Here is a 63,775-nt window from a genome sequence, read left to right on the forward strand (position 1 = left end):
TCCGACCAGTAATTTCTTTTTTCTTCATTGTGATTTTTTTTTTCTAGCTAGTGGTTTTTGGATCGCATCTCTCACATTTTTCAGCCACCAAGAGGTCTCTTGGTGATGTTTTGGCAAAGGGTTGTCAAAGGAAAAACTTTCTTCATATTTTTTCACTCGTGTCCTGTTCATGAATGTCATGATCATTGCCTTTTGACAAGCATGACTTTATGAACGCTGCAGCCTCTTTAGCAATTGGTTTTGGCTGGATTTGTACTCTTCTCTATAGAACATTCTCTATAGAAATGTGTCGCTCAATCGCACCCCCCTCCCCAATCACTACAAGTGCACTCCTGGAAAATTATGGGGAACGGGAAGAGGGGATCAGTTTTTTCATCCTCTTATTTTTGGAACAAATCTGGAAAAAATGAGTCATGTGACCATACTTTATATGATTTCTTATTTTCTATCGCTCCCCCTTCTTTTTTTTTTCTTTTTTTACAGACCACTATCTGCATGGGATCTGACATTTTGAAAGTACTTGTGTAAAGTACAAACTTGATGGGACGACTGTTGTTGTATCTTTTACAACATACAAAGTATTGGATTGTTTTTTAATTGTCAAATGTTTTGCTTTGGAACTATACTAACCAGAAACTTGTACTTTAAGCGTGCTATTTCCCCATGCTCTATGTTAGAGTGTATTCCCAGCACTGGAACAGTGCTTCGTTGGGGGTCAGGAGAGAAAAGTACGAACGACTAAAGTGTATTAACCAATGGTCACTAATTGGTTTTCGGTGGGACGTCTGTGGATTGGTGCCGCAGAGCAAGGCACTACAAACATGTCTCCGCTGTACAGGGGCGTGATTCACAAGAAGGACATCCACTCTGGCCCCACCTGTAGCAGGGGTGAAAGGGAACGAAGGCATTTCCCCACATCGTATGAATATAGTGTCATACTTTGGAACATAACTTGAATTTGTTATTTCATACATAAAGCTCGGGTAGGCCACCTTTTTTCAAACCAGCCAGAGTCGATTCGATTTCTAAAGTATCCAACCAAAAACATCCCAATTCCTCCTTTCAGGCCTCAAGCCAAAGCCAGAACACATGAAGGTGTACTACCTACGATGACCAGCGGTCAGGCCTCTGACGGCCACACTTTTTCCATTTCTTTGTCAGAATTTGATTCATTGATTGAAAAATAATGAAAGAAAAAACAAAGAAATGCTTCTAAAATACATGGCCTACCCTAGCATTAAAGGTCCCCTTGTTTACCACTAGGTGTGATGTTGATTGGCTGATTAGTACGTCCACCCTTTTGTGACATCACTGGTTGGAGGGTCCACCAAGACGTATGGAGAGATCCACCTACCGGCCTGCATGGTGGACTGAACCAATCGGTAGGCTGGTCTATCCATCATACAACTGGGTGGACCCGCCCATGTGTGATGTCACTAGAGGAGATGTAAGAAATTGCTTCTAACAGATAATCCATGCCATACCTGGTTGTAAACTATGGGTCATTTAAAGGCGCAGTGTGTTGAATTAAGTGGGATCTTACAGGATGGCCTTGGCAGAAATAGAATATAATGTTCATAAGTATGTCTTAATTAGTGTTTGATCTCTGAAATTATGAACCATTTTGTCCTGACCTTAAAACAAGCTCTTGATGTCTACATAGGGAGCGGGTACTGTTCCAATTCCATGGGACACCGGCATGTTTCTAAAGTGGCACACAACGGACAAACATTGCTAACCTTATCGCTAAAGCCGTACAACAATGCGGACGGTTAACAATAATAATCGTACTTGTAAGGTTTGACCTAGTTTCACGGATCAAATAACTAGGGGTGCAATTTACAATTCTATCGAGGAATCTTATCACCTGACACTGCTACTGGATGCTATCGTAGATTACACCAAGTCTCGACTGGCCTCTTTAAGACCAGTAATCCACGTCAGCCCCGCCCATGTCGTTATAAAGGGAGGGGTGGCGGGGGGGATTCAGTTGCTTGTACTCTGCTACCTCACCGCTGGGTGCCACTAAGTCATTCACACTGCACCTTTAAGAGAAGAAAAGAAATGCAACGTGACCAACAATAATATGATTGGTTGATTTAATTGTTGCCTTTTTCGGGGACTTTTTGTGGCATGGTTGGTGGAAGACGGCAGCTTGATTGAAAATGCTATTTGGTCTGAATCATGTATCGTCTCGGAGAGAACCACTGAGTATTACGAGGCCTCTAATTCAGAATAGATGGCCTACTTGAAATTGAAAAAGATAATGTGTTCAATACTGTTGCAAAGGTATTCATGATGGTTTATTTAAACATCAGCCAACGGGCTTCACTAAATTCTGATTCAAATTCAAACCGATTGCCAAGTTGAAGGTGAATTACAGATGGCAAACACAAAGATAACACTAATCACACACACACACACACTTAAATTCTTCACTAGACGGCTCATGGACAACCACTCATGAGCTCATGTGTATGTTTGTAAATAATCTGCATTGCTTGTTCAATTAAAACAAAGAGTCTTACGAAATATCTGTTCAGTGTCTGTATGAATGCACAAGCGCCACTATTATCTGCCACTGCCACCCACCAAGTGACCTAACCTCGCAGGCTGCTGCAGCGGTCGGTACAGTGCACACGCTGCTCAGTAAGGCTCTTTCCCCTCCATCAGCTGGAGCCCTCCAGGCCTGGCCCTGATGTCAATGAGCTCAGTGCATGTGGCTCTGATGCAATCCGATACGGGTTGTTTCTCTCTGTGAGAGAGCGAGAGGGACCTCTGCCTGACACGTAGCCAATGTAAACAAGGCCCACAGTCAGGCCGGTCCCGTGCTGCCATCAAAACAAACCGGGCCGGTATTAGCGCGGGGTTTCTACAGGCATACGTGGATGCTGAGCCCCCCTTCCATTGACCGCCTAATTCCCCCCCCTCAACCCTTCATAAAGGGGCTTATTGATAGCGGCACGCCAATCAATTGGAGCCCTCATTGTGAAGGTATTCGTGGCCTACCGTCCTATCATGCATTTAAAACAACATTCAGCTGAGATGGCAGTTTGCCTCCTACACACACACACACACATTCCCTTGCCCGCATGATACAGTGACTAAGGGCTGTTCACGTGGTCTGACCCAGCCCTCTCTCTCCCGCTGTCTCCAGTCTCTCCTTCCATGGGGGTGTGTAAACAAACTCCAGTTGTATAAGGTGGCTTGTGTGGCATTTGAACGGCCAGGGCCGAAGGTTCTCCACCAGTGCGTTTAGCGCCAACGAACACTGCACTAATGAGACATAATAAAAGGGAGTGGACCGGGCTCGTGGTTTAATATCACCAGGAATACAGAGGGAAGGTCTATTAGAAACAGGAGTGAGTCGGAATCTGATAGGCACTTTAGAGTTCAGCCATTAGCTCACACTGTGTGTGTGTGTGTGTGTGTGTGTGTGTGTGTGTGTGTGTGTGTGTGTGTGTGTGTGTGTGTGTCTATGTGAATGTGAATGTGTGTGTATGTGCGTTTCCATGGAAACCTCAATCCGGTGAGTGTTACATGTAACACCAGTGTTGCTAGTGAGGAGTTGACCCTGCAGGTGAACTCCAAAAATCGGATCCGGGCGCCATGTTTTGAGATGGTTATCCAATCCCTTTGTTCCATGCTAAGAGGCGATTTTGGAAGACAACCGACCCCGATGTAACAGAAAGCCAGTGACGCAGGACCTGACATTAAATGCCCTGTTAGCTTATTCATTGAAGGATCCTGTTGAATGGAAAAACGATTCAACAGCTAAAGGAGTTTAGCTGTGTTTGCCAGTACAGCCTTTGGGGAAATGGTCCTCAGTCAAGCAAACAGAGTATACAGTCATACATCTATAACCCTGACCCTGGACCGTTTGGCTAGTGCGACAACATGCTTCTCACTTGATCAGTTTTTTTTTGCAATTTCTGTCAGATTTATCCAATCTCTGTTATACAAAACAGTGAAATCCCCTTTATCTATTGATTTTCGTCGCTTTTGTCTGGGTTATCGTAACTCTTCCAAACTTGCAACCCCATCTTTGGCCCACCTGAACTAATACATGTTGGATATATATCTATATTTGTTTCACTATTTTTGTCAAGTTTCTCTCATATCTCCTGTCAAATTTATCCGATCTCTCCCTAACTTGTAACCTAGAGCTTCAGCACACTTGAACCAGGACAGGGTGAACATAATTTCGTTTTTTAATTTTTTCTTATTTATATTTCTTTGGTTTCTCCCATCTCTCCTGCATGTTCAACTGAGCACAACTTTAAATCCAGTGATGGACCACTTTAAGAAAGAGTGAAAGTTTGGAAGAATTTTTTGGAGACACAAAATAAAAACCCAAGGAAACCCCCTTATCCGTTTTTTCGCAACTACAGTCCATTTGAGGGTTTGGTTTCGACGTTGCGTGTTAGGGTTAGGGTTCTATCTCCAGGACCGCAGTGCGAGGCCGAGCCCCAGGGATGGCGAAACAACCCCAGTAGGACTTCAGACGGGAAGTGATCCCAAGACAGGCCCCACAGCCCCAGGTTCAGGCCTCCAGGGGCCATCAATGCCCCTGGGGTCTGGGGTTTCAGAGAGAAACCCCATGAGGACCTTGGACTGGGTGTGGTTCCAGGACGGGCCCCCAAGGACTCTGGGTCTAAGAAACCCACCCCAAGAGGACTGTGGATGGGCAACGGGGCATAACGGGCCATCGGGGCCCCCAGTGCCAGGACGGGCCACCGGGGCCAAGAGTGTCAACGCTCCTGAAACTTTTAATTATGGGGTTGGGGTCATGATAAAGTTAGACCTAAAAATTAAAAAAAAACATTTTACGAGTATCATCTATGATGACCATGACAGGTCATCATATGACCATGTGTTTGTAGTTTAAAGCTAATGTTTCAGAAAAGTATGATGAATATGATATTGAAATGCGGAAACGGAGAACCTAGTTAAACATCAATGCAGGGACGCGGGAGGTCAGTCCGAGGGGGGGGTGCTGAGAGAGAATCTATATAATGACGTCATAATAAATGCTGCGCAACATCCGTTGTTTACAGAGACGAGATGACGGGTGACGTCACATTCAGGGCTCCGCTCTGATAAACACTCTACTGGTGTGTAAAAAGAGTTCTGCCAACTAGCCACTGTTATTCACAAACGTCAGCAAGTAAACAATGGGGAAATTAGAGTCAACTCGGCTGATACTGTGCTGAATTTCACACACTAACAACATGCCGACAAGCTGTTGCGGTCCGGGATTATACACAGCGTTATAACAAGGATTCAGGAGGTTATTTATTTCTAAAGGTTTACAAAGGAAAGTGACAATAATAGAAAGCCTTAATTTTCATCCAGAGTTACGAGTTGTCTGAAATGAGGAAAGTGACGGTTTCTCCGTCAAGTGAACCGCCCGTCTTTGCTCTTTTTTTGCCAACCAGTTTACGTGCGGGATTCAAGAATCAAAACGATAACATTCAACGTGTCTATTAATACGGCAGCAACATTTTACACCAGTTTTAGAATGTTCACTACAACAGATGTTGAACACCAACATACTTATGTAAAATCAGCAAAGTACCAATAATATGATAAATATCATAAAAAGGGTGGATGTCAATAATTGAAATCATGTTGTATGATAAAATTATACAACAAAAAAAAAGTATTGATTTGTTCAGAAAACGTTCTCACTTGCAGTTACAGCCAGGGGCCGCTGCAGCACCCTAAGCACCCCCACTTCCCGCGTCCCAGGGTAACACTGTTGTTTTTTATTGGTCGTCATGAAAAAAAACATAAGGGGTAACACTGTTGTTTTTTTTGGTCGTCATGAAAAAAAACATAAGGGGTAACACTGTTGTTTATTATTTGTCGTCTTGAAAAAAAACATAAGGGAAATAATAGAAATACACACATACATTTTAATGTCATGTATATCCTCTTTATTGATGATTGATTATTGTGTATTGTCATCGCCTCAGTGGTGCAGTGGGGTGCACTCTGCCTAACCCCCTGGAGACCGGGGTTCAAGTCCGGTTGATGACCTCTGTTGGAAGTTTCTTTTCTCTATTTCATGCAAATTATAAAGTCAAGTATAACCTTTGTGATGACTTTAACCGGTGTCTTGATGGTGCATTGTTAAGTTCGGAGGTAAACACTCCAAACAGCTCATGTTCCGATCCCTGCAAAAACATCGACAGGGGTGCCACTGTCATTTTTTATTGGTCAACATGGAAAAAACATGAGGGGTAACTCTGTCGTTTTTTATCGGCCGTCATGAAATAAATATAAGGGGAAAACACTGTTGATATTTATCAAATTAAACATAGGGGGTGACACTGTTGTTTTTCTTTGGTCGTCATGAAAAAAAACACAAGGGGTAACAATGTCGTTTTTATCAAATGAAACATAAGGGGAAAACACTGTCGATATTTATCAAATTAAACATAGGGGGTGACACTGTCGTTTTTCTTTGGTCGTCATGAAAAAAACCATAAGGGGTAACACTGTTGTTTTTTATTGGTCGTCATGAAAGAAAACATAAGGGGTAACACTGTTGTTTTTTATTGGTTGTCATGAAAAAAAACATAAGGGATAACACTGTTGTCTTTGTCAAATAAAATATAAGGGTTATGTCGTTTTTTATCGGGGTTCAAGTCCGTCGTATCACTGTCGTTTTTTATCAGTCATCATGAAAAAAACAAGGGGTAACACTGTCGTTTTTTTTCATGACGACCAATAAAAAACGACAGTGTTACCCCTTGTGGTTTTTTTCATGACGACCAAAGAAAAACAACAGTGTTACCCCCTATGTTTTATTTGATAAATATCGACAGTGTTACCCCTTATGTTTATTTCATGACGACCAATAAAAAACAGCAGTCTTACCCCTTATGTTTTTTTTCATGACGACCAATAAAAACGACAGTGTTACCCCTTATGTTTTTTTTCATGACGGCCAATAAAAAACGACGGTGTAACACTGTCGTTTTTATCAAATGAAACATGAGGGGTGACACTGTCGTTTTTCTTTGGTAGTCACGAAAAAAATCATAAGGGGTAACACTGTCGATATTTATCAAATAAAACATAAGGGGTAACACTGTTGTTTTTTATTGGTCGTCATGAAAAAAAACATAAGGGGTAACACTGTTGTTTTTTATTGGTCGTCATGAAAAAAAACATAAAGGGGGTAACACTGTTGTTTTTTTTGGTCGTCATGAAAAAAAACATAAGGGGTAACACTGTTGTTTATTATTTGTCGTCTTGAAAAAAAACATAAGGGAAATAATAGAAATACACACATACATTTTAATGTCATGTATATCGTCTTTATTGATGATTGATTGTTGTGTATTGTCATCGCCTCCGTGGTGCAGTGGGGTGCACTCTGCCTAACCCCCTGGAGACCGGGGTTCAAGTCCGGTTGATGACCTCTGTTGGAAGTATCTTATCTCTATTTCATGCGAATTATAAAGTCAAGTATAACCTTTGTGATGACTTTAACCGGTGTCTTGATGGTGCATTGTTAAGTTCGGAGGTTAACAATCTAAACAGCTTATGTTCAGATCACTGCAAAAATGTCGACAAGTGTGCCACTGTCGTTTTTTATCGGCCGTCATGAAATAAATATAAGGGGAAAACACTGTCGTTTTTATCAAATGAAACATAAGGGGTAACACTGTCGTTTTTCTTTGGTCGTCATGAAAAAAACCATAAGGGGTAACACTGTTGTCGTCATGAAAGAAAACATAAGGGGTAACACTGTTGTCTTTGTCAAATAAAATATAAGGGGTAACACTGTCGTTTTTTATCAGTCATCATGAAAAAAACAAGGGGTAACACTGTCGTTTTTTTTCATGACGCCCAATAAATAACGACAGTGTTACCCCTTGTGGTTTTTTTCATGACGACCAAAGAAAAACAACAGTGTTACCCCCCATGTTTTATTTGATAAATATCGACAGTGTTACCCCTTATGTTTATTTCATGACGACCAATAAAAAATAGCAGTCTTACCCCTGATGTTTTTTTTCATGACGACCAATAAAAACGACAGTGTTACCCCTTATGTTTTTTTTCATGACGGCCAATAAAAAACGACGGTGTAACACTGTCGTTTTTATCAAATGAAACATGAAGGGTGACACTGTCGTTTTTCTTTGGTAGTCACGAAAAAAACCATAAGGGGTAACACTGTTCCTTTTTTTATTGGTCGTCATGAAAAAAAACATGAGGGGTAACACTGTTGTTTTTTATTGGTCGTCATGAAAAAAAACATAAGGGGTAACACTGTTGTTTTTTTTGGTCGTCATGAAAAAAAACATAAGGGGTAACACTGTTGTTTTTTATTGGTCGTCATGAAAAAAAACATAAGGGGTAACACTGTTGTTTTTTATTGGTCGTCATGAAAAAAAACATAAGGGGTAACACTGTTGTTTTTTATTGGTCGTCATGAAAAAAAACATAAGGGGTAACACTGTTGTTTTTTATTGGTCGTCATGAAAAAAAACATAAAGGGGGTAACACTGTTGTTTTTTTTGGTCGTCATGAAAAAAAACATAAGGGGTAACACTGTTGTTTATTATTTGTCGTCTTGAAAAAAAACATAAGGGAAATAATAGAAATACACACATACATTTTAAGGTCATGTATATCCTCTTTATTGATGATTGATTTTTGTGTTTTGTCATCGCCTCCGTGGTGCAGTGGGGTGCACTCTGCCTAACCCCCTGGAGACCGGGGTTCAAGTCCGGTTGATGAGCTCTGTTGGAAGTTTCTTATCTCTATTTCATGCGAATTATAAAGTCAAGTATAACCTTTGTGATGACTTTAACCGGTGTCTTGATGGTGCATTGTTAAGTTCGGAGGTTAACACTCTAAACAGCTCATGTTCTGGTCCCTGCTAAAACTTCGACAGGGGTGTCACTGTCATTTTTTATTGGTCAACATGGAAAAAACATGAGGGGTAACTCTGTCGTTTTTTATCGGCCGTCATGAAATAAATATAAGGGGAAAACACTGTCGTTTTTATCAAATGAAACATAAGGGGTAACACTGTCGTTTTTCTTTGGTCGTCATGAAAAAAAACATAAGGGGTAACACTGTCGTTTTTATCAAATGAAACATGAGGGGTAACACTGTCGTTTTTATCAAATGAAACATAAGGGGTAACACTGTCGTTTTTCTTTGGTCGTCATGAAAAAAACCATAAGGGGTAACACTGTTGTTTTTTATTGGTCGTCATGAAAGAAAACATAAGGGGTAACACTGTCGTTTTTTATCAGTCATCATGAAAAAAACAAGGGGTAACTCTGTCGTTTTTTTATCGGCCGTCATGAAATAAATATAAGGGGAAAACACTGTTGATATTTATCAAATAAAACATAGGGGGTGACACTGTTGTTTTTCTTTGGTCGTCATGAAAAAAAACACAAGGGGTAACACTGTCGTTTTTATCAAATGAAACATGAGGGGTAACACTGTCGTTTTTATCAAATGAAACATAAGGGGTAACACTGTCGTTTTTCTTTGGTCGTCATGAAAAAAACACTGTTGTTTTTTATTGGTCGTCATGAAAGAAAACATAAGGGGTAGCACTGTTGTTTTTTATTGGTCGTCATGAAAAAAAACATAAGGGGTAACACTGTTGTCTTTGTCAAATAAAATATAAGGGGTAACACTGTCGTTTTTTATCAGTCATCATGAAAAAAACAAGGGGTAACACTGTCGTTTTTTTTCATGACGACCAATAAATAACGACAGTGTTACCCCTTGTGTTTTTTTTCATGACGACCAAAGAAAAACAACAGTGTTACCCCCTATGTTTTATTTGATAAATATCGACAGTGTTACCCCTTATGTTTATTTCATGACGACCAATAAAAAACAGCAGTCTTACCCCTTATGTTTTTTTTCATGAAGGCCAATAAAAAACGACTGTCGTTTTTATCAAATGAAACATGAGGGGTGACACTGTCGTTTTTCTTTGGTAGTCACGAAAAAAACCATAAGGGGTAACACTGTTCCTTTTTTTATTGGTCGTCATGAAAAAAAACATAAGGGGTAACACTGTTGTTTTTTATTGGTCGTCATGAAAAAAAACATAAGGGGTAACACTGTTGTTTTTTATTGGTCGTCATGAAAAAAAACATAAAGGGGGTAACACTGTTGTTTTTTTTGGTCGTCATGAAAAAAAACATAAGGGGTAACACTGTTGTTTATTATTTGTCGTCTTGAAAAAAACCATATGGGAAATAATAGAAATACACATATACATTTTAATGTCGTGTATATCCTCTTTATTGATGATTGATTGCTGTGCATTGTCATTGCCTCAGTGGTGCAGTGGGGTGCACTCTGCCTAACCCCCTGGAGACCGGGGTTCAAGTCCGGTTGATGACCTCTGTTGGAAGTTTCTTTTCTCTATTTCATGCGAATTATAAAGTCAAGTATATCCTTTGTGATGACTGTAATCGGTGTCTTGATGGTGCATTGTTAAGTTCGGAGGTTAACACTCTAAACAGCTCATGTTCCGATCCCTGCAAAAACGTCGACAGGGGTGCCACTGTCGTTTTTTATTGGTCAACATGGAAAAAACATGAGGGGTAACTCTGTCGTTTTTTTTCGGCCGTCATGAAATAAATATAAGGGGAAAACACTGTTGATATTTATCAAATAATACATAGGGGGTGACACTGTTGTTTTTCTTTGGTCGTCATGAAAAAAAACACAAGGGGTAACACTGTCGTTTTTATCAAATGAAACATGAGGGACACTGTCGTTTTTATCAAATGAAACATAAGGGGTAACACTGTCGTTTTTCTTTGGTTGTCATGAAAAAAACCATAAGGGGTAACACTGTTGTTTTTTATTGGTCGTCATGAAAGAAAACATAAGGGGTAACACTGTTGTTTTTTATTGGTCGTCATGAAAAAAAACATAAGGGGTAACACTGTTGTCTTTGTCAAATAAAATATAAGGGGTAACACTGTCGTTTTTTATCAGTCATCATGAAAAAAACAAGGGGTAACACTGTCGTTTTTTTTCATGACGACCAATAAAAACGACAGTGTTACCCCCTATGTTTTATTTGATAAATATCGACAGTGTTACCCCTTATGTTTATTTCATGACGACCAATAAAAAACAGCAGTCTTACCCCTTATGTTTTTTTTCATGACGACCAATAAAAACGACAGTGTTACCCCTTATGTTTTTTTTCATGACGGCCAATAAAAAACGACGGTGTAACACTGTCGTTTTTATCAAGTGAAACATGAGGGGTGACACTTTCGTTTTTCTTTGGTAGTCACGAAAAAAACCATAAGGGGTAACACTGTTCCTTTTTTTATTGGTCGTCATGATAAAAAACATAAGGGGTAACACTGTTGTTTATTATTTGTCGTCTTGAAAAATAACATAAGGGAAATAATAGAAATACACACATACATTTTAATGTCATGTATATCGTCTTTATTGATGATTGATTATTATGTATTGTCATCGCCTCAGTGGTGCAGTGGGGTGCACTCTGCCTAACCCCCTGGAGACCGGGGTTCAAGTCCGGTTGATGACCTCTGTTGGAAGTTTCTTTTCTCTATTTCATGCGAATTATAAAGTCAAGTATAACCTTTGTGATGACTTTAACCGGTGTCTTGATGGTGCATTGTTAAAGGGGACATATTCTACCACCAGGTGTGAGTGTGATTAGCCTTACAAGTCGTTAAGAAAATCTGCCACATATGACATCATTAGTGGGTGTGTCCACCTAGATCTGTGCTGGATAGATGAGCAACGTTTACTTCAGTCCACTTGGTTGGCTGGTAGACTGATCTATCCAGCACAGATCTAGGTGGACACGCCCACTAATGATGTCATATGGGGCAGATTTTCGAAACAGCTTGTAAGGACTAATCACACTCACACCTGGGGGTATAATATGTCCCCTTTAAGTTCGGAGGTTAACACACTAAACAGCTCATGTACCGATCCCTGCAAAAACGTCGACAGGGGTGCCACTGTCGTTTTTTATTGGTCAACATGGAAAAAACATGAGGGGTAACTCTTTCATTTTTTATCGGCCGTCATGAAATAAATATGAGGGGAAAACACTGTTGATATTTATCAAATAAAACATAGGGGGTGACACTGCTGTTTTTTTTTGGTCGTCATGAAAAAAAACACAAGGGGTAACACTGTCGTTTTTATCAAATGAAACATGTGGGGTAACACTGTCGTTTTTATCAAATGAAACATAAGGGGTAACACTGTCGTTTTTCTTTGGTCGTCATGAAAAAAACCATAAGGGGTAACACTGTTGTTTTTGTCAAATAAAATATAAGGGGTAACACTGGTCGTTTTTTTTCATGACAACCAATAAAAAACAACAGTGTTACCCCTTGTGGTTTTTTCATGACGACCAAAGAAAAACAAAAGTGGTACCCCCTATGTTTTATTTGATAAATATCGACAGTGTTACCCCTTATGTTTATTTCATGACGACCAATAAAAAACAGCAGTCTTACCCCTTATGTTTTTTTTCATGACGACCAATAAAAACGACAGTGTTACCCCTTATGTTTTTTTTCATGATGACCAATAAAAAACGACAGTGTAACACTGTCGTTTTTATCAAATGAAACATATGGGGTAACACTGTCGTTTTTCTTTGGTAGTCACGAAAAAAAACATAAGGGGTAACACTGTTCCTTTTTTTATTGGTCGTCATGAATAAAAACATAAGGGGTAACACTGTTGTCTTTGTCATATAAAATATAAGGGGTAACACTCTTGTTTTTCATCAGTCATCATGGGAAAAAAACACTGTCGTTTTTATCAAATGAAACGTAAAAAAAACGGTCGTTTTTTATCTGTGGTCATGAAAAACCCATAAGGGGTAACACTGTTGAAAAGTATCGAATAAAACGTAGGGGGTAAAGATCAATGTCACTCAGAATGTCACACTTGTCTTTCCGAATTGTAAAACATACAGAAAGAAAAGTATTTACAGACAAATAATGACTATTTTATAAAACACACGCTGTCCATTCTGGCTGTTGCAGATCAGATTATGCGAGTGATTGACGATTTGGCAGCCCTTTCGTAGGATTACAGGAGGAAGTCATTAATTTGATCACTGCCTATAAATAGCCTCCACTTTCTTTGTCGTAAAAAACTAGCCCTCCGCCTGAAGCTCCGGTACTCACATAAGGTAGAGGATCGCGACTGAATCATTGATGAGCTGAACTGTGTGACAGGATGAGCAGATGGTGAGCCGAGGGCACACGCTGTGGGGAAATATTGAACAAATGCAAAGTGACGAGACCTAACATTTGGACTGGTAAATGAACCAAGGTGAGGAGTTAGATCACAATGTTTGGAGGGAACACAAAGCTTTGCGTCTGAAGATACGAATAAAATACATTTCATTTCCTATAGGTTCTATGCATGGGCCGTTGCGCTCATGAAAAGCGAGTTGAAGTCCTATAAACGGGATCTGGTGCCACCCACCGGTCTGAAAGGACCATTACAACCCTTTTTAGCAATTTTATGCATCGGGCCCGAAGACTTCTTTATGGCATTACACTAGAGTAGTTTATTTTTTCAATTTGTTTCACAGCGAACTTTTTCATAAGTTATTTCATAATTTCTCTTAAGAAAATTATTTCATAAACAGTTTTGGATTTTTCTGTCCATAATTTGTTAAGTTTTGACAGTACAGTCTAATTTCTAGTTTAATTATGTAGCAAATAAATTAACACCCTCGCCATACAATTAACTCCATACATTTGTTTTAGGTTATGTTAATTGCATCACTAAGCAGAAACAAGAAGTGTTTTTAAAAGGTTTTTAAATTGGGTTTACACTTAAGATATGACAAAAACAGAATCACATGTGTAACACCAGGTTTCAATGACACACTTTTAGAACACATTTATTTCAAGTTAAAATGGTTAAAACTCCCAAACCAGACTTGGTAACGCGCAGCATTGTTAACAAGCAAATCTCAATCATTGTATGCTTTTAAGGTTGCTAGCATGTAAACATTGCATTCTTTATAAAAATATATATAATAAACTGAAACCACCACCGCAATAACAGAAGAAATCCACGATGGACATTGTGCAACACAGGGAACAAGAGGACACCCAGTGGGACACTACTGCACTGTCAGACAGGGCAGGGCAGACTCCTTTACCATCCTTAGCTAACACTAACTGTAAGGGGCTCCACGATGACATACATAACATTATTAAGACCTAGGTTAAAAAATATTAATAACCGAAAGAGCAGTGATTATAGTAAGAATGCAAGTACAGCTAATGCGTTGGTGTGGACTACAACTGTGATCCAAGACAATCACAGGTGTGATAAAAGACAGTTAAAAAATAATTAATCACAATAATGCATGTTAAGTGAGGGGGGAAGGCTCATAAACGGTCCTTATTCTCGAATGCAAGTTTACAAATTAATCAGTAACTCTAAAATAATTTACATATGTCGATCACATTTTCATGTTCCGTACCGCCATCATTCATAGCTAAATTAACAAAAGTGTGAACAGAGTGGTCGGATCGAGAAACGATCATGTCAAACGGTTTTACAAAACGTCCCATGAGCAAACCCTTTGAGTCGCCTCTACTTAACCAGGTCCCAGCGTGGTAAAAAAACGAACATGGTTGCCCTTTTAAGTCTTCTGAAGTGTCTGCTGGGCTGAATGATCAGAAGTGTCGATTGGGGGGGGGAGGGAGGGGGGGGGGACCCATGTCCAGTTCATCCAATAGTCTTTTCCCTGCTTTGTTGCCGTGTGCCAGGTCGCATTATAATAATAAAAACAGACGGGAGAAGTTAAAACTGAGGTTAGCGGTTTAAAAAAAAAAACACGACCACCGCTTTCTTCCACTCTTCCACGTTCCTGAGTTAGCGTCCGTGCATAGCGGCGTTGAGGCCGAGTGTGTGTGTGCCGGTGTGTCCCGCAGGAGGCCGCCCTGCGCCCCCCCCCCTCACCCCGTCTCTGCGGCGGCGCGGGGGGTCGTGGTCAGTCGGGCGCGTCGCCGGTGGGCCCGGCTAGTAGTTGAGGAGGGGCTCCCTCTCGGTGTCGGCGTAGCGCTGTTTGGCCGCAAACACTTTGGCCTTGTTCACGGACGGACCTGGGAGGCGGGGAGAGGGGAGGTCACGTGACACGGGGAGCGCGTTGACGACACAGTGCTCCGAGCGAATGGGACAGTAAAGTGCGCTTTTGATCTGAAGGGATTTCAATGTCCCACAAATTCCAGAAAGAATTCTTAATATATTTTCGCATTCACTTTTCGTTTTTTTTTGGACACACACACACACTCTCTCACACACACACACACACACACACACACACACACACACACACACACACACACACACACACACACACACACACACACACACACACACACACACACACACACACACACACACACACACACACACACACTTATATCAGCCTTCATCGTTAATTTTCACTGTTTATTCAATAAAAGCGGAGTAATATTTGAACAACCTTGGAGCGTCCAGATTGACCCTCAACGTCGTGCATCTGTTTCCCCTAATCCCCAGTGTGTGGGTGTGCATGTGCGTGTGTCTGCTGACCTATGTAGCTGAGCAGCACGGGCAGGAAGATGAGTCCGTGCGTGGCCCCCAGCAGCACCATGGCCAGGTACATGCGGAAGTAGAAGATCTGGAAGATCTGAGACTTGGACAGTGCCAGGATGAGGATGCCTCCGAACTTAGTCAGCGTGATCCCGCTGAACACCTGCCACCGCGTCACATCAGGGAGAGATACGCAGAAAGAACACAACACTAAATCAACTCTCACTTTATTCATGAAGTGCATTTTGTGCAAAACGGCAATACAATGTGCTCAGTGCTAAAAAGGCCAGAAGGTGTGATCAGCTTACTTGATTTTTTTTGACAAGCATGTTTCATGATGGCAAGAGCTTCATGGAAACATGCTCACGCTTTTTCATATCCAAAATGTCAAAGTTATGATATCACCCCTTTAAACACTTTATTTTCTATCTTCTAAAACAGTCGAATGTGTTCTATATTGTATTATTGTCTTGCGTGTTTCATAACACCCGAGTACAGTAACACACGCTGCCACAGTGCAGCGCTACAACCTGCGTTTCCTGCTGCGTGTCAAACCAGTAGGCCTGGTTCTGGGCGGGGGGGGGGGGGGGGGGGGTTGGGAGGAGGCGGCGGGGCGCTACTCACCGAGCTGCCCATGTGGGCGAGGGCCTCCTCGGCCCTCTCCACCCGGCTGCCCTTCATGCTGACGGAGAAGGCGCGCACGATGTGGCTGCAGAACTCCACCGAGATGCCGCAGCTCTGAGGAAGGAGACACCATTCGTTCATTTAGCTTTCACAACTCAGCCCACTTTTTATTATCCGATTGACTTGCGGCGAGTTCAGCTGCATGTCTTTAAAGGTGTGGTTATAGGGCGGAGGCATCTTGCTCATAGTTGCCCGAGGCCCTCAATCCAGTGAACTCTCAGCCATGGCTGATGTGAGAGACTGAGAGGGTTCCAGCGTCTGGGTTGGCTTAGCAAACTGAAGGAAGTGGCTGTATCCTCTCTCTATCACAAGGGCGCCTTCACAGACGTCAACCTCTGTTCAAGATACCACCACTTCCTGTAACCTTTGGCTATTCTAAAAAAATTTGTGTATGGAACTGTCTGACACCAATATGTTGGCGTTTATTTAGTATAATAATTCAGTATCACCAATGACTACCATCATTCTCAGCCAAACCTCCAGAGTAATGCATGTGGACAGCGGGACTGAGAAGAAGGAGGAGGCCAGCTGGGTGGGGGTGTCGGTCCTCCAGCTCAATAGTTATATAAATCAACACTCAAACTGATAAAGGAGTTGCTCTGCATTTAAAAACACAATTTTCTCCCCTTCCCTTCATCCGTGTACCATTTACCCACCCCTCTGCTCGCCAATCTAGGGAACTAACCCTCCATTAGTTCATAACAGCTCAACAGCTCCCTGCACTGCAACCATGACCTTTGCCCTTATTCTCCCCCACTTGTGGTGGCAGCCGTTTCATGATCCAACAGGGGGAACAGCCACAAGGGGGAGTGTGTGCACGCGTGTGTGTGCACGTGTGCGTGCGTGCGTGCGTGCGTGCGTGCGTGTGTGTGCTGCAGCCTCACCATGACCAGGTTGACCAGGGACACTGCGTTGAGGCTGATGCCCCACAGCCACATGACGCCGAACATGTTGACCAGGATCATGGCGATGGTGAGGCTGACGAGGGCCGCGGCCCACACCTCGAAGCCCAGCAGCACCGTGGACACCACGAAGATGGCCCCCAGAGACACGCCCAGGTTGAGCGCCGTGTCGTAGGCGATGGTGAGGTACTGCTCGTAGAACACGTAGAAGATGCTGCGCAGGGGGCACGAGACAGACAGACAGACAGACAGACGGACGGACGGACGGACGGAGAGAGGGAGACAGATGCAGGCAGACAAACACATTGTTAGGATGTGTACGTATATTTCAAACCTTAACCCTATGTGAAAACCAGGAGCAGATATTGACAGGATAACCTTCAATAATGTTAAAGAAAAGGAAGAAACTATAATGAAATTAGCTAAATGATTAACTTTATATGTTGATCAGGATGTCTGCGAATGAAGACAATTATGACTAGGGGTTTAAATGCAATGTACTTGTCTTGAAAAAGGACATCTGAACAGTGTTCAGTCTTACTGAGAAAAAGGACCAATATGGGAGAAAAAAACACCCTTTGATGAAGTGCACACACACTCACATATCATTCCGGAGGGAAATTAAGACTATCCCATAGAAACTACCTTTTGATTGGATTACAGTTTAGAAGGAAGATAAAGATATCCCAATCCTGCACTACACTTTTCTATCGCAGCTATTTACTCCATTATAAAATATCTAAACTAAAAAGTTTCCATGAGTTAATCCATTAAGTGAACCATTCTCCATAAATCTGTAGCTACCACCGAAACCACTAGTGGCTGCTACTGGGAAACACTTATTGTATGTCCTGGCACTTGGCAATAGTCTTTAGCATTGTGTAGCATCTTATCCAAGCTATCATATTTGTTGGATACAGGGATTTGGTTTACCTAGCAACTATTGGTGCATGGCGCTTTCTTCGATGAACATCCTGCTGTACCGACAGCGATATACTTTTGTTTCTCTTTCTTTTGACAAATGTACCAACTGTTAGTCGCTTTGGCTAAAAGCAGCTGCTAAATACCCTAAATAAACTGTCAACACATGGTGCAGGTTCTATATTTTCTCAGTTGACCATGATCAGATGTGGTTGCGTTAAATGCGGATGAAGCGCACCTGTAGGGGAAGACCTTGTGGCCTAGGGCCAGCGTGATGTTGTCCGCCAGCCCGCGGGCCATCTTCAGGGCGTCGATGTAGTCGGGCGAGTCCTTCAGGATGGTGTGGTAGGTCATGAAGTAGCTGGAGCCCACGCCCTTGTCACCCAGGACCACCGCGCTGCTGTAAGCGGCGTGACCGCTGGGGGGGGGGGGGGGGCAGGACACGGTTAGGCATGCAGCCCCTTGGGTAGGCTAACACAACGGATCTCTTACTTACGTTATAATAGTTAGCAGGTGAACAGATAGTGAGGGCCGGCCAGGTCAGCCTTTTTAACGCCATTGTTTCATTGCCTTTAAAGTCTATAATTTATGCTATTTCATATTATTATAAAAGAGAACTGAATTATGTTATTTTCTTCTTAGAATAGGCTGACAAAACCAACTTCCCTCAATCACTCCTTGATAGACAAATATAGTTGCATTGTCTTTTTATGGAGTTAAAAATAAATAAATCCAAGAGGCAACATAGTGCGAGTCCCTGAACAGACCCTGATCATGTGATGCAGAAGTGAAAGTGGAATGAGGACGCACGGCGCACGCTTTCACGCGCCCTTCAATGACCGCTGCGCTGTCTTCTAATAAACTCAAAAGCAAAACAGAAAGAAAGTGGGAATTACCCTTTCCCACACTTGGTGTTGGGGTTGTCGGACAGGAACATGGGCAAGTAGTGCATGAAGTCCTCCCCAGTGGGTCTCTGCTTCCCAGCGGGGGTCATGGCCCGGCAGTGCAAACAGGAAGGATCCACCACTGAGGACAAAACCAGGGGGTCACTCCATTTATGGACGTAATGGACAGCTGCTCACTCATGAGTCGACTCACTAATGACACTCGGATTAAGAACACAAAATTCATCCAATTTCCCCAAGTTCGATTCTATCCTTTTCTAAGAGGACAGAGTAGTGAGTGAAAAAGACCGATCAGGTATTTTGATTAGGATTACAAATACACATCGAGTGGGGGGTTGAGGCTCGAGTTGAGATTCGGTAGCTGGTTAAAAACAGGAACCGAGGCACCACGACTCAAAGGGCGGCGGGGCCGCAGACGCAGGTGTACCTGAGGCGTTGCAGAAGGCCCCCGTGGTGTTGTAGTAGCGGCAGCAGCTGGAGCGGGGCTTGATCCAGTCAAAGTAGTCATCCAGCCACGAGGACGGCGTGTAGGCGATGGTGGTGCTGGGAGCCGCGTCGAGAGGGGAGGGTTAGGAGGCGGCTTCACTGGTGCCAAAGGGACAACATGCTGTGCGACTATGGTTCGACGCTGTAGAACGTAGCCACAGAATCTGGAGAACCTCGCAGAGACTCTGTAGAATCTACCGTATAGTCCTTCTTAAAACATCGTCAATTCAATGGATTAATCTGCCTCCATGTCGTACAAAAAACAATGAATCGACTTTTATTATAACATAAATGTTATGACTTTGCATTTTGTCGTTATTTAGCCTGTAAGCCATGGTGAACATGGTGAACATGGAAGCCCTGTACACCAAACAGTTACAGAGGTTATCGAAATCCGTTCAAAATGATAGCACCCACCCCTTAAACAGTGCATTTCAGCTGCTTCCCTCCAGACAGAGGCTCAAAGTTCCCAAAAGCAGAACAAACCGCTCCAGGAACGGTTTTGTTCCTGCAGCCATTATCTATACGAATATTTTTATAAGTGTGTGAACGCCTTTTCTTGCCCTGCAAACCAAATTTACCCACGGGTATGAATAAAGCAACCTTGACCTTGACCTTGAGCCAAGCACTTGTCTGATGACCATCTTGTCTGATGACTTATTATATATATTTTAAACTCAAACTCATGGTCAATGCCATTATTATTAACATGAGTGACTAACTAACTGTGTGCATGTGTGCATCATGCATGAAGTCGGATCCGGAAGCAGCCCTTACTACTGGCTGATGAGCGACGCCGAGTAGACCTGCTGGACCAGGGAGTCGTTTCTGCAGCCCACCCCTCCGCACACGGCGTTCTGCCCCTCGGGGCTGCTGTAGTTCAGCCCGTCCTCCACCACGAAGTACACCGGGGGGCCCGTGTGCAGGTACGTGCTCAGGTTCTTGAAGTACTGCAGCACGTAGGAGTCCTGGACACAGGCAGACACCACGAGGGGTTTTGCTATTGAGTGTTTCGGTTTAACACATACAGTCGTGGGTAAAGTGGATCAGGTGGAGGAGGTGAAACAAAAGAACACAAAGCAAGTTACACATCAGTGACATTAGCAGCGACTGCAGAGTTCACTGTGAGGGGTGTGTATGTGATGATGAGCAGCACCACCTCTGGGTGAATGAGCTGGATAGTCAATGTAGGAGGTAGAGCGTGCTGCAGAATCCCAGTGAGAGGACATTGACTGTAGGGTCGAACCACTGCACAGCATTTCTTCATGCAAGTCGAGCCTCATCAAAACCTATTGCGTGACTTCAATATGGTCCCGACCCCAGAGATCAACCAGGGACCTAGCCTTGTCTGGTGGTCTGAGCAAGGGGGGTTAGAGGGACTTACATCAGGCATGGAGAGTTTCTGGTCCAGTCCCACGTCCACCTTATCCACCACGGCAACGCTGAAGGAGAGCATGCCCACAAACACAGCCACCTGGAGAGGCAAGAGAGTGCAGGTTAACAGAGAACAGAACCCAAACCATCACTGTCATTCTGGTTCTGAGCACCGCGTCTTGGTATTCATGCGGATCGATAAAGACGGCTGCAGCGCGGCCACAGGTGGAGCAAGCAGCAGGGGTACCGACCACGATGGGGCGCACCCACTCCTGGAGGATGAAGGGAGCGTAGAGCTTCTTGAAGAAGCGGAAGAGGAGGCTGTCCGTCTTCGCCTCCTGGCCGTCGGCCAGCTTCACGCAGCAGAGGATGTCCAGCCGGTTGTTCTGGAGGGTGAACAGGACAGGAAGACGTCATATCGCAGCACAGAGAGCCCAGTCAAGCGCCGGGCACAGAGGTGCACTTCTGAGAGTGGACGCGTCTGTGTGGCTCTATGCTACTCTGACCTGATTCAATTGTTTAGCGGACTCATTCAAAAAGAGGCCCCCACAGATTAGACGTACACCAGAAAGCATTGAATTATTGTTTGCTCCCCTTAATATTACTTATTCATTCTAACGGGCCTCTTCTGGTGACAGACACCTCTTTAGTTTGGAAGGTTTAGGCCATCAGAAGATGCCCAGTGGATATCGGCAGTGGGGTCAATGGGTAGAGACGCTCATCTGACCAGTATATCGGCAAAAAAATAAACCTGTAGATAGGATATGCACCTTGGCCTAGATTCACCGAAGAGGTTAATTCTAAAGGTTAAGAACGTGGTGTGATGCTCCTGATTGGTGATCAGTGAATCCTAATCCCCCCCTCTGACACCCACCTCCTGCCTCTTGGCGTCCAGGCCCAGCAGGCTGACGAAGCAGCTGATCTGCAGCAGGAAGTCGATGAGGACGGCGAGGCCGGCGAACAGCGAGAAGGTCCTCACGGCAGGCATGTTGGACAGAGCACCTGGAGGACACACACACACACACACACACACACACACACACACACACACACACACACACACACACACACACACACACACACACACACACACACACACACACACACACAGGGAATCAGAGAAGTCTCTTGCATCACGGCCACTTTCGCTCGGCTCACCCAACTTCACTTCCACTGGATAGGTCAACGACCTACAGTGCGAGCTACATGGGAGGGGGGGGGGGGGGGGGGATTGATCCAGATGTGCTCACCCAGGAAGAAGGCCACGGTCTCGGAGACGGACGAGAGGAGCATGCTGGGAGCCACGTCGCCAAGGATACGCCCAATCTGCTGGTGGAGCTCCTCCTGGGGCATGCGCTCGTCCCTCTGGGGGGAGGGGGGGGGGGTCAGTAAGAGAGTTCCAATGGAGGCGTTGTGGTCCACCAGATGAGTGTTTCCATGGAAACGAGAGTGCCCCTGAATAAAACTACTTAGTGCTGTACTAAAAAGGGAATGTATATGCAAAAGATGTGAAAGTCCGCTGCGTGTGTAAGCAACACCTGCAACGTAAGAATAGGGATGCATAAAAGAAGATGTGTGTATTTGTCTAGGTGTAGATGCATGTGCGTGTGTGTGTATGTGGGTCAGGTGTGCGTTTGTGCGTGCATCAGGCACGTGTGTATGTGTCAGCCGCGCATGTGTGTGTGTGTGCGTGCGTGCACGTGTGAATGTGTCAGGCGCGCGTGCGTGTGTGTGTGTGTGTGCGTGCGTCAGGCGAGTGCGTCTGTGTGTCAGGCGGGCATGTGTGTGTGCGTGCGTGCGTGTGTGTGCACGTGTATACCTGCAGCGTCTGCACGATGATGAAGATGTTGTCCACGCCCACGGCCAGCACCAGGAAGGGGATGACCTCGATGACGATGAGCGTGAGCGGCACGCCGGCGTAGCTGAAGATGCCCAGGGAGCAGGCCACCGAGCTCAGCACGATCAGGATGCCCGCGATGCCCAGAGACACCTTGGAGTCCACCTGGAGAGGGCAGGGCGCAGGGGGGGAAGCCGTTACGACTGGGGCGTGAGGTATGCTGATCGCTGACAATGCTAGGGCGGCGGCGCGCTACGGTGAGCTACGGTGCGCTACGGTGCGCTACGGTGCGCTACGGTGAGCTACGGTGAGCTACGGTGAGCTACGTTGAGCTACGGTGCGCTACGTTGCGCTACGGTGAGCTACGGGGGGCCGACGCTATCGCCGGAGGTCTCATTGGGCCTCGTGATAGGGAAGATTACGCCTCACACCCCGGTGAGTCACCGCCGTGGGTGGGCGAGTGGGAACCGTCGTAGGAGAACGCGTTAATCATTAATCCCGGAAGGGAAATTCTGTTAAAGTGTAACGAATGAACAGTTAACAAATACTGATCAAATAAAACACGACCAATAAATCAAATGGAACAGTTCAAAACGGTCACCAACTCATAGTGGGAACCCGCTGTCCGACAGACGCTATCTCATCGCGTATATTGCAGGGCGTGTTTCCCCGCCTTTTGACATGCAACACCCTCGTCTCTGAGGCCAAGGAAAACAAGAAGCGTGGCGACCGATGCGTGCTCTCTGGGTGGTGTTGGAGGAGGAGGAGGGGGGGGGGGGGTGGTGGAGGAGAGGGGGGTGGTGGTGGAGGAGGGGGGGGTGGTGGAGGAGGGGGGTGGGTGGTGGAGGAGGGGGGGGTGGTGGAGGAGGAGGAGGAGGGTGGGTGGTGGAGGAGGGGGGGGTGGTGGAGGAGGGGGGTGGGTGGTGGTGTTGGGAGGAGGAGGAGGAGGGTGGGTGGTGGTGTTGGGAGGAGGAGGAGGAGGAGGGTGGGGCGGTGGTGGAGGAGGGTGGTGGAGGAGGGGGGTGGGTGGTGGTGGAGGAGGAGGAGGATGGGGCGGGTGGTGGAGGAGGGTGGTGGACGAGGGTGGGTGGTGGTGTTGGGAGGAGGAGGAGGAGGAGGAGGGTGGGGCGGGTGGTGGAGGAGGGTGGTGGACGAGGGTGGGTGGTGGTGTTGGGAGGAGGAGGAGGGTGGGGCGGTGGTGGAGGAGGGTGGTGGAGGAGGGGGGTGGGTGGTGGTGGAGGAGGAGGAGGGTGGGGCGGGTGGTGGAGGAGGGTGGTGGAGGGTAGAACGGGCACATCCAGCCCATTTTGCCGGCGACTTGAATCCGCCCTGCAGAAGTGTCTGAAGAAGAGCGATACACTTCTTTCTGCTTCCCGTACGCTTTTGTGGGAGCAAATCACCCAGCTGGCTTTCCCCCCTGGCGCGCTATTGGCTGGTTTAACACAATGACGACAGGGAAGCGACGGCAAGCAGCCAATCGCGTACAGTCAGTTGAACCAGGGCCGTTGATCACGCCTCTTGTGCCGAAGAAAATTAAAGCAGCCAACCCAGATCAACGATCAATGTACGCATTGAGCTTGGTCTGGCAATATATAGCCAGGCTAGGAGGAGGGGGCACTGGTCTCTCACCAGGAGGCGTCTGAAGCTCTGGATGTGTCCCAGGGCCAGGGAGATGTAGACGAACATGATGGTGTAGCTGACCACGATAGTGGACACGTCGTTCTCGCTCTCGCGGTTGATCTCATCCTCGATGCTGCGCTCCGAGCTGAAGGACACGGTCAGGTTGGAGTTGTTGTAGCTCTTCATGAAGCGGATGAATCTGGAGGGACAGAAAAAAAAAAAGAATAATGACGTTTCTTTTTCGAGTTACATAAAGACACATTTCAGAGGAATGTGTTCCAAATCAATAAAATATCTTATTGAGTTAGGATAGAGGTATATCGCTCGCACGCTCGCACGCACGCCCCCACGCACGCCCCCACGCACGCACGCACGCACGCACGCACGCACGCACGCAACCACGCACGCACGCACGCACGCACGCACGCACGCAACCACGCACGCACGCAACCACGCACGCACGCACGCACGCACGCACGCACAGAGTCTAGAAACACACTTACTCTTCTTCCCAGGCTTTGGCTTTGCCCACTCTGGTCTTGTCGTTCAAGTAGTTGTTGACAGGGAATGTGATGACCAGAGCAGTGGCGTTGTTGTAGTCGGTCCCTGCAGCAGGAAAGAACGTGGCAGAGCTGAGAAAAAAGCTAAAGTCTGGCTGGTAACACGGCATATATATCACGTTTACAGCAGATCAAACCAATGATGTATGGCTCTGGCTAGCCTGACAAACTGCAAACCATACACAGGATGTGTGCAGGCCAGAGTATGAATCACCTCGATTTAACAGAGATTAAATAATTCCCCACAATCCTCCTTGCCAAGTCACAATTGTCCCCCCAAAAATATGAATTGGTAAAAGGCGTCGGCCAAATAGATGACCAAGCCCTATAACCCAAGGCCTTTTCAGGCCTCTGACCAGTGTGTTTCGGTGAGGGCCGGCTAGGCACAGCGTGGGTCCACACGAGTCGAGGGATTCTGCCACGTGGGTCTTGTGCTCACCGTTGTACCCTCCAAGGGCCAGCCAGGGGAAGACGGGGCCGCCGAAGGTGCCCATGCAGGGGTCGTGGAGGTGGGTGGTGTCGTTGAGTGAGGCCGGGGCGCTGGCCAGAGGAGAGAGGAGAGAGAGCTATGGAAACACCTCAGGTAATCTGAATGGCTGGTACAGAGGAGAGAGAGCTATGGAGACACCTCAGGTAATCTGAATGGCTGGTACAGAGGAGAGAGAGCTATGGAGACACCTCAGGTAATCTGAATGGCTGGTACAGAGGAGAGAGAGCTATGGAGACACCTCAGGTAATCTGAATGGCTGGTACAGAGGAGAGAGAGCTATGGAGACACCTCAGGTAATCTGAATGGCTGGTACAGAGGAGTTGCGGTGAGGGTGGGGGAAGGGCAGGAGCACCCATTAGGACCATTTTGCGCCATCTTCCTCTATGGGAAAGTATATTTTTATCCTTTTCATCTGAGGAATAAAGTACATGCAAATGTTTTTTCCTCTAGGGAATAAAGTACTTCTCTTTTTCCAAGCATCATTGAACTGAAGTTTCAGAGCAGCTAACCAAGTACATTTCGATTCAAGTCTATCTAGCGATCTGTTGAAACCAGAATAGAGAACTAAATCTGGGTGAAAAATGAGGAAGCGTGATGCCCTATACTTAGAAAGGCACCTTACACCAGGCATGAGAAGCCTCAGGAAATGCACATCCAGCAGGAAATGCACAAATGCACGTTGACAAAGACTAGCAGTACCTACTCACTGTAGGTTATTCAAACCAAAAGCCATCCAATAATCCTACTCTTTGAACCCCGCCAACCAATGAATAAGAACCAGGAACCGATAATAAATACGTACAGTACCCATTAAATATACATTACACAAGTATAAACCTCCAGACACCTACCTGACGCAGTACAGGAAGTGGCTGTGGTAGTCGTCCCAGACGTAGAAGAAGTCTCCCACTTGGTGGTCCAGCTGGTCGTGGCTGTTCTGGAAGTAGTTGAGGACGCTGAGCACGGTGCAGTTGTTGTTGTACGGCGCCAGCGGGCTCAGGCAGATGTCCTTCAGCGTCACACTCTGGCCCTCGTACGTGGCCACCAGCGCCTCCACCTGCAGCTGCAGGTCCAGCACCTGCCACCGTCCGGGGGAAGAGGACGAAGAAAATGAAACATACATTGAAATACGGAAAGTGAAAAAATCAATGCAGTTCTCTTTTCTTTTTGGTGCCAATATGTGATTGTCAATATAGTTATATATAGCTTTTGTCACAGTTACTTAAATGAGACTTATTTAGAGGAAACGGGTAAAATTACGTTTTTAAATTTTTAACCTTTTGCAACATTGACTTGCAATGGGACTCTGACTGGGAGAGGGTTAAGCTCTCTGAGCCGCGTCCGAGAGAGGGTTAAGCTTATAGTCGCTCACCATAACGCTCATTAACAACGACGGTACTAGCTAATAAAAAAAAGAGGATAGGAGAAGGACGGAGAGCCGGCAAAGAGCACAGCAAGAGAACTCATTCCCCTTTTGTCTGCAGTTCAGAGATGCAGAAACCGATCTCTGTTTGGGGCCGGCCAAAAATCCTCTCCAGCAGATCAAGCTGAAATAAGCTCTCTCTGTCAACATGTTCCCAACAACCAGGTGACTCTGTCATGCAGATTATTGATCTACAATGACACAGTGTGCCCTTTACCCATTGAGCACAAGCTCAACCCTTGCATGTTAAGAGAAAAGCACCCAGCACACACGTACACACGCATGCACTCACACACACTAGAGTCACGCCCAAACACACACCTGATGCAGGATGTCCTTGCCCAGGATGGGGCCGAAGGTAACGTTGGGGCCCCCAAAGTAGGGCTCGTAGATGGTGGAGTTGACGCCGGGCGTGGTGGTGATGATCATCTGCTCCGTGCGGAAGAAGGGCCCGAAGTGCCGGTCGAAGTAGTCCTTCTCCTGGCGCGCGCGGCTGCTGTCCGCTGCCCACAGGTCCACGGGGTCCGTGGTGACACGCATGTACACCAGGCCCGCCGACGCCGCCGCCACCAGCGCCACCGTGGTGAGCACCACCAGGGCGGGCTGCCGCACGCAGAAGGAGCCCCAGGCCGTGAAGAGGCGGCGCAGGGTGCCCTCGAAGCGCTCGCCCAGCCGCTCGCAGCACGTGGCGTCGGCTAGCGGGGAGGGAGGGAGGCAGAGAGAGAGAGAGAGGCCGAGAGAGAGAGGCAGAGAGAGAGAGAGAGGCCGAGAGAGAGAGGCAGAGAGAGAGAGGCAGAGAGAGAGAGAGATAGAGAGCGAGAGCGAGAGCGAGAGAGAGAGAGAGAGAGAGAGAGAGGCAGAGAGGCAGAGAGAGATTACATACAGACCTTTATAAAAAAGGATATTTCCAAGCAAATCATCGGGTAGGATGACAGCTTGGTTTTGGTTTCACTCTATAAACTCATCTGAACTAAGTTATAATAAAGTCATAATTTTTATATATATTCACTTAGAGATATTACCCATACTATCTTCCAATCCCATCCCTTTGTACAGCTTTGGGGGAACATGTCATGACATCTGGGAAACATAGCGATTGTCTTTGTTACACTGGGGGCCATTGCTGTACCTCCGTCAGAGCTCTCTCCGTTGAGAGACATCGGGTTGTTGCTGTCCAATATGGGCCCGTACTCCGACATGATCCTCCTTCTCCTGCAGAACACACACACGACGAAACCATCAAGAACTCGCGATTAAACGCAAAGCATCTCAACGCTCTCTCAAATGATATGCAAATGTCGGCTCCGCCATAATCAGTAAGGGAAGTGAATCCAACAAGCGTCGTCCAGTTTCACCGGCCTCCGTTCTCTTACCTGTAGCACCAGGCGCTCAGCACGCCCCCCACAAACACCAGCAGGAAGGCCACGTAGGAGACCCACATGATGACCACCATGGCGTCCAGGCCCAGGATGGTCCAGGGGGCGGGCGGCGCGGGGGGCACCGGCGCGGGGCCGCAGACCGGGGTGCAGTCCTGGCAGGAGCAGGGCCCCGAGCCGTCCTCCAGGGAGTCGGAGCAGGCCCACGTCTGGTTGTCCATGGGGGTGAAGCCCGCCGTCGGCCCGTCTGGGGGGGGGGGGGGGGGGGGGGAGAGACGCATCACGCTGGAGTTCTGGGGTCGTCTGGATTTGTGTGTGTGAACTTTTCAATGTTTCAAATAGATGATGCAACCCTTCCTACGCAGTTCCTGTGGTCATGTAGTACGGAGTCCTCTAGGAGGAAGGCTTATGCACATCGAATTGTGCATATAACGATGAATGAAAACCACAGAACACCGGCCTTCAACAGCCACAAAGAGAACGCCAGTGTTGTGACCTCAAAAAGGGGAACAGCTGGTGTCGACAGCCTTTAGTGAGAAGAACCAATACCATGCATACCTTTTTAAATCGCGAAACAAGATCCTTCAATAGTCCAAAATCCTAGGAGCTTTGTTCTATGTAAATCAGTGATAACAACAATGATTGGTACCAAGAGTGCCGAGAAAATGAATTGATTGATTAGATATTCCATTGAGGGGGATTGCAGTACAGTAGGCTAAAACTGCGTGCGTGCTAGGGAGGCGTTTTACCTGAGAAGATGGGGGTGATGTCGAACGGGCTCTGGCCGTTGTTGATGTTGAACATGTACTGTATCCAGTTGGTGGCGTTGCACAAGCTGGCGACCTTGCCGCACAGCAGCGACAGCGCCTGCACGTTGGTGGACGGGGCCTGGACGTCCTTGCAGGCGTTGTACATGGCTGCAGAAGGACCCCAAACAGAAAGGTCACCCAGGTGGACTCCGCTCATGGGAGGCCATTAGCACCAATAACTTCTAAGAAATGTCCCGTCGTCAACACGACGGAATTTGGAATTTGTCAACAGGACATTTCTAAGACGTCATTTGGCCTACTTGCCTTCCACACGAGTGACCGAGTCTACAAGGCAGACAGCAGATACTGTTAGTCAGCAGCACAACCAGAGGCTCCCCGTGCAGAGGGAAGCGATGCCATTGAGTCAGCGCATTTCCTTCGACGCATGCGATGGCGTCTTGACTCACGAGGTGAGTGATTGTTTCGTTGTCATGGTTACCGGGGAAACCGCTGTCGATATAATTTTTTTTCCTTGAGACGATCTGGCTACGGAAGTCCCCATTCAGGATATTGACTCGTGTTTTTCTGTCGGGAAAACCCACCGTTGACGAACTCGTTCTCGATGTAGTACTCCACCGTCACCACGTTGGTCGCGTTGGTCGCATTGCCCAGGAGGCGCACGCCTTCCTGGGCCACATCCTCATACGGCTGCAGCTTCGTGGCGTTCATGAACAGGCTCTGCCGGGGACTGCAGGTCAGCTCGCAGAACAGGTTCATGAGGTTCAAGAAACAGGCGGGGCACCTGGGGGGGGGTGTCATACACATTGAAGTATAAAAGCAACCCAGAAAGAAATACATCGTTTCGAAAAATGACTAATGACAAAATCTTTTAATCTGCACAAACAGTGAATAAGAATCAATTGTGTGTGCATAATTGTGTGACCTGCATGACCACACACACCGGGCACATGCGTGCCCGGTGTGTGGGTGTGTGTGGGCATGCAGGTCAAGCAATCCTCAATTGCAGCTCTGTGACCACGGCGCATACCGAGACAGGAACTGCAGAGGCAGCTGCAGGCTGCCTTGGAGGGTGCGCAGCTGGTTGACGTCACAGCACAGGTACCGGTCTCCATAGTTGAGGCCCGGACACAGCTCCTGAGACCAGAGGACACAGTGAGGGGACGTCGTTGTGGTTGTTGTTGTTGTTTTAGCGTCACTCGATATATCAATTGCTTATTAATAGCATTTGTCATAAAAAGATTCCTTGTGAAAAAATATATAAATAAATGTATGCAAAATAAATACAACATTGATTTTAAAGGATAGGTTATCAAAATAAAAATGATGTTTGAAAATAGATCATTTGGTCAAATGTTGGTGCATGCTTGAATGTATGTGTCCTGTGAGTGAGTGAGTGAGTGAGTGAGTGATTATGTATGTATCTATCTATGCATACATGTATCTGTGTGTGTGTGTGTGTGTGTGTGTGTGTGTGTGTGTGTGTGTGTGTGTGTGTGTGTGTGTGTGTGTGTGTGTGTGTGTGTGTGTGTGTGTGTGTGTGTGTGTGTGTGTGTGTGTGTGTGTGTGTGTGTGTGTGAGAGTCATCTCCACAGAGGCCCCTCGGGACACGTACATCGAGGAGCTCGGCCCCCTCAGAGGGCAGCGGCTTGGGGGGTCCGGTGTAGTTGCAGTTGTACTTCTTCCCTGTGACGGTGGGGGAGTCCCCACACTCGCCGTACCACACGCAGTGCTGGGCCTCCACCTGGGGGCAACACAACAACACTCAGGGTCGCTCTGGTCCGCGGCGCTCCAGGGCAAAGTCCACGGTGGTGCAAACACAGCCCACCCTCCGGCTCGTTCATGGTGCAATCATGCCCTGGCCTGCACTCATTCATTCTGGTTGCAAAGAGTCTTTACATTGAAGGGATTAGACCGAGTTCTAGCATAGAGAGGCCGATTGCACAGGTTAGAACCACAAACCACAGGTTAAACAACCGTGGCGCACATTTCTCCATTTTACCTCGAGTGTATATGCATGTGTTAGTGTGACCTATTTTTAGTCTTGCATCTATATTATAGAAAAAATGCCTCTTATTTAAATCTTTCATGCAGGTCTCAAATATGAGGATTACCAAAATAAACAAGTTATTTTATGAGTCATAGAGGGGGAAATATATTATCATAGTTCTATGGCAACATCCATTCTTTATTTGAAATGATGTGAGGGTTTAATTATATTGAGTCAATATAATGTTATAATATTATTGAATCCAAACTTAAACAAGAGCACAAAGGACATCGCGTTAGGCTACTACTAAAACCATACTACAAAACTATTCAACGTTGATTCTGTCCCATGCAACTTATTCGTAGACAAAAAACTAAACATGTTATCGACCATTTACCGCCCTCAATCTGTGAAACACAGAGCACATTAGCACCTACCAACCGCTGCTTAACATCAGAAGCAGATAATCATCAAGAGCCACTATGTTTACTCTTCAACTCTTTATCTACAGCCATCCGGGGCAGTAATGCAGTTTGCTGCATAGCGTTGATGTTGTTATAAAAGTACTGATCCCTTGAGTGATGGTAAGCCTTATCGGATAGTATTTGACATTAACACACCAACAAATTGACTGCGAACTGCTGACATGTTTCGACATGAGTCTTCTCATTTAGAACTAATTCCGAAATAACACACTTTCATTTTCAGTTGCATACTTCAAATTGTCAACACGTTTACTACCACTGAATCCTGATAATCCTAGGATCAAGAAGTTACTGTTTCCTTATTGGTTTATTGTATGAACATGTGAGGACTGTCTGAGGACATCAAGTCCCAAAATAATAATATGTGCTGCAGGTCAATGCCAAGTTACCCTTCTCCCCACCTATCCTATCGAGCCCAATACATGTAAATAAGGGAAGGGCTTTCCTAAGAATGCATGCCATAAGTCGAAGAATCACTCATAATGACCTGGCAATGGTTTATATTTGGATCTGTAAGCATATTGACCTTAATCTGGAGCTAGCCCTCCAGAATAAACAGCGCAGATGACGCGAGCTCGCGTGACCACAGCAGCAACAGTCAGCCATCTGAGTCACGTTAAAACAATTGCGAAACACAAACGTGACCAAACTCACCCATTGATAATGTGTCTCGGTTAAAAATACGAGTGTTAAAATAAGAAATCCACGGCTCCTCTCTGTTAGGATCCCCATCCCTGCGTGTCAAAACGGTCGAGGCGAACTGGCACTCCGGCCGGGTAAAGTTTTGCGATTTGTTGTGAGTCTTCTTCGCGACGTGTTGTTGTGGCGGTCATGTTGGGCGGAAGGGTGCTGCCCCCACTCGAGACGGGGTTGTAATCGCAACACGGTATCGCGCATCTTTGGTCAAGACCGCCCTCTACTGGCAGCTTTCTGAATGGTTTTGGTATATATTTTGTATATGGTTATTTTTTTGCGCTTCTTCACACAATCACCTTTACTTCATTCGTCCATCAATCAAGGTATTACATTAAGTTGTATGGTTGGTTTGGTTATATATACAAGGACTTTGTTCCAAAGCATGTATTCCAAAAAGGTACCTCAGTATTTATTTTGTCAAACCAGATTAGTTCGGCCTTGTCTTTCCTATTTTATGTCAAATACTTAAATTAACAGCGACACCACTAATAACTAATTATGACCACAAAAACATACACAACGTGTAGGTTCATAAAAAATGTCTTTATTTATGCTCACATTAGAATGAAATAATTACAATTCTGAAATAAGTGCATATCAATGAATAAAGTGGCAAAACCATGTACTGATATGATAAATTATAGGTGACTATGAGTTATATTATACACAGCATAATCTCTCTTTTATTTACATGTACCTGTAAAATCAGAAAAAAAAAAAAGTAGATAGGCTCACAAGTTGCTACAACAGTATATTCCTTTAAAACTAGGAAAGATATTTGCCTTTTAGACTGTATGCTGTTGCGTCTCTACAAGACATTAAAGCCACGAGCAGATGATAGATGTGGAGGGAACAGATACAACTAAAACAGTAGGCATGGTAGGATTGTTTTCATCATAAAACATAGAATAAAACACAACGTTGGAACATCTGAATCCGAATGCCAACGGCGGACACACATTTCCCCACAGTGTTCGAAAGGGAACATCACAGTGAATACACACATTCAAAAAGGCTAATCCTATGGCTGAGGACATCCTTGGGTAGCACATGCGGGGTTTGGTCACCAGAACAGTTGAAGAGATCATACATTCTGGATGCCACACTAATGATAGCATTAGAGATGGAAACTGTGATTTCTTGATGTCTGCCCGAGAGTGGAAAGTCCTCCAGGCCACCCCCACTTCCTGTCTGAAGGAGCCTTGGTAATCCACTCACCATGTGATGAGTGGATCATCGTCTTTCATGTTTTGGGTGTCTGGGTGGGCTGGGCTTCATGGTGAATGGAACAGTAGAAAGGAGAAGATAGAGAGATAGGACGTGGTTGGCAAGAAAGAGCCTGTTTTCAAGACAAGCCAAACACGTTTACTCTCTTCTCTGTGGAGGGCCCTAGATAAAGGTATCTGTGTTTCTATTGACACAGCCCTAATGAGTGACTTTGATCAGGTTTGTCGAGTGGTTCACTGTCGAATAGAAGACCAGTTGTTGTTGTTTATCTGAAGAATGGAATTGGTAGAAGAATGTCCTTGGCCCTACAGAAGATTAAGAGGAGACCTCAGGGCAGCTCAGTTAATAATAGACCATATTGTCTATACATACATTAATTTACATTGTCTTTCTATACTATGCAACGTGTTCATATTGGTAAAATCTATTTATTTTCAGCAATTGAAGCCAGGCAGACACTGATCAAAGCCCGTATTTGGGAGGGTTCCCTTTCAAAAGGAAATGCCTCATAAAATTGTATCTTATTCTTTCACCATTCTTCCCACTTCAAGAAGTGCGTCGTCCGAGTCTCTCAAAATAAGGGTTTCACTCCTCACCGTCCTACAAAGACAGGATACGTTCAAACTATTCACATCTCATTCCAGCTTCAACTGTTTCAAACAGTTCAAAAATAAAAGCTGTCCCTTCCCTTTTGCATATAAACCACCTCCAAATGGTTGATTCACTTGTTTTAGTTGTGATGCTTCTAATCCCGACAACACGTATGCACCTTCAGATGTTTTATTTGGATTAGCTGCCACGCCCCTCCCTTTCCCTTGACCAAAAAACGCTGTCGTTTGCCCTTCAATGTGACAGCGTCTCATCGCAGCAGTTCCTATCGTGTGTTTCTCTACCACCGATACACTCAAGACCACAGCGGTCAGTCCACGCCGCCAGGATTCCCGCCACTGCGGACACACCGAGGTGAGCTACGACACTTGGTGGTGCGTGCGGTGAGCTGGCCTCTTCTCAACGCCGCTCCACCCCTCCGGTTGCATGAGGATGCTGCGTCCTGCAGCTTTTTGTCTAGTTCCCCTTTCCAGTCTCTTGGGGCACGTGGCAAGCTTTTGCGTGACTGAAGTACAGCTCTGACCGCATGCAGGCTACATTGGAAGCTGTGCCACTGGCCACCACGGGGTGAAACATATATATATAGAGAGAGAGAGAGAGACATAAACATCTCTTTATAAAGGAAAATAGGGGGGAAACAAACAACGTCTTTCCTTCCACCTTGGAAGAAGGTGTCTCTTTTAAGTCTCTTTTCCTCCCCCCCACGACTGCCTCTCAGTCGGGGCCCAGGTACTCTGTGTTCTCGACCAATGGGATGTGTCCGTTGGCGTGGGTCTTGAAGGTGGGCGTGAAGTCCTGCTGGTAGTCGGGGTTGTCCATGCTGTTCTGCTGCCGGTGCTTCTGCCCAGGGCGCAGCGGCCCCTTGGGGCTCGGCGAAAGGACTGCGGCCGGGGCCTGCGGGCGGGGATGACCCCGGGGGGCCGGGGCCTGGGGGGGGCGGCGGACCTCGTTGAGGTACTCGGGCCCCTGGGCGCCCTCCTTGAAGCAGTTGAGGTACTCGGTCTCGGTGTCGTCGGAGGAGGAGGAGGAGGAGACGGGGGGCCGGAGGCTGCGGGGGGGCCCGGGCTGCTGGTAGTTGGGGTTCATCACGTCCGACACGCCGTTCTGGTTCATGTAGTCTGGAGGGAGGCGCACAAGACACATGGTCAACACACACACACACACACACACACACACACACTCAGCGACTCATGCAGGGAGGGGGAGATACACGTCACACGGTAAGCACACACACTCTTAACACAGTGGAGAGGAATACATTTAAAGTAATTGTTGAGTAGTTATTATTATGGATATATTAGCTAGTATCGGTGAAACTCTGTTTGCTGTGGTTTATGTCCTTATCAGGACACAAACACTTCAAAATAGTTTTATTAAATATTCTTAGGACACCGAAATGGAATTTCTGACCAATGCCAGACCAATGACATCACCACCACTCTTTGGCAATTACGGTATACAGAATATGTTCAAGCCACATCTGCTGACAACTAGATATATGGTAAGAATATCAAAACAAGGGTTGGTTAGGGATGGGCAGGATCACACTATTATAATAACTTCCTCGATGATCTCTTTCTTTCTTGAGGTTTCTTTCATAGTAAACCTCGTTCAGTGCTCCTTTTAAAAGCCTCTGTGAACTCGCCTGGAGCGGGCTGGAAGTCCTGGTCCAGGAACTTGTCTGTGGGGTCAGGGATATAACGTAGGACCAGGCTGCCCTCTCTGCCGGGGAAGCCATTCTGGAGCAAGAGAGAGAGACAGAGTTACGACCTGAAGCCATTCTGGAGCAAGAGAGAGAGACAGAGTTACGACCTGGGGACCTCAGACCTGAGATGCACCACGTTAACTAGACGAGATGGAAATATATACTTTGTTAACCAGACGGGAAATGTGACAGTCACGGAAGTAAGTACAAGACAGTAATACTTATTTAAAAGACATTAATATCAGACATTATTCCCAGTATTTGGAGAAGCTAGAGTGCTAGAGTGCTTGGAGTTTTTCTTATGAGTGTCACCATGTAGCACCACTTACCACGAAGCCGTTTCTGCTGTGACACGTCCCGATGCTGCTGTTGAGGCTCTGCAACACAAATCAGAAACATTCATTACCCATCAGGCACCTGGGGCCAGTACCATTAGGGCTCAGGCTCAGCAGTGACCCGGGTTCGAGTCCTACCCGTGATCATTTGCTGCTTCTCCTCCCCTCTCTCTCTCCCATACCTTCCTGTCGAACTGACTATCTTCATGAATAAAGCACACAAATAAATAAAACAACATCAGGCACCAGTGCATCCCCTTAGCCCAGAGGAATAGATTGTTTCACATACAACTCAGGAGAATACGGTATGTTTTTTTGTGCACAACTTCTTCGTTAAAATTCTCATTAGAATTGTGACTCTAATGAGTTTGAATATCTTTCTCACTAGACGACTAGAATGAGAATAGCTCTGTCCACTTTCAATAGACTACATATGTTTTATGTCTTGGGGACTAGAAAAAAAAACAGCAAATGAATGTAATGTTGTCGCAAGTGAAACCGAAGCAAGGATATCTGCCCGGTGACAATATGCACGTGGAATGTGATTGGGTCCATCTGGATTTGATTGGCTCTTACGAAAGTGACTAAAGCTTGCCAGCTGTGTGGTCTCTGGAGCAACAGGGGCGGAAGCGTGATCCCATGAATGGTTGAAATGCTGAAGTCTGCCGGGCTGCACACGTTACCGCCATCACTACACAACTTATCTCTTTCCCCGGTAGAGGAAGTGAGTTGATTAGATTTGGACGTAAAATAGTCAATAAATATTTGACATTGTTTCATGCATAGTAACTTCCCCGCGTTCCTTCTTACTCTGTCACGACCTAACCCAGGCCAAACCAAAAAGTCTGCTTTCATTTAATGGCGTCTCTGAGCCCACCTCGGCTCACCCTGGTCCGTTTAACAACAGCCTTCCGCCGATTTCAAGGAACTAATCGCTCAACAGACGAGAGCCCGGCTCCAGACGCTGAGCCGTTCGCTCTCACGGCCCAGCGTGAGAGCTTCCAGGCCCCCCGCTGCCCAGCGGCATTATGGGAAAGAGGGAAGAATCTCGCTCTGCTCAGGCTGTCGGCGCGTCCCTGGAAGGATCTCTCCCGGGCCAACCCAACGCCCGGCCGGCCTAGCGCCGAGGGGATTTCTCCGTGTTGTTGTTACTGTAAGCCCTCTGTATTTTCCACTCACTGAAACCGACCGTGTCATGCATAATACGCATCAACAATGATGCTACGGAAAACCGACTTCATGAAAACAGATAGGAGCGAGGCCGCCCCCTCTCGGGACCTCTTGAGAGACGTGTTGGGCCGTCTGTGAAGGCCATCAAAGCTGAGAGCTCTGTATGGGCTAAGCAGGCGTTCAGCGACCGGGGGGGGGGGGGCTACATATACACACTGGCCTTGACTGAACTGGAGGACCCAGAGTAAATGACTTCTCCTCATTTTGTCCACCCCCGCCCCCCCCAGGCCTCCCTCTCTCGCCCCCACACACCCCTGCCTCCCGTGTTAATCATAAGGGCACCTGGGAGGAAACGTAGAAGAAAAGTGGGGTGGGGGGAACAAAAAAGAGGTAAAGAGTAGGAGGTTGAATGGAAGACAGGATGGATGAAGAAGAAGGAAAAGAAGAAGTGGGTGGGGGAAGGGGGGGGGTCCCTTGGGTGATGGGGTCAACAGAACGTGGACCAGAAACCTGGGTCGTTTGGGGTTCAGGCCAGGTAACGACAGGCTGGAGAGATATTCAAGCCCAGCCAATTAGATTCACTCTTGTGGCTATCACGTACGCCCTATTTGATTTCACGGTCTCTGCAGATAGAGCTGCTAGCCATCAAGCATCAAGTCCAAGGTGTTTTGGTTCAATGATGCCAAAACAGAGTTTGAGTGTGTTTCCATCTGTCTTTGGGATCAAGTGAATTATATGCAGAATGTGCATTTCACAGAGCTCATGATTAAAAATCCATCTCATGCAACCATAACGTACAGAGGAAAAACAAAGGGGTTTATTTTCGCCCGTGTTTCAAGGAGACGCTGATGAGCGAGCAGTTGAACTCTTGTTTGTGTGCAGACAGGAGCTGGCGTGAATCTGGCCCATTCATCTTAAGCGGCTGACGTACGCCAGCTCCACACGAGACTGCAGCAAGTCAAGGTTTGCAGCAAGCCGCTTTGGATAAAAGACTCTCAGGCTAAATGACTTAAATAAATATAAATGTCATGGCCACGGCGGATCAGGGCGGCAGTGTTGGACCATATGCGTGAACATGTTTCTTTCTCTTTCATTGTTTTAAAAGCTATTATTGAACAGCAGACCCGGTCATGTTCCTTGCTGTGCACCTAGGAATTCCCCAAATCAGAGTCGCGACCCCAATTTGCCGTCCCATTATGGTCTGTTGCACCAGAAAGGTTTCGTTTTCCTTCAGTCAACGATATTCCCCCCCTCATTTGGAAATGGAAGGCTTTTTTTCTTCTCTATGATTGTGATGGAAGACAGAACACGTGTGACAGCTTGACTTGTACAGGTCCAGAATAGGCCTGAAGCCTCTTCTGCTAACCCTCTTGCCTGACACACAGAAAGACAGTTAAAAACACAGACAGACACACACACACACACACACACACACACACACACACACACACACACACACACACACACACACACACACACACACACACACACACACACATACAGACAGACAGTTAGAGACACATACAGACAAACAGTCAGACACACACACAGACAGACAGACAGACAGACAGACAGACAGACAGAAACACAGTCTTTAAGGCAGACACACACACAGACAGACAGACAGAAACATAGGGAGAAAGCCAGTAACACATACAGACCGACAGGCAGTCAGACAGACACAAAACCAGACAGACAGGTAGGCAGAGAGACAGGCAGGACGACAGAAAAGACAGACGGGCGGAACAACAGAACAGAGAGACAGAGAGGCGGACAGACAGACAGGCAGAACAACAGAACAGGCAGGCAGACAGGGGGGTGGAGCCTACCAGGGAGTGCAACAGGGGGGTGCGTGAGGTGCTGGGGCTGGTGAAGAAGCCCTGCTGGGGCAGCAGGTACTCGTCTGCGTCCACCGCGTCGTCCATCTCCTCGCCGCTGATCAGGCTGCGGTATAAGCGGCCTTCCGTGGGGCTTGGCAAGTGCATTCTGTCGTCGCCCTGGAAACGGAAACAAACAAACACCAAAAACTGTTAGGCCCAAAGAACACACGAGCGCAAAATCTGTTTCATAGGGAAACTCAATCATGTTGTTTTACCGGAGCAAAACGACACGGAGAGGGAATGTAACGTGGTCTGTGTTTTATTTTTGCTAGTTTAGGACTAAAGGCGTCTATTTTGGGCTATGGTCGCCATGTGCTTTGGGCTTTACACTGAAGGTTGGCACACTGTATGGAAAGGGGTCTTTCTCACTTTGCATAGCAAGTGGCAGGATGTGCTGGCTAGGCTGTTTGACTCCCAGCCGGAAGGTTTCTGTGTTGGCTCACCCATTGTCCACAGCCCAGTCCACCCTGCTCCTTGGTGACTTGTATCTGAATTCACTTCGTAAGTCTCTTCGGCAGGAGCAACGTGTCAGCTTTAAACTGTTTATTTCTCTTTGGATGAAACCGTAAAAAATGTGTTTGAATTTCGATTTTATAAGCGAGATAATGCGTGCCTCAGTACAGTATGCTGGCACAGTTAACATGACATTATTGTCATGTTTTGACCACTAGTTGGCGCCAGCGAGATGTGATTTCCACAGCCCCATAAACACACAACATTCTGCATTGTCGAGATTACAAAGATGGATGTGTTTATTTATTTTACCTTATCAAGAGCATTGAGGGACAACAACAAACAACACAAGCTAAGGTTATGGCGTCCGCCAGTTTTAATACGTTACTGATTACCAGCCTTGTTGGTATTGAAAGCATGTGAGGTGCGAGAGTGTACCTGAATGACAAGGTAACGCGAGGGATCCCGTGCCATCTTGGAGAACTCTGACATGAGTTCCCGGAAACGCGGTCGGCTGTCTGCATCAATCATCCAGCCTGAGCAGAGACACCGACAGATTTTATCAAGGACATCCCGCTTCCTGGGTGATGTGGGAAACCATGCAATCCCATAGCTGATCATTCCCAGCACAGCATAATTAATAGCACGCTGTGACTGTGAACTATATTAGTGGTACTTGACATTTACTTAGGCTTTGAGTCATAAAATCAGTAGCTTTCATTCTTTCGTTCATTCATTCTGCTGCGTACATTTGACCATGATCATGTAGACGTCTATGGTGCAAATGGGGGGCTGGGGTAGACGCTCTCCTTTCTCCAGGACCCCGGCGATTTCACTGGCGGGAATGCCGTCGTAGGGCTTCGTCCCGAACGTCATGAGCTCCCAAACGGTCACACCTAGAAGCAGGGCACAGCTGAGCTTCACATACAATGATGTGCGCACCCTAAACGTTACAGCGTCGCCAGAATAGAGACTCTGTGCCAGAGCTGTGCTCGTGTTTTCCCAAGAAGATGACCAAACAAAAAAACAACAAATCACAGTTAGATTTAGCAACAGGATGCACGCTTGCAGAATATCGCACAGCATCTGAACACATTGGCCCCGTGCCCTGTAGCAGTGGGAGTTAGCAGGATGCGTAGAAGAGTTTGCAGAGGAAGAGGGGAGAGAGGAGGAGGGGGGGGGGGGGGGGGGGGGGCGGTAGAGAGAGAGTCTCTGTCACTCCTGCCAGGCCCTGCTGATGGGTTCGCCTTATTGAGCGGAAGGCCTGATCAAACCCTAGAGACCGTTGTGGGGGCTGACCCGCAGAAAGGAACAGCGTGTGCTTCACGTGTGTGTGCGTTTGCGCTGCATGTGTGTTATATGATATGTCGTTCTATTGTCTGCATGTGTGTGTTAAGTGTGTGACTCTGTGTGTAGTATGATGCGGGCTTGTGTGTGTGCGGGTTGGTGTGCTGCATGTGTGTTATGTGATATGTGTGTGTATTGTTTGCATATGTGTGTCAAGTGTGTGTCTGTGTGTGTTATATGATGCAGGTTTTTTTTGTGTGTGTGTGTGTGTGTGTTATATGATATGTGTGTGTAATGTTTGCATGCATGTGCGTCTCTTTATAATATATGAGTCTGTGTGTGTCTGTGTGTGTGTATGTGGGGCCGGGGGAGTGTGTATGTGCGTGTGCGCATATGTCCCTGAACTTGATAAATGTTTTCTGGCGTGTGCTGCCTGGAGCAACTATTTTTTTGTTATAATATTTATAATATTGTCCATCTGAGGCTCGTTTCTGCGTAGGCTTTTAGTAGCCCTCTTGAAACCTTTGATACCTACGAGACCTTTACTCCGTTCCCAAATTTGACAACTGCACAAAAACAATATTGTATTTTGCAAAGTAATAAGTGAAGTAGCATTGACGTTACACATTTTCCAAATGTCATTCTTTGTTACCCAAGACTTCAGCATCTGTGCTGTTTAAACACTACTCAAAACACACATCACGTACACATGAACCAACGGTAGCCTCGGTTCAGACACGCTTTGAAGATGCCCATCAATCTCGCAGCTACGTTTTTTTCCTGCAGTACAGCAAACATGAGCGGGGATGCGTTGCATAGCGCCTACCGTAGCTCCATACATCACTCTGATGCGTGTAGGTCCTGTTCAGAATGGATTCCAGCGCCATCCACTTTATAGGGACCTGCGGAGAGGGAAGACCATCACTCACTGAGAATAAGCCTCGCTGGCCAGTGTTTTAGAAAGGGAAAGCCGGTCTGACGTGGAGGAAAGAGATTGCCGTAGCTGCGCATGTCAAGAGATTACTAGAAGAAGATAAAGGCGGCGAGAGTGAGAGAGATGTTTGGAAGTGTCTTGCCTGAAAGCGAACAAGCAATAAATCTCAGCCCTGCGGTAAGTGGAGATACCCATTTATAACACAATCAAACGTGTCATTATGACTTTTTTTTCCAAAGACAAAGTGCGTACAGTCCCTAACAGTATGTTTTCAATTCTAAAACATATTCCTGCATGTGTCATCCTCCACCTCCCCAGCATCAACACCACCTGTTCTGTTCCTGCTCAACGTTAAAGAGGGCGATACGGGTGTAGACGGGGCGGGGACCCACCTTCCCCCCGTCCGCGTGGTACTCCTTCTCGTCGGCGTTGAGGAGCTTCGCCAGGCCGAAGTCGGTGATCTTGACGTGCTGCGGCGTCTTCACCAGGACGTTGCGCGCGGCCAGGTCTCGATGCACCAGGTGGCGCTCCTCTAGGTAGTTCATCCCCTGGGCGGGCCGCGTGGGATGGGTGGAGAGGAGGAGACAGGGAACAGCGTTTCCTTATAGCTGGTGTTTGGATTAGGCCGCACTGAGCCACAGTGCGGTTTATAAAAACGTTTGTTGTAGCAACATTGTAGGCTCAGTTATCGAGTTCAACTTTTTTTTAACTTAATTTTATGAAGCCTTAAACTCAATTTAACTTAAACTCAAACTCAACAAGACTTAAATCAACGTAAAGCTAGATCCATAAAACGTACTTTGAGAATGTACACCATATTCTTTTACATTTAGACACAAATGGGACAGCAGGACAGACACATAGCAGCATTGAAACGATCTCCATTAAAGAGCACATAAACAAACATCATTACAAACGTGTCCCAACCCCATGATCTCTCCTACCTTGGCGATCTGAACACACCAGTTGAGCAGGTACTGTGAGCCGATGTGGTCCTTGTTCTCCTTCACGTAATCCAGCAGGCAGCCGTAGTGCATGAGCTGAGTGACCAGCTGCGCCGTGGAGGTCAGGCATATCCCCAGCAGACGGCACACATGGGGGTGGTCCACGCTGGCCATCACGTACGCCTCCTGCATGGACACACATTTAAATGCTTTTATTTGGATCCAAATTTACAAAGAAGGAGAAAAAAATCCAAACATTTTGGGAAGAAATATTGATAGTGTAACAGGTTCGAAGCGTACATGCCTTTACAAGACCTACATGATAAGTTGATGAGATATTACACCGAACACTTATGGAAAAAGGAAACTTCTTTGTCTCCAGATTTGCATACTACCTATGGTGGCTGAAACAGAGCAAAATGTTGCCAATCTTTTGGCTTCCTTCTTATGCAATCCCCGCAACCGCAGTCCTCTAATTTTTTTGTGGATATGACCTAAGCTTCGAAGATTAAAGATATAACACACACACACAAAATATTGTAATATGATGTATATGAAGACAACAAACTGGGTGAAGTCTTCCATCCGGAGAGGCTGAGGTGTGGCACAGCAGGCCGTGGTAAGACCTCTGGACCTGGGTTACCATGCCTTTATGTTTAATCGATTTATGGGATAAATGTAATAGATAACACCCAGTAATCAATCCCTGAGTAAACTTTGCATTTAATATGTTTGCCTATATCTTCTATTCGGCAAGGTTTGATGTTACTCTAAGGTGAAGTCTACTGTTAATATTTAATATGGACTATTTTGTGTCTTGTGTTTTTTCTGTAATATACATTTATTTTTTTCGTATTTCGTATTTTATCGTATTACGGAGGGGGAATATATTACTGTTATTGATGTTGCAATTGTTAAGGATTACAAGATGCCAACCAATTTAATTGTCAGAACAAGTAACAATGATGACTAAAGACAATAATATGCTAGTATTCCATCCACGTAGGCAAGTAGCCTTTTAGCGACCGGTTAGATTCCGACCTGTGGAATGCCATGACAAACATAATTCTTTCTCTCTTTCACTCCCCTTCATCTTCCGGTCCGTTCAGGCGCAAAATGGGCATAAGAAAATATGTAAAAAAGATCCAAACCATCACATACATGCTACTACATGCTATAAAAGGTTTTATTGCCAGTTAAGATGTGATTTGGTTCAGAACACGTCATCTGTGTGTGTGTCTGTGTCTCAAGTGGGGAGACTGATTCATCCAAAAGATTTACAACTGGAGCTGCTTCTGTCAACAAATATGCAGGCTACTGCGGCGTATCCGGACATACAGGTTATATGGAGGCTGCTCACGCTAAAGGCCTAAAAACGCTAGCATTTTGGCCATCCGGACTTACCGCCAGGGAAATTCCCTACTGGCTCTAGAGAGGCCCAGAGCACACCCCCAACGCCGCGAGGAGTTAATACACAAAACAAATATAAACAGGACAGATTTGATTTTATAGGGCAGTATACCTAGTTGTTACATGAGTAGTAGTAATCTATATATAGAGAGTGAGGAGGTCAGCCAAATTCTTCCAAGTCGTCCTTGTCCTCAAATTAAAAGGCCGAGAGGACGTCTGGTGTCCGCCTCACCAGATGTGGAGTGTCTAAGGAACACGACCGCAGAGGCCTCAGTGCTTGAGATGCACTTTAGGTATACTGTAGGAAACCACGAGTACACAGAGCTGGTTTGTTGTTTTGTGTTGTTGTTTTTTTTGGATGGCAACAGAGCCGCCGGCATCACCGCCAGACCTACATTAGCAGCTCCCAGACCCAACTCCTCCGACACACATTCATCGTGTTTCCTGCGTCTCTCCAGCAGGGCGTACTGCTGTAGAACTGGATACCTCACCTTCACCTAATGTCGTGAGATCATCACCGGACGCGTGTGGTGCTCATTAGGAGCAGACGTGACGCCGGCATTTGAATCGAGGCGAGAACTACAGCAGTGTGTTGTAGTACATTGGGATATATTCCTAAAGTGTGGTCAACGTAATCTAAGTATTCCACGTGTTGGCTTAAATAGCTTAAAGACATTTGAACGTTTAGCATACATTGATTTTAAATATAAGTGCAAGTAGATGGGTGAAATACGTAGAGAGGACATGTATTTTTATCACACTGACCAATGTGACAGGGAACCCATAGTGGAATGATTGATAGGACCATTAAAAGCCATACACCTACATCCATGATCTCCTTGTTTGCCTTGGGTGACGTGGCCTCTCTTAAGACCTTGATGGCAACAGGGATCTTCACGTCCTCCCCTTCTGGAACCCAAAGGCCCTGTGTGGACAAGAAACCTGTTTAGGATAAACCATCAGGCTACTTCCAAAGCTGTGGATACGTCCACACCACAGACTACATGTATATATTCAAATATAAACATGTCACGGGCATCGCAAGTACATAAACGAAGACATGTGCACCGGCCTGCTAAGTGTGTGCATTGACAAGTTGAAACGTGTAATCGTCGACACTTAAACACAGGACATGGGCACTCATGCAAACACACTAGCGCAGGCACACACATACATAACCACACACACACACACACACACACACACACACACGCACACACACGTGCAAGCCCCGCTAAGAGCAAGCATGATCTGCTATAGGAAGATGGCCAGCAGATGTGGATGTTACGCATGCATTCTACTCCCGAGTCACGCAGCACACACACACACACACACACACACACACACACACACACACACACACACACACACACACACACACACACACACACACACACACACACACACACACACACACACACACACACACACACACACACACACACACACACTCCCACGTGCACATGCCGCTAAGAGCCAGCATGTTCTGCTTAAGAAAGACGCACAGCAGATGTGGACGTTACGCATGCCTTTCACTCCCGAGTCCCGCCGAGCTCTCTCACTAGTGCACCCACATACACACACAGGGGCCCCTCCGGTACCTTGTAGACGGTGCCGAAGGCCCCGGAGCCCAGCACCCTGATCTTCTTGAACTCGGTCTCCTTGAGGATCCTCAGCAGGGCCTGGTTGGGTGCCTCCCCGCTGGGCGTCAGTGGCTCCACCAGCTGAAGAGTCAACCGGACAGACCCATGAATACACGATCCATGCGTTAGAAAGGACTTAAAGGTTGGATCAGGGATGTTGGGGGACGTCACTTGTTGGTATTTGAAGCGAGATCCCAGACAAACAGAGCCAGATCGCCCCTCCCTCCCACGTTTCGTGCATCCGGTAAAAACGATCATGAACGCAGCGCAAAACCCCACAACACCAACCCCTTGTCGGTGATTGGTTGGATTACTATTTATTTTTGTTTTGAGTGGTTGGTAGTACCATTTGTTTATGTGTACGATCTCGGAGCATAGGCTGCCTAACAGAGAAGCGTTTTTTTGACGGCCTGCTTTTGGGGCGGGCAGCTAGCGGATTGTGAGGAAACATCAGATGAATGTGATCATTTATGTTTCGGATCGCTGATGCAACCTTTAAGACCAGCGGTTACCCTGTCCATTCATCATGGAACTCCCTTCGGGGATTGTTTTCTTAGCTTAAATACCCGTGATTATATTCAAATGTATAGATGTATGAATGAATCAGTAACATTTCATAAAGAGTAACACATACTCTTATATTCTATGTCACAAAATTTGTAATTTACAACTTCTGAGGGTGAACCCACTCTCCCCTAACAGGTTACCTCTCTCTCCTGGAGGATTCTCCGCGTGGTCCGCTTTCTCTTGATGTGGCGTCGCCGTAGCAACACAAAGACGGACAGCGCCGCGACCACCACGGCCAGGAGGCCTCCGACCACGCCGGCTGCGATTATGGACAGCCCTGATTGGCTGAGAGGACAATAACACATCATCAATTAGAAATTTTTATATTTGAGATATTACTGATGTTAATATTCAACGTGAACATTTATCTTTACTCTGACAGGCAACAAACACAACACTTTGTAAAATAATTGTGTTTCCAGTTTCTTTATCTCTTTGCCAGTCTGGTTTGTCAACAGATCTGTCGAGAATAGCAGTGAATTGATGACTGATCCATATCTATTGTCCTCTTCTTGGAATCAACTGTCAGTTCAACAGAAATGAGCTGCGCCTCAAGCATAGACTAACACATTCTAGGTGTAATCTGCGTGCCCTGAACTGTGCCCTGAATGGCAAAGGAATCCTGTCGGATTACTTGGCTTACCGTTTGGGTAGACAGCCATTCCGTCCAGGGGCATAGCATCTATCAGCAAATAAAAAGCAGAGTGTATCAAACACAGATCAATATTAATAAAACACATTTTCAAATGGATTAAATCAGGGTAAAATGTTGAATCGTAACAAAGACAGGATGACAGGTACACACATAACGGCTATTATATACAAACACAAACATTGAAGGGAATAACACTTTAAACTAAGTCATTTGAAGTGACTTAATGGCGAGCCATCTGTCTAAGAGTATAGTGAACCCTGCAACACAAAGTTTTTGTTTCGCCTTGTGCTCTAATCTTTGCAAGGAGTGTCAGTGCACCCACACAGAGGGTAATGTGTAGGTGATTTGTTCTAATTAACTATGTATGCGTCACGTCTAAAGTCATAATGTTTTTATGCTACTTGCAATCAGGCAATCAGCTGACGATGTAGGTAATTTATTATAGACACTAGCTAGGATCTCCTGCATAGTTGTGTATGCATTGCTGTGTATTGTGTGTCAATGTGTATTGTTTCACCATGAGCTCTGGAATTCAGACAGCAGGCAGACAAAATTAAACGTGTCTGTGTGTCTGTGTTTGTGTGGTTAAGGGAGGGGGGGGGGCATGGTTAGGCGGGGGGGGGACTTCCGAAACATCAAAGTGCCACTCAGCCAAGACTTTCACTTTCACTTTCCGGCTATCGCAGTATCGCTATGCAACCACTAGATCAACTCTTTGGTTTTTACTGTATTTCTCTTCAGGTTATTATACTCTTTCATGCCAACGTATTTATATTAAACGTAGAATAACATAAACCTTAAGCATAGAGCCCCCCAGCACCAAGACACAACGCAAACACAATCTACCTTTCTCTCTACATATCTACCTGCAAGGTCTTTGCCTCTGCACTCAATAATTTAAATGAAAATTCTATCAAACTAAATAAACCATTTAAGAAATTCAAAATATTAATTCAGTGTAAGAACGATAAGTAAATTAAAAATATTGATAACGAGAAATGTTCTACTTGGACGTATATTGCATAATATATTGCATACCGCTGCCTTGAGCGGGTCTACACATTACCCCACAGGACAACACTACTGTTGTGCTAATACAATGGTACTTTTGTGTATGCAACGGCAGGGGATAATCTAAACCCATTAAAAGAACAGTGAAGAGCCCTGAAGATGTGCACTCTCTGCAGTACAATAAAAGCATTGGCACTAGACTAAACTGTGCTTTCAAAGTGATCAGAGGAGATTCAGTGAGATAAACTCAAGCACACAGGAGAGACACTGTATAACTCCCAGCCCCTGTTCTGATGTAACTACCTAATGCTTTGAATCGTAGGAGACTTGGGTTGAAAAACACGCACACATACCTGCAGACACGCACATCTAAGCACACACAAAAACACATACAAACACACACACACAAGCATCCATTTGTATATGCACATGTAAACATGTACACACGTGAAAAGAACAACACATGAAAAATGGACACACACCCACATGCTCAAGCACACACAAGAACACACACTGGTACACACACACAGACACACACACACACACACACACACACACACACACACACACACACACCACACACACACACACACCACACCACACACACACACACACACACACACACACACACACACACACACACACACACACACACACACACACACACACACACACACACACTGTTCCTTGTCTAGTGACAGAGATGACATGTACACAGCACAGCTCCATTATTGTTATTATTATGTTGAGCTGTGAGCTACAGCACCTTAGCACATAATTCCCTCACCGACCATACATCTTGTCAACAACAAGGCCAAGTAAGCAGCTTATTCAGCAACGGGGAAATAAAACACTGCCTGGTGCCAAAGGAGACCAAGCTAGGGCACCGATCCCCACGATTGCTTCCTCCACACAAACCCAATTAAATCCAGGGACACATCCACAAGGTGTCTGCGTAACAGGGTTACACCTTATTGGAAGGATTGAGGGTGTGCTGAAGAGGGGGAATCAGGGGGGTAATGCACTCACCCCTGGGTACAGTTTTCGTGGCACAGCTGGCAGATCTTCCTGTGGTCTGCGTACTTCCAGATGCGCCTCTCGTCCTTCCCCGGCAAGTCCTGGGGACAACGGGACACGCAGAACAGGCCGTCCTGGAGGTGGGCACACTTGGTGCAGTTTCCAGGACCCTGGATGTGAGAAGTAGAGATGATGAAGACGGAGAAGAAGAATAAGAGGATGATGAAGACGATGAGGAAGACAATGAAGAAGAAGATGAAGATGAAGAAGACAAAGAAGAAGACAATGAAGACGAAGATGAAGGTAAATAACAAAGCATCAATAGTCGGCTCCTCCCAGAGAAGCTGTAGTCGTGGTGTAGCTCAGTGTTCATTTTGTTTCGTTAAACTCTACGGAGTACAGTTTGAAGGCCTGTTCATTCGTCAATGATTCTCAATCCCAAGGGGGCTTTACCTCGTTAAATAAAGGTCAAATAAATAAAACGTTAATAGCAAAATGCATCAACATGCTGCTCCCAATTTCAAAAATATTTGACACACACAACACAAAAGAAACAAGCGGTTATTGAGGTCATGGCTGTACTGGGACGGTATGGTTGGGTTATAGAGGGCACACATACTGGAGCACTGCAGGACGCAGTTCCGTTGAGAGCTTGACATTCAGAGTGGCACTTCAAGCACGTTGAATTGACAACAGCTTCCCGTGGGTCTCTTTGGAAAAAGGAACAACAATAATATGATAAGTAATCTCGCCAACTCTAGCAAACGTTTGTCAAAAAAAAAAATAATGTAAAAGCCATGAACCCAATGTAAGGGCAGTAGTTAAATTGTAAGCATGAAATGATACAAGATTCAATGTTTGACAGACGTTGTCTAAGACAAACAGTCAATGAGTACGCCAGTTCTGAGGTTTGTCGGGTCAAGCTCGACAGCCGGGGGCCGTGTTATATATGAAAGAAAAGGGGGATGAGAGAATACCGAAAGCCAATTCTCCTTATCTTCAACAGGAAACAGTTGTCATGCTACCACTATTATTCAAGTAGTAAACTGAAAATGGACTCTTTAAGGAGTGAACCGCAGCATACGCAAATCTGACACACAGATCGGACGGTTTATTAGTCAGAAAATCAAGGATAAAGAAAAAACAACATGTTGGATCGGAAGGGGGGGTTGAGTAGAGTCAATAAGAGCGACCCTTCCACCTCCCCCTCCCCCTCCTCCTCCTGCTACCCCTCCTCCTCCCCCTCCTCTCACTCCTCCTCCTTCTCCTCCTAATCCTCAACCTCCTCCTCCTCCCCCTCCTAGTCCTCTTACTCCTCCTCCTCCTCCTCATCCTCCCCCTCCTCCCACTCCTCCCCCTTCTCCTCCTACTCCTCTTCCCCTCTCATCCTCCTCCTCCTCCACCTCCTCCCCCTTCCGCTTACCTCCTCCTCCTCTCCCTCCTCCCTCCTCCTCCTCCACTTCCTCCTCCTCCTCTTCCTTTTCCTCCTCCTCCTCCTCCTTTTCCTCCTCCTCCTCCTCCTCCTCCTCCTCTTCCTCCCACTCCTCCTCCTCCTCCTCCACCTCCTCAACCTCCTCCTCCTCCTCCTCCACCTCCTCCTCCTCCTCCTCTTCCTCTTCCTCCCACTCCTCAACCTCCTCCTCCTCCTCCTCCACCTCCTCAACCTCCTCCTCCTCCTCCTCCACCTCCTCCTCCTCCTCCTCCACCTCCTCCTCCTCCTCCTCTTCCTCTTCCTCCCACTCCTCAACCTCCTCCTCCACCTCCTCAACCTCCTCCTCCTCCACCTCCTCCTCCTCCACCTCCTCCTCCTCCTCCTCCTCCTACCCCTCCAGGATGTTGCAGGCGTCCACACAGCTCCCGTGGCGGGTGTAGTTCCGACAGGCGAAGCACATGTTGGCCCCCGGGCCCCAGCAGCCCTCCTCCGTGCACTTTACGTCGCAAATGTTGTTCTGCTGAGCTGCGGGAGCACAAGGCGGACCGACGATCAGAAAACAAGCACCGCCGATCAGAGAGGCATGGTAACTTCATTTATATTGAGAAGCACTCAAAGTGCTTCACATAGAAACATCGTCAGACATAAAATGATTATAGCTCACTGTTGTTAGGAATTGTATTTGGTCTGAATTGTTTTTATTGAAGTCACATTTCTCTCACATTTCCCGTGATTTGAACGGGGTTTTGAACCAGTTTGTGACTGTTTTGAAAAGTGTCATATAGATAAAGTTTGAAAGACATTTATTTTTATATCATAACATAATAAAAGGGGATGAATTCAACGTACTACAGTTGGCTGTGGCTAGGTTTTCTTCCACTTTGGCGGTCTGCTTGTTTGACTTGAAGAGCCTCTTCCAGTGGCCCACGAGGGTGTAGCACAGGTTCGGGTTTTTGGAGATTTCCACGTCTCCGTCGCTGATCTCTTTCAGGGAGCGGAGGCCCAGGTGAGAGATGCCCACCTTGGCGATCACCAGGCTACGGCTCATCCTGTAACATGCAGAGAACAAGGGAATGGAGGCAGGACGTGAATGAACGGGCGGTGCTGAGAAAGGATCCCGTTGGATGACGCGATGATCTGCGTTCATTCCTCAGGAATGTGATTCAGTGGGGGGGGGGGGGGGGGGGGGGGGGGGGGTAGGGGGGTGCCCTACCGCTTGGTCCGCCCCCTGATGATCTCCAGGTTCTCAAAGGGGCTGAGTGATGTCATGTTCTCTGGCCACGTTTGGATCCATAAAAACCCTGAGAGGTGGTGTGTGGAAAAACACAAACGATCACAAGGCAGGAATCAACCGGCAGCTACAGATGACTAAGGGAAGGACAGCCAAATAACAGAGCAGGCGGTTGCTAAGGTGAGGTTGAGGTATACCGGTATTACGAACCCTTACCGGTGATTTCTCTCACTGTTTTGAACACATTGAGCTGAGCAGGGTCCATTTTGGGTGTTTTGGTGAATTTATCGCTAAAAAAAACAACAACATACACATCTTTAGTGATCGACTATCCGGCCACAACTGTGTGTTTCCAGCACAACGCGTTAATGGGAGTTGCTGTTATTTCTGATATCCAATCTCGAACCCTCACCCATAAATAGACGTGTGGATGAACTGGATGTTGCCATTGATCTTGGTGCAGTTTCTGAAAGAGTCGATGTTGGAGGCGTTGATGGAGATGATGTGATCAAGATTTCCCACCCCGAGTCCATTGCACACTGTAAACGTACACACGGGCACACGCACACACACACACACACACACACACACACACACACACACACACACACACACACACACACACACACACACACACACACACACACACACACACACACACACACACACACACAGTTAAAACAAAAAAAAAAGACATGAAACACATTGAACCCTCATGCAATATCTTTATAGACCACAACTCTCATATCTTTATAGACCACAAGGGCAACCTGAAGTTCAATACACTTGCTTGAGAGATTCCAGGTGTGGCAGCTCACATAACACCACGAGGAGCACAACGATGAGCTCCGTCAATGTTATTGTAAAGACATCATGGAAAATAAATGGAGCGCATTTATAAAGCGCTTTTCAAACCAGTGGCTATTGGAAATGCTTTCCAATTATTGCCTAACATTCACCCACACATTCACACACCGAAGGCGGTGTCAACCATGCAAGGCGACAGCCATTCCCGTCTGGAGCAGTTAGGGTGAGGTGTCTTGCTCAGGGACACCGCGACACACAGCTAGGAGGAACCGGGGATCGGAATAGCAACCTTCCGGTTACTAGTCAACCTACTGTACCACCTGAGTCACTCCCGCCCCGTTCCCCTCCTCACCTTTCGGACAAGGTCCGTCACACTTGGTGCACTTCCGGACCCCTCCCTCGTCCACCTCGTAGGTGTTGCCGGTGCAGGTGCGCACGCACGATCCGTGGTCAGTCACCACAAAGTTATCTGAGGACCCATATGGTGAAGACTATTAACACACCAAAACAGAAGCTGTTGGTCTCGCGCATCCATACAGCACTGACCGACTGACTGGACTCCATGACATTCTGTGTCATAATTGCACACAAGGGAACAGTGTGTTCGAAACAGTTATAAAGAGATGCAGTTGTTTCATTAACACGTTCCCCAAAACTCAATCATTTTCTTATCCCGGCTAGAAGGGTTTATCATTAAACTCGGTAGGAGACAGCCTACTGAATGTTTAACAGGCGGAGAGCAATCCTAAACGCAATTCAAATAGAGGGTGATTCACAGACTTATACGTGATGTATTTCCTTTTAGCAAAAGGAATATTTATGTTGACCTTGGCTATCGAGGACTAAGGCAACATCAAAGTTCACGGTTTCCTGTGCCAGATATACATGTTGTGTTAACCAGCAGCCATTGGAGGACATTTTCTATGTCAAGATTATATGATCTATTAGGTATAGCATGTATAATCATTGCATTGGGTTTGGCCTAAACAAAACCCTAAGGTTGAACTAAAGGCAGGGTAGGCAGTCAGTGGAGCTTACGGGGGCAATTCTTGACACAGGTGGCCCCAAAGTTGTACTTCCCGTTGGGGTTGGGCACCAGTTCTTGGAGGTTGGGCTCGTAGGTCAGGAGGCCCGGACACGAGTCCTTGCAGGTCCCGTCGTCCTGGAAGTGCAAGCAAGCCTGGGAGGTGGGGGGATCATAACAGAGTCCATCACTAATAATAACACAGCATTCCTCTCTGGAGACCTCACAGCCGTACCGAGAGCAGGAACAGAGTCCCTCACGCAGGCCAATGTCAAATAAACCCCCCCCTCACATCAGAAGACCTTCCGCCCGGGAAACGCTCAACTCTATTTGTTTCTGATCAGAATAAAAACAATTAAAAAAACGGCTTGCTGGGATCTTAGGGAGCGTCACACATGTGATCCCTGTGTTCCACCAGTGTGCCGGCCTCACCAGACAGTCGGTGGCCTTGGGCCCGGTGCAGCCCGCAGCGCAGTGGTCGTTGCAGCAGTTGCTGGGGGAGGTCCCGTTGCACCTCCGGGTGCACTGCTGCGCGCAGTTCAACTTGGTCACTGGAAGAGGAGGACACACAACCCTGCTGATTTGCAGGAGTAACGGTGTGTGTGTGTGTGTGTGTGTCTGTGTGTGTGTGTGTGTGTGTGCACTATTTTGCATATTTGATCATATTACAACTTGTATTCAAAGAGATTTGCGCTCAATTTGCATTGGGTCAAGTGAAGGAACCACTCACGGATCTGACAGTGGTCAGGACCAGGGGCCCAACAGGAGCCGTTATAGCAGCTGGAGTGGCACTTTTTACCTGCACAAGCAGAGAGAGAGTTGAAGTCATTCTAAAGAGCGAGTTCCATACATACTGTTCCCATGTGTGTGATGTGATGGAGCCCTCACAGTTCTTGTTCTTGCTGGCCGCGGGCAGCACCATCCTGGGCTTGTTGTCGTAGTTCACGATGTCCTTCCACTGGATCGTCTCCATGTTGCACAGCTGGTTGCTGGCGAAGTGCACGCCTCCCTTGAGGATTTCTTCCGGGACAAAACGGGGCAGAAAAGAGAGAGAAGCGTGGGTTAGGTCGGTGCTCTGACACCAAGCGGAGAGGTTGAGGGTTTGATCCCCAACCCTTCCAGTTACCAATCTGTAGGCATTCTGGAGCAGTATGCCCCAATAGGACCTGCTTCTGTATGAGATTAGTTTATCGATCGAAAGTCTGAGTTCACTGTAGGTTTGCCTTGGAAAAAACTCAAAGAGCTTATAAATCATAAAATAGTATAAAGAATTATACACTTTAAATAAACTGTACATTGAGTCATTTTCGTTTTTTGTTTTTCTTTAAAAAAAACGTTGATGCATAAAATAATCTCAATCACATACAGTACTTTAGAGTAGAGAGAGAGAGAAGGGCGGGGGTAATATAGAGTAGAGAGAGAGAGAAGGGCGGGGGTAGAATAGAGTAGAGAGAGAGACAGAGTGAGAGAGAGAGGGGAACCCACCCTTGAGGCTGATCAGGGGCAGCTCCTGGGTGCCCACGCCCTGTGGGCCGATGGTCTTGTTGAAGTTAAGCAGCACGGCTAGCGCGTAGCTGCCCTCGTACAGCGAGTGGCCCCGGATGATGCGCAGGTTGTCCAGGGGGATTCGTTTCGCCGTGTTCAGGGCGATGAGCACGTAGCCCCCCACCTCCTGAATGGACTGGAGCACAGAGGGGAGGGACATGAGTCAGGACTCTCTTTGGCCGGTTCACTTTGTCCCTCTTATATGTTTATTGCATCAAATGGAGGTATCCAACCCAAGAGAAGGTCATTTGCGGGAGTGTGTAAAGCTGTGTAAAGAGGGGATTTTAATAGGTGTATTTCCACAGAAGCCCCTAAAACGCACCATTCTATACAGATTTGAGCCAGCCTGCCATCAGATTTGTTACCATTAATCTCAACAAATCGACGAATGAGGGTTATGTTGGTGTGTTCATGGTATTTTTTTTCTATCATTCCCACTGCTTATAAGCAGGTTAGTGTAGAGAGGAGGGGGTTCCCACTCCCTGGGTTCGTTCCCTTCGTGTCCACCAGTACGCGTCCTCAGGCCAGATGTCCGACCCCCTTTCCCGCTCATCAACCACTTAACACGCGTCAGAGTTCACTGGAAATGGTTTCGGATGAAAGTGTGAATGTGTGTGCTATCACATCACAGCCTTGGGTTTCCCAGCCTTGGCCTTCACACCCGCGTCGACTGAAGTCGGGTGGGGATCCGACGACGTGTGAGGTCATGTGTTATGAACCACTGTGCAAAAAAAACCTCTGTTGCTAGGGGAGCCGTTCGGGAAAAGGCCTCCCTCTTAAATCATCAGCCCCCCGAAACGAGAGGGGAACCAGGGGCAGGAAACCCTAGGGGGTGTCCCCCGACCCACAGCCAGCCGCTCACGCCCCGTCAAGACCACCAAAGAGGCTCGGAGTGGAACGGAGAAGGAATAAACCGTTCAACAGCTGTGGTGTGGTGGCGTGTATAGGAGTGTGTGTCCGTATGCGTTGATGTGACAGTAATGGTGATTTACGCTGGCGTTCATGGCGAGTGTACCCTAAGCGGTCCCGCCATGCCCGGCCCGCTGGTGAAGCCCAGCGGAGTAAGGACTAACACGCAGCTCCTCTCGCCGCCTAGAGGGGGCCACGGGAAGGAAACGCAGAAAGACCCGGACCCATTCGAAGTCTACAGGAAGAAATGCGATTCTCCTAATCCAAAGCAGATCGTTTTTTTCATCCTCGTTCCGATAGGATCTCACCGACTAGTGCCTTTTAAAAATGGACAGTTTTAGTTGGTAAACATTTTTCTCAAGGGTTGAATATCAATGAGTTTTGGCCGTTGACTATTGCCGGGCGACGGGCGTCCACCATGGAAAGAAGATCTACAACCCCCCAGCGGTCATGTGTGAACCAATGGAGCAGAATCCCGGACGCCACGCCCCATGTGGCGTCTACCTATACCGTACCCGTAGGAAGGACAGGTCGTGGTGCTCCTCCATGTACGTGACCTCCAGGTTCTCCAGCACCACGTTGCAGTTGCTGTACGTCTTCACCATGTTCACGTAGTGGTCGTCCCTGGAGCCCAGCAGGTTGAACTTGTTGGTGATGCCCTGGCACACTGCGAGGAAACAACACACAAACCCCGCATTATAACCACGTCACAGAGGGGGGAGGAGGGGGCAGGGTAGTCTCTGGTTGTCAGCCCAAATATTCTGGGGTCGAACCACTATGTCCGCGGCCTACCCGTATCCTTGAGGAAGGTACTGAACCCAAACTTGATCATTGATGGCATTAACCCTCTGCCACATAGTTAATCATAAAATATCTGGAGAGATCCGTCATGCATGTCATGTGTATGAGTCACATATATCACAGCAACATATTCATGACAAATGCCTCGGTATGGGTAACCTACTTGGCAATAATTCACATTCTGATGCTGATATGCCAAGATAACACGCAGCCTTTCCTAATAGGAAATGGCTTGCAGCGTTTATGTAACACACTGGCTAGAGAGGAGTGTGTATGAGTGTGTGTGTGTGTGTGTGTGTGTGTGTGTGTGTGTGTGTGTGTGTGTGTGTGTGTGTGTGTGTGTGTGTGTGTGTGTGTGTGTGTGTGTGTGTGTGTATGTGTGTGTGTGTGTGTGTGTGTGTGTGTGTGTGTGTGTGTGTGTGTGTGTGTGAGTGAGTGTGTGTGAGTGTGCGATTGGTCTGCACAGTCATTACTTGGCCCACTCTCAGTGGGAAATATCTGATCTGGGTTGCATCTGAAGTGAACTGGAGGGACCGGGCAGATCCCAGCACTGCGGTACACACTGGCTCATGAGTCAAAGGGAGCAGGACGTGTTAGTCCTGGCAGCCGGCTGGATCTTTCCGCGGTTCATCCCAGATTCCATAAGCATCGTCAGCTTCCCAGGGAACGACGTGACTGTTCTTTTAAACATTCATAACACGTTGATATTTAATTAAGAATTTCACTGATTCCCTTCTAGTAATTGTTAATTAGCCTGGCTGATGAAACCCCTTTAGGGTTTTATCTGACTAATATAAGTTTTAGAAGGGTAAGTTATTGATAGTTATTCACCACTGCTTCAACCTGGCAATTGATCCCTGAACTTTCTCTGGCTTGATACTGGCAATAACAAAGCAGCCATTGATCAACATAGGCGAGTTGGACACGCCTACGTCTGATAAAATTGCCTATCAGGCATTACACAACACACTATATTTGGATAAGAAGGTCAGTACTAGTGATAAGGCCAATACACAAGAGGATCATTCACAATGTAAAGGAAACCTTTACAGTGAATGTGCTAAGGTTCTGTGTGTGTGTGTGTGCATGTTGGTGTTTGTGTGTCTGCGTGTGTGCATGCGTTTGCGTGTGTGTGTGTGTGTGTGTGTGTGTGTGTGTGTGTGTGCGTGTGTGCATGCATGTGTGTGCGTGTAGCTGCGCGTGTATGTGACTAATTGGAAAAACTATAGTTTTTAACTTTGTCCCTCCTAGCTGGTCAGACAGGTTCTGACTGGCACTTGAGAAGGAGGCCTGGATTGAGCTGTCTATAGTCTAAGTTCTTATTGTATCCCGTCATTTAGAACCCACACACATACACACATGCTGACATGGGCTACACACGCTTACGTACACATACACACCGTGCGTACGACTGGTGTTCTTCAAAAAAGATGAATGCATGCAGTTAAGTATAGATGAGAGCATGTCTGGTATTAAGCAGGATATCATAGTCCTTGCTTGGAAAGATCACCGTAGGCCTACAGTTCACGGCACGCATTCCAAAACGTGTCTGCACTCGACAGCGAGTTGAACTCAACTCGCAACGATGGGCACACGCCTCATGCGGTTACTTTTTATTTGATGTGCGAGCTATTAAGTATTTTCCCCCCAAAATCCAAGACAACACCAAGATGGCGGATCACTTCGTTCACCCTAACACCAGATGTCCGTCCGCCAGGGGAGGACTGCCCATCTGGCATACCGGGCATCGTCCCGGTGGGCCGTTGACCCAATGTGGGCCGGTCCGGTCCGCTATGTTTGGTTTATTCCCTCCAATAGGGCCGGCCAATGGGCTACAGAGGGCTAGTGAACATATACACTTGTTCACTAAGTGTCACTAGGCCTACCCTGTCACAAAAAGGCTACATGGCGACATATACTTGTCAGTACACAGATACTGAGTGTAGCTGGCTGGCTGCGGACGAGGAAGTAGGGCAATATATATATATTGCCCTAAATATAACCATAAATAGAGAATTGAATTTTATTTTATCTATAGCAGTGTGAAAAAGTCTAAGACATGAATTACAGGTCTGAATAGATATGCATTCTCTTATTATGTGCACATGTATACCGGTACATACATACACGTTCTCTATAAAAATTCTCTATTTATGGTTTCATAATGATTGAGTCACCGTTAAAAGAAATGACTTTCAGCTCTAATGCTGCTACTGTCTGTAATATGTTTCTATTTAGATTATTTGTCAGGATATTTTGTTATCATTGCCCGAGTCTGGTTTTAACTAATGCTGGGCTTGCTCCAAAAGATTTTCACAGTCACAGACTAAAAACCGCAAGAGAGAATTTAGCGTTGGATCAAGTGAGATATTTAACAAGGGCTTTGTAGATATGTAGATATGGGGTGTGTGGAGATGCAGCGACCACAGGAGGTCAGTTCATTTCCTGTTCGGGTTTCACACCTGTCTTGTCAGCAGCACAAGAGACCCAAACTTGAAGAAAAAAAAAGCAACAACTGCTATTTACAGTGCTGTACTATTATTCGGATGTATGCACTTGATGAAATTGTTTTAATCCAGTGTTCTTCCCTTTCGTCTCATCCCACCCCTAGTGCTGATAATGTCGTGGGCTGGTCTGGAGAGAAAATGCCAGGGCTGATTTTTTGTCCCAGTCCACCCCTGACGTCCGCCCTGCAGAAATATGACAAGATTCTTGTTTTGCTCATTTGTTGTTTTGACCAGATGATGGGGGAGGGCGGGGGGGGGGGGGGGGGACGCAGGGACCTGTGAGAATCAGCAGCTACCAGCTGTCTTGCACCACCACGTGCTTGTCCTTCCTCATTAGCCACAGCCCCCCGAGGGGGGGGGATGCCCTGACATGAACCCCCCGAGGGTTGGGCCGCCGGACTCGCTAACGCCTCCTGGGCAACCGCGGCAGACGGGAGGGGGAGAAAGATGGCCCCCTTTAATTATCCAGCGGAGGGCAGCCAGATGTAATCATCGCTGCAATTATTTCCCACATTGACAACTGAAAACTGTGCTGAACATGAGGTCATCATTAGACCACAGCTGGAATATGAACGCAATGAAATACAAAAACAAGCGAGGAGAATTGAGCGGGAATTAAATGAACTCCATGGCCCTCTTGTTGTTTGACTCCTGACTGAAGAAGAGCTCAGAGGGTTAATGAACTCATAAGTAGGTTGCCAAAGTTCATAGTTATGCAAATGATGAGCCATAAATATATATATAATAATAATGATGAGCCATAAATATTCATGAGTGTTGGATGCATGCAAACTTGTACCTAAAGACTTTCAACAACAAACTCTTCCTGCAGCTGAGATTTGGCCTCTTTGTATGCAGAAAACAATATGTAAATATTCCCCTGCATATGGTTGTTTATTACTCCAGTGATGTTTTATGGTTCATATGACCTGATTATACCCAGCAGTATTCTCCCTTCCTTATTGGACATCAGCACGGGAGACAGAGATAGGGAGAGAGAGTGGGAGTTTGAGAGAGCGAGAGAGAGCGAGAGACTTGAGCTGACTTCTCCATGAGCACATAGCGTACACACAGTGTGAGTACGTGTCTTGTTAAAGGATCTGCACTGCCATGTGTACTCCCTTAACATTTGGACCACAGGATCAGAGGGAGAGGGAGGGAGAGAGCGAGAGAGAGAGAGAGAGAGAGAGAGAGAGAGAGAGAGAGAGAGAGAGAGAGAGAGAGAGAGAGAGAGAAATATCTAATAAAAAGCAACAGAAAAAGAAAACTGAAGAGAGCGAGAGAGAGAATGACTTTGTCATGAGAACGCACTGTGTACACTCACACATCGACCATAACCCATTGCTCCATGATGCAAGACTTCCTGGCAATTGTGAGACAAACCAAACCTCGTACCTGGTTCGATCTTGACTCATCCAAGAGAACACAGTAAAAACCCCAACCTGTCCCCGCTCCACACCATGGGTGTAACAAGACCTGACGTCAGCGGTAGCGTGACGCAGCACCAGATCTGCATTGCTCCACTTCCGCCTGCCTCTGACAGCACGTCTCGTCCAGGAGGCTGGGACCAGCCCATCATTAACTCACCGCATGGGCAGCAGTATCTGCATGACTTATGTGTCAGGACCTATGTGTGTGCGTTTGTGTGTGTGTTGGTACGTGTGTCTGTGTGTCTGTGGTGTGTGTCTGCCTGTCTTTGCATGTTAATGTTTCAGGTTTGCTGTCAGGATGTGTGTCAGTGTGTGTGTGTGTGTGTGTGTGTGTGTCAGAGTATTTTTATAAGCGGTTATCAGAGTTAAACTAAAAGTTTTGACGCTGATCAATTTTCCTGTAATGAATCTCAGCAGGATTCCTTACAGGAAGCATCGGGTTTTGAATTTGATTGCTCATCAGGTTCCATTATTTGCTATGATATAATGAATTGTTGCCATCAGTCATGCCACCCTATCTTTGTTTGCATAAGAATGCTGTATGTGTGTGTGTGTTTGTGTGTGTGTGTGTGTTACGTGGCAGTGAAACAACAGTGATGGATGCCAGCACAGGGTACACCCTCTGGCCGCCAGCACTGAGCGGCGCCCAACAGAACGCGATAAAAGAACCAAACCGACCGGCTCATTTGTCATGTAAGCTCACTGCAGAAAGCAGTCACACACTGCTTTCTGATGTTTGCCTGTCGACAAGCATTGGACGTTTGAGGGTGTGTGTGTGTGGGGAGATTTATTTTTGTTTCTCCAGGCTATAGGACACGCAAGACTTCCAGAAGTATTTTGCCAGAGGCTGAGCTCGTTTTGCGTCCAACATTTTCAACGGCCATAATGAATAAACTTTATAGAAAAATAATACGTTAACTAGATGTGTTTATTTTGGCGTGGAGGGGGTACCATTCAGGTTATAAGTCCCAAGAGCTATTTCTTAGGCCATTTGCATGTAAAACCTAATTTACCTCTATTTTTACAAGGGTCATAGGGCCATGAGATTATTATTATTATGCAAATTTACACGGTAAAGTGAACCACTGCAGTGAACCAGATATTCAAACAACCCGAGTAAACATATGACATTGAACTAATCGTAAGTGGACTCAACAAACTTTCCCTCTTTTCTCCAGCTTCTGGCTATTAGAGTAAAGTTCCAACAAGTTGTCAGCGATGATATATCCTCATCATCATCATCAGCATCATCATCATCATCATCATCATCATCATCATCATCATCATCATCATCATTTCCAAAGGCCCATCTAATGACTTCCTTTGTTGAATTGGGCCCACTCCTTTACATTTCAGGCCATCAGTGGTCTACTTGACCAAAAAAGACAACAGAAAATGGCCTAGACTCATTCTCTTCCTCTCAGTCACGGGCCCAGATTCGATTAGACCCGCGTCCAGAGTCTTCTTATTGCATTGTCCGAAACCCTATACATAATTAAAGGGAAGCAACATGGCTAATTGACATTCTTGTTTATTTCGCTCCCCCGAGTTAACCAAATCACCGGCGAGCATCTTGGATAACCAAATCGTCAGCGCGTGCTTCGGTGTTTAAAACAAAACCATGCTGAGATGAATTACCCTGTTCAGACCGGCATTCCTGTCAACACTTAAACAGTAATAAGGATTATTCACTTGATCATGCAGATTATTGGAAGGCTGAATTAAACATTGACAACAAATATTGAAAATATATTTATAGTACAGGGGGAGGGGGGGTGGATCAAAGTAAATGGTTTGGTGTTCAAACCCCCGTGAATGCAGTCTACCTGTCCTGTAGAAATTCTTGAGCAAGGTATGTCAGGTATGTCTCACCCCTACCTGCTCATCAATGACTTCTATCTAAAAGCAACTAAATCACCAAAACCCGGCCATAAAAACCTACTAACTACCAAATAGTTGATCGTTGGCCCCTCTTCAATACTTGGGTACTGACCCCCTCTAGAAGCGGGGAGGGGGCATTCCCATTCCCTGAGGTTTCCAGGGCCAGAGCCTGGGATTCGAGGGAGATGCGTAAACCCCCAGACAGCGGCTACCAAACTCCGGAGGAACAGGGAGCCCTTCCTGCCCCCCCCCCCCCCCCCCCCCCCCCCCGGCCCCGGCTCAGCCGGAAGCGCCGTCGTCCAATATCACGGGGACACATTTTTGGGACGGATAGATAAGGGAGCGGAACTAACACCCGTGTGCAGGCCATCTCTCGTCCCACTCGTGTGGTGTTCTCTGTGCTCTGACAGTACTCTTTGTAGTGTGAGGGGAAGGGGAGGGGGAGCAAAGCGCTGATATCCTGCTCTCTGTTGTCTGGATTGGAGGGGAAGGGATGGGGAATAGGAGGGGGGGCCCCGTCTTCCTCTGCGTGGGAGATGCCTCAATCCCTCAGAGAAAACATCGCAGGGCGCCTTGGAACAAAAAAGAAGAAAAAGAAGAATCCTCTCCTATAGAGGAGAGGATGTACGCTCTCTCCCCTTCCTCCTCCATTTCCTCCTCCTCCTCCTCCTCCTCCTCCTCCTCCTCCTCCTCCTCGTCCCCCCATGAATGGAGGGCTGCGAGCCCCACTGACATGGCAGGAAGTTGATCTTGGTATTGGGGGGGGGGGGGGGGGGGGGGGGTAAGTGAGTCACACCACTCCTATGATGCTACAACAGATGCGAGGTGACTCCCCCTGGGATGAAGGAGGGGAGAGGGTACTTTAAATTGTATTTATGTTTCACAGCCAATTTTTCGTAGTTTGAGCAAGGGCGGTATTTTTCCCCAACCACACTCTGTCTCCAACTATGCATACACACACACCCACGTGCACACACACACACACACACACACACACACACACACACACACACACGTGTTAAGGAAGAAAGGGGGAGAAAGCGAGTTTTTTTGCTGTATTTTTAGCCTAACAACATGTGGGAGGTTGCCTACTCCTGTCAGAGCCAGCGGAGGCGACGGGGGCCTTTCAGCGCCTTCCCTCGACGTGGAAAAAATGTCTGACCTGACGGTACTTAACCCCAGCTGTAGATCACAAGCAAATTACCCCCCCCCCCTCCCCCCCAC

At 46.6% G+C, this 63,775-nt stretch overlaps 3 protein-coding genes across 4 annotated transcripts in view; 1 reads left to right on the top strand and 2 right to left on the bottom strand.

Annotated features, from left to right (window-relative positions):
• cables1 (Cdk5 and Abl enzyme substrate 1) overlaps positions 1–2,532 on the top strand; it is a 17,702-nt gene extending 15,170 nt beyond the window's left edge. For both annotated transcript variants that reach the window (XM_060059299.1, XM_060059302.1), the window contains one exon: positions 1–2,532. This exon is cut by the window's left edge and continues 374 nt beyond it. The gene's annotated coding sequence lies outside the window, so the exon portion shown is untranslated.
• An 11,300-nt stretch (positions 2,533–13,832) lies between these two features.
• On the bottom strand, positions 13,833–32,260 carry npc1 (Niemann-Pick disease, type C1). Its single transcript, XM_060059308.1, has 25 exons — positions 32,096–32,260; positions 30,582–30,710; positions 29,997–30,103; positions 29,551–29,750; positions 28,949–29,116; positions 28,197–28,446; positions 27,953–28,035; positions 27,145–27,518; positions 26,252–26,478; positions 25,350–25,450; positions 24,854–24,956; positions 24,360–24,549; positions 22,713–22,895; positions 22,144–22,258; positions 21,768–21,895; positions 21,145–21,279; positions 20,904–20,993; positions 20,297–20,487; positions 19,461–19,576; positions 19,025–19,154; positions 18,367–18,546; positions 17,190–17,421; positions 16,246–16,359; positions 15,622–15,784; positions 13,833–15,149 (listed from the first exon to the last, which is right to left on the bottom strand). Exons 1-25 carry the CDS (start codon positions 32,171–32,173, stop codon positions 15,067–15,069), a joined length of 3,870 nt encoding a protein of 1,289 aa, XP_059915291.1. The 5' UTR covers positions 32,174–32,260; the 3' UTR covers positions 13,833–15,066.
• A 1,446-nt stretch (positions 32,261–33,706) lies between these two features.
• On the bottom strand, positions 33,707–56,633 carry egfra (epidermal growth factor receptor a (erythroblastic leukemia viral (v-erb-b) oncogene homolog, avian)). Its single transcript, XM_060059309.1, has 27 exons — positions 56,448–56,633; positions 54,964–55,159; positions 54,367–54,498; positions 54,209–54,277; positions 53,911–54,029; positions 53,493–53,634; positions 52,807–52,923; positions 52,060–52,186; positions 51,864–51,937; positions 51,630–51,717; positions 51,266–51,465; positions 50,809–50,941; positions 49,604–49,694; positions 48,997–49,154; positions 46,945–46,983; positions 46,442–46,586; positions 45,693–45,815; positions 44,918–45,016; positions 42,682–42,867; positions 42,130–42,285; positions 41,630–41,705; positions 40,266–40,412; positions 39,955–40,052; positions 39,013–39,180; positions 36,008–36,055; positions 35,619–35,712; positions 33,707–35,091 (listed from the first exon to the last, which is right to left on the bottom strand). Exons 1-27 carry the CDS (start codon positions 56,535–56,537, stop codon positions 34,688–34,690), a joined length of 3,519 nt encoding a protein of 1,172 aa, XP_059915292.1. The 5' UTR covers positions 56,538–56,633; the 3' UTR covers positions 33,707–34,687.
• Positions 56,634–63,775: the final 7,142 nt, after the last annotated feature.

The sequence above is a fragment of the Gadus macrocephalus genome, chromosome 8, assembly GCF_031168955.1.
Source record: "Gadus macrocephalus chromosome 8, ASM3116895v1".
NCBI lineage: Eukaryota > Metazoa > Chordata > Actinopteri > Gadiformes > Gadidae > Gadus > Gadus macrocephalus.

Bases quoted from the DNA above. Each gene is read 5' to 3' on its own strand.
- npc1 (XM_060059308.1), bottom strand. From the start codon at position 32,173: ATGGGGATCCTAACAGAGAGGAGCCGTGGATTTCTTATTTTAACACTC. The intron at 30,104-30,581 runs GTACGTGTCCCG...CTCTGGTCTCAG, and splicing joins AGGGGGCCGAGCTCCTCGAT to GAGCTGTGTCCGGGCCTCAA. The intron at 24,957-25,349 runs GTGAGCACAAGA...TTCCTGCTGCAG, and splicing joins GGCCCTTGGAGGGTACAACG to GGACCGACTACAACAACGCC.
- egfra (XM_060059309.1), bottom strand. From the start codon at position 56,537: ATGGTGAAGACGTACAGCAACTGCAACGTGGTGCTGGAGAACCTGGAG. The intron at 55,160-56,447 runs GTACGGTATAGG...TCTGTGCTCCAG, and splicing joins ACGACCTGTCCTTCCTACGG to TCCATTCAGGAGGTGGGGGG. The intron at 52,924-53,492 runs GTAAGCTCCACT...ATGGGTCCTCAG, and splicing joins CTGTGTCAAGAATTGCCCCC to ATAACTTTGTGGTGACTGAC.